This window comes from Papilio machaon, chromosome 16, assembly GCF_912999745.1.
Source record: "Papilio machaon chromosome 16, ilPapMach1.1, whole genome shotgun sequence".
NCBI lineage: Eukaryota > Metazoa > Arthropoda > Insecta > Lepidoptera > Papilionidae > Papilio > Papilio machaon.
This window is the reverse complement of record NC_060001.1, coordinates 7496634-7565420: the sequence shown is the minus strand read 5'-3', so window position 1 is coordinate 7565420 and position 68787 is coordinate 7496634. Positions and strand designations below refer to the sequence as shown.

Genomic DNA, 68787 nt, shown 5'->3' with positions numbered 1-68787 from the left:
AAAGATCCGTTGAATTTTGGACATACATACCTTCTAATGATTATCCAAAATTTCGCATCTATAATATAAACTAACTGTCACCCGCGACTCTGTCCGCGCGTAATTAAAAAAAACACGTAATAAGTAGCCTATGTGTTCTTCCATACTATGCTCTACATCTATGCCAAGTTGCATCAAGGTCCGTTGAGCCGTTCCTGAAGTACATTCAAACATCCATCCATCCATATGCATTTATAATATTAGTAAGATGTAAGATTAAAACTTTTTAACTAAAACATACTGTAAGTTATATTATACATGGTGATATTTTATTCCAATTTAAAGTATTCTTCCTTTTAATACCTTTTCAACGTTGTTCGTATAATTTATTCTTTTTTTATGTAAGCTGATACAATATAGTCCCGGTCTTGTGACATTAATACGCCATTTTCCTTAAGGCGCTGATAAATCTGATTTTGAAATGGAAAAAATTGGATTTTGTTTTAAAAGATACACAAACCTTTTAGGGATATAAAGTATAATAACTTTACTCTTCGTTTATTTCATATTTATCTAGTCAAGTGGATTATGAATACCTTATACATTCTCGAAATTTATTCCCAAGAATATAACTGACATATCTATGAATAATGGATTAAATATTAATGTTGAATTTAGCTCTTTTTGTCATACTAAAGGTATGAATATAAACGGAAATTATGAAATTAATGACACCAAAATGTTACGAGCGTGAGGTACGGTGCGGAATTAAAAACACTTTTAAAGTTGTTTCTTTCGACTGATGGAACATTCTAGAAGCTCTTATTGTCTTAGCGATTACGTCGCGACTATTCCAACGATGGAACATTCTAGAAGTCCTTATCGATGCGATAACCTCGCGACATTATTTACAATTGTACGATAAATCAAGAGATAATTGTGTTTATATCACACTTCGAAGTATACTAGTGTAGTCTAATTCTACTATAATAGAGGCCAATGTTTCTCTTGTTTATGTATCGAATTGTTTAATTTAATTCATTCATTGAAGTTGCTGTTGTTGAATAATTTTTTCATCTCCTTGGCCTTTTCCCACTCATGTGGAGTCGGCACACAAGATTTTATGCTGCCTGTCTGTCGCCTACTTGGGAGGAATATCTTAAAATTAAATATAAAATAAAAAAATACTTCGAAATTACTTCTAAAAATACATCACCAATTACACCAAAAATAAAAATTAGTAATAAAACATTGTAAATATAACACAAATTGAAGTTCTTGTCTTGATAATAGTCCTGTATTGGTCTTACAAAACATTATTAACTCCAATTCATTTCTTATATTTATCAAATTATTACCTATTAAAATGAAACTATTATTATTCTGGATACTAGTTTTATGGACTTTTCCAATATGTTTAATTGTTATTTTTTTGTCCTTTTATTATGCACACAGGACGCAATGAAATTTTATATCCGTCTGGAAATTGAATGTTATTTTAAAAGTAAATATTTATAAATATGGAAAAAGATTGACATAAATAAAGAAATCACATTGGAAGTTGAACAGTTTACGTTTTCAACGAGATGTAGAATAATAATTATGATGAAATATTTGTTGCAAATATGAAAATAGTTTTGTTTGAAACTGCCGATGTTTTCAATTTATATATATTTTATTCCATTAATTCAAGCTTAGCTAAATAAATGAATAAGAGGTCGCTAAGTGACCGAAACCTCATTTACATAATTGCGCGGAAATAACCTATTTAAAAGAAATTAGCTCGCTTAAAGCGATAACAAATTATTTAACGGATTTTAAAGGACAGACAAACCTAAATAATTTAAATTAATAAGAATTTTGTTAATTGTTGTAATTAAAAAGTTTTTATAAACTAGCTTTTTCCGTGACTTCGTTAACGCAGAATTAAAAAATAAAAATTCTTAGTAGCCAGATAATGTTCCTAGGCACATTCTACCAAACAACCATCCTTCCAAACTTTCACATCTATATATGTTATCAAAGGATTAATGTAACCGTGAAAGAAAACATCTTGAACTTGCACATATCTGCGAAGTAATTTAAAGATACTAGTATGTGTTAAGTCAACCAATCCGCACTTGGCCAGGGTGGTTGACTACGGCCTAATCATTCCTAACTTAGGATAGCTTCCGAGCCCCCCAGTAGGAACAGTGAGCTGATGATGATGATGAATGAAGGATGATAAGAAAAGTTGTCAGATTAAGATATTGTTGTCGTATTCCACTGATGAAAGACCTGTATGAAGAAATATTGCTATCTCTATTTTTTGGAAAAGAGTGAGTAGGATGCTACTATGTGTGAGTGTTCCCGCAGTAGAACCAACAGATATACATTTTACAAATTATAGTAATACTAGCTTTTACCCGCGACTCCGTCCGCGCGGAATAAAAAATAGAAAACGGGGTAAAAAATTTCCTATGTCCGTTTCCTGGTTCTAAGCTACCTGCCCACCAATTTTCAGTCAAATCGATTCAGCCGTTCTTGAGTTATAAATAGTATAACTAACAGGACTTTCTTTTATATATATAGATAGATAGATTTGTTCTTAGTTAATAAAAATTAAGTAAATTATCTTGTTATTTTATTCCGTTATATTAAAGTTTAGTATTCAAAGTATACTTGAGATCATTTTAAAATGGTACATAGAGTTAATTAGTTACTGGAATACCAATTTAACACTCTAGTTAGAACCATTAAGAACCCGCAAGCTCTATTAACTGTTTTGTGAAAACGTAAACTCTATTAACGTATAACGTTGAATGCATTGTGACGAGTGAGAATTCTTTCCATAATTATTCTTATCTGAGTGTCTTAGGGGTAAAGTCAGACTATTTTTTGCAATAAACTAGCTTTCGCCCGCGACTCCGTCCACGTGCAGTTAAAAAAACTTAATAGCGGTATAAAAAATAGATAGTAGCCGATTCTCAGACCTACTGAATATGAATATAAAATTTCATAACCATCGGTCAAACCGTTTCGGAGGAGTACGGTAACTAACATTGTGACATGGAAATTTTATATAAAAGACTAGCTTTTACCCGCGACTCCGTCCGCGCAGAATAAAAAAAAAAAAAGAAGACGGGGTAAAAATTATCCTATGTCCTATTCCTGGTTCTAAGCTACCTGCCCACCAATTTTCAGTCAAATCGATTCAGCCGTTCTTGAGTTATAAATGGTGTAACTAACACAACTTTCTTTTATATATATAGATAACGTTGTAAATTTAGGAATACGGATACGACAACGAACGCTGCATAACTTACGGTGAACTTCCAACGAAGTTAAAAACGTTTTGCTTTTTCAGGAAAATTTTATAAACGCATTGTTTAAGTCATACTTTAATATTTTATTAGGCAGAGATCTTAAAAAATAATTCTACTTTTCTCGTTTCTATAACTTGATTTCGTTTTTTTTTATAAGAGAAGGGGGCAAACGAGCAGCGGGAACACCAAGGTGTTCATCGACGCCCATGGACATCTGCAATACCAGAGGAATCGCAAATGCGTTGCCGGCCTTTGAGATGGTGATACGCGCGCTTCTTGAAGGACCCTAAGTCGTAGTGGTTTGGAAATACCTCCGAGGACAGACCATTCCACAACGCGGCCGTTCGCGGCAAGAAATTTCGCGAGAACTGCACTGTTGTGGAATGCCAGCCGTCCAGATGGTATGGATGGCACCTGGCGGTCTGTCGGGTCGTCTGATGACGAAACTCGGCGGCAGGAATCGTTCCAAACAGTTCTTCGGAACACTCCCCGTGGTACAAACGATAAAAGATGCAGAGGGAACTGACGTCCCTCCGCAAGGCCAGAGTATCAAGCCGATCGGTAAGAGCTCGGTCGTTGACGATTCGAGTCGCTCTCCGTTGTATGCGGTCAAATGGAAGAAGCTGGTATTGGGGTGCTCCCGCCCAGAGGTGCGAGCAGTATTCCATGTGGGGCCGAACTTGCGCCTTGTACAGTTGTAGGCGGTGGCTCGGCTGGAAATACTGCTTCGCCCTACTGAGCACACCCAGCTTTGTCGTTTGTCTCAATTTGATTTCTGTAATGTCTACATCATTCATTCGGTCCTCGTGTTAAACTAGATTAATCCTTTTTAAAATAATCATTTGATAATAATACAATCCAAACCTGAAACAAGCTCTTGACATGTAGATTTCAGTTCGTGTATCGTTTCTGGGTTGATAAATCAATTAACAATTCACAATCTGACCTAAATAAACCGACAAGCACATTAAAGTGCCGCAAACTTTTCTTTTTACAACGAAGTAAATTGCAGCAAGCCCACTTCAAGTTACGTAAGAATGTGCTTTATTGCATTTCGAAGTAAAAAATTATGCAGTAAGAACTTGACGACATTTTAATGCTTTTATAATGATGGAATAAGGGGTGTGGTTTATTTGGTGCATTGGTGTACTGCGATACTGTTGACTTCATTTCATATATGTCTACCGAGTAGCTCGAATAGACCTTAGTAAACTACGCTAGCTCAGTGCGAATTGGTTGGCTTCACACACATCTTTTAATTTATTTATAAACTAGCTTTTACCCGCGACTTCATCATATTACATTAAGATCTGTTCTGGAGATATCTAGTAACGAACCTAGTAAGAAGTAAGATATCTGCATGTTGGATTACAATTTTTCCCTTCACCGTAAGAATTGGTTTATTGATTTATGTAGTACCATGAACTATAAAAATTTATTATAAATATACTTATGAATGAATCTAAAAAAAAATATTAAACAATTCCAATAAAACAGTGTTTAAACTAAGCATCCAATAAAGTCTACAACACTTCTCAGTTTCAGCGGTTTTCAGTCAACGTAAGCAATTTCCTCGCAAACAGTTTGAAATTGGAACATCGATTGAGAGTTTAAAACGAATTAATAGTTCTACGAGCGGCTGCTGCAACTCTACTGCTAAAAAAACTGCAACGTTCATAACTGAACACTAAGTGCTTTAGGCTAAAGAACTTTAGTTTATTTAGATTAGATTTCTAGAAAGTGTACTGTTTTTGGTTAATCGTTCTTTTCTTTATAGACCATAAAAAATGTAGCGTTAACATTTTAAAAATTTATAAGCTCGGTAAAGAATTAAACCCACGAATTATATGCGGATAAGAGTGCATTAGATGCATCATCAATGCATCAGCACACAAGGTGCTTTCTTTCATTCAGTATTTTTGTCTCAGTTTTTTACAAGGGAATAAGATAGATGGCAATATGGATTTATGCAAATGCTTTGACAGTCCAGACCCACGTTAAAATGTCAAAATGTATTTTGTCTTCCAATGCACGTCGCGTTATATTCATTTGTTATTGAAATTAAGCATAAAATGCTTAACGAATTTCCATGTAGTAGTTGGTATTATTTACTATTCCAATAAATAGTATTTGTAAAGCACGATAATACTCTCAATAGATAGTATATATATAATAGATATAACTTTGTTAGAATTTTTATTTAAGTGCTAATTGTGTCACAAAATAAAAACCTGTGTTGCCGAAAACATTCGTTGTATCAACAAAACTTTTTACTTTACTAAAGCTGCTTGGAAATGTAAATAGATTTATTCATTCCAGTATAAGCAGGATCTACAGGATGTTTTTATTAAGAAATCAACGAGAGAGCAAAAAGATTTCGTTGAGGACGCTTTAAAAGAAACGTATGTAATCGAGACTGGATTTTTTTTTATTATTTTGCTTTATTATAAAATACTTACAAATACTGCTTATTAAATCTCATGTAATCATTTTTTATGCATTTTTTAATCAACAACTTGTGAAAAATGTAAGCAAGTTTCATTGAACTCCGTCCGCGGGGCATTAAAAAAGTTATTAAATAGCCTTTGTGTTCTTCTAGACTATCTTCTACATCTGTGCCAAATTTCATCAAGATCAGTTGAGCCGTTCCATTTCTAAACATTCGCATTTATACTTCTCCATACAAAATGTATGGAATAACATACTTAAATCAAGTCTATGGTATAAATAAGACAAAGAAACAATGACGGAACTTTATGTGCAGCAATGTAGGATAAAGGAGGAAGAAGTTGTAAAATTTGCATATCCCTCGCAATTTTAGGACGTTGTCACGAATATACGAGCGTAGGCCGAGATGTAAGCTCATCGGATGAGCGGGGAGGGAAGTGTTTTATCTTATTTTATTGTTAGATACGCCTACCCTCTTTTGGTACTAAAGTTCTGACGTCACGATTGAATTTAATTATCGTAATCTGTACTGCCACAAATCTAAACTACATTGAACATCGTCTTATGCTACTGCTGTACTATGTATTTCAACAAAAATGGTTAGTTCTTCTTTAAAGGTCAGTCACTTATTATGTATATGTAATTCAACATTAGTGTAGATAAATAGTAAAATATTCGAATATACTACTTTTGTCCAATCGTCATCATCGTTATTATCAGTGTGAGTTCGTCCACTGCTGGACGTAGGCTTCCCACATCAATTGCCACAATGCTCGCTCCTGTGCCTTCCGCATCTAGTGCACTCCTGCAACCTGGGATGGCTTTATTGAATTCGGTATACATAGAGAATATTGTATGAAATAGACTTAAGCTACTAATTAAGTTTTTTTTAGTGCAAGAAAGAACTAGTTTACACCACACTAATTTATAAGATAATGTTTACAATTTATATTGGTATGTAATTTCCGCCTACGAAATGAAGTCCCTGTTTGAATACAAATCGAATGATTGTACGTCTTTTTACGTTTAACATTGTTGGAATTATTTAAATTTACAATCTATACAAAAATTAATCTATGACTGTTCTATTGTTTATGATAAAATATTGTTTATGGTCTAGGGTAAAAACGCCCGACCCCCTGAAATTTTGATTATTCTCACTTCTGACTTTGCTCTGAGCAGTGCTAGGGATCGGACATATACCTCCATAGTGTTATTATAAAAAGGATATTATATACAATTTTATTTAAATCCTTAACCGTTGTTTTTACTTTTTACCATAACTTCCTATAGGTTATGGGCCCAGTTTACGTTAATTTCATCGAAATATATATATCGGAAATAGCGAGGACATAAACGATAACCATTTATAAAAACGACGCCACCTAGTGTTTAATCACAAAAACTGCCATCACTTGTAGGGGGTGGATCGATAGATGGTAGTGGGGGTTTTGGAAACATTCCTTTTTCAGTGGAGTGTTCTCACATCAGTCTGTTTTGAGCATTAGCAGTTGACGGTTGCAATTTTCGAAAAATGGATAATTTAAAATCAAAACGGAATATTAAACCTTTCAACGGCGAGAAATACAGCGTGTGGAAGTTCCGAATTCGAGCTTTATTATCTGAGCTGGAGGTAATAAAAGCGATCGACGACGACCCGATAATACGAAGCAGCGATTGGGAGAAGAGTAACCGAATCGCAAAGAGTGTTATAGTGGAATATCTCTCCGACTCCTTCCTTGGATTCGCCAAAGAGGACAGCACTGCACGCGACATCTTAAAGAGGCTAGATGAATTATACGAGCGTAGAAGCATTGCCACCCAGTTGGCTTTACGTAAAAAACTGTTGACGCTTAAATTACAAAGCGATCTACCTCTCGTAAAACATTTTACGAATTTCGACGACCTGATTTCCGAATTACTCGCTGCAGGTGCGAAGTTAGAAGAAACAGATAAAATAGCGCATTTGTTGCTAACATTACCCTCAACCTATGACGGAGTTATTACTGCAATTGAAACCCTTTCTGAAGACAACTTGACATTGGCTTTTGTGAAAACAAGATTATTAGATCATGAGGTCAAACTAAAAGACGAAGCAAGTGATACAAGTGGTAAAGTTCTTCACGTTGATAGTGACGGTGTGTCGAAGAAACGAAAATATTATAATGCACAATATGAGAATAATTTCCAAAACAATAACAACTGGCGAAGTAACAAAACGAAGAAGAATACAAGTGTAAAGTGTTTTCACTGTGGTAGAAAAGGACATAAAAAACAAGATTGTTACTACTTCAAGAAAATGAACCAAAACCAACAACACAGGAAGTCAACAGAGAGAAATAGAACGGTTCAGGCGGTAGAAATAAATCAACCAAACAATGGCGTTTCTGACGAATTCTCTGGTTTCGCCTTCATGACTGAAGAGCATAACAATCAAGAGCGGGATATAGTTAACAAAATAACATTTCTTTTGGACTCCGGCGCATCCGACCACATAATTAACAGGGAAGATTTATTTATTTCTCAAAGTAGCTTACCAACACCTATTAAAATTTCAGTCGCTAAACATGGTGAATATATTTCAGCCACGAAAAAGGGAACGATCCAGGTCACCACTAACTTGGGCGTTCGAGGGACTCTGGACAACGTGCTGTTCTGCCCCGAGGTACCTCACAACCTGCTGTCGGTGTCCAGGATGCAGCAAGCTGGCTACACCGTGGTCTTCGGGCAACATGGTGCTGACATACGAAAGAACGGTAAAACCATTATGCAAGGTAGGCCCGTGAATAATTTATTTATAATTGAATTTTTAACTTCTATAAATAGCCCTGCTTTCCATTTGTGCGGTTTCGATAAAAATAATTATAAACTATGGCATCAACGATTAGGTCATATGAGTAAAAATAAGTTTTTAGAAATCAAAATTAACAATTTGGTTGAAGATATTGAACAGATTAGTTCAGTTGCACCTGATGATCACTTATGCGAGGCCTGTATAAACGGAAAGCAGAGTCGATTGCCATTTAACCAAGCAAAAGATAAAAGTTACATTAAGCGACCCTTATATAATATTCATTCCGATGTCTGTGGACCTATCACTCCAACCACTGTTGACAACAAAAATTACTTTGTGCTTTTTGTTGACGAGTATACGCATTACTGTGTAACATACTTATTAATTTATAAATCTGACGTGTTTTCTGCTTTTAAAGATTTTGTTGCAAAAAGTGAGGCTAAATTTAACACTAAAGTAGTTAATTTATATTCGGACAACGGTAGAGAATATTTATCTACGGAAATGAAAAACTATTGTGTTGAGAAAGGAATAACTTATCATTTAACAGTTCCTAGAACTCCACAACAAAACGGAGTTTCTGAGCGGATGGTTAGGACCATCACTGAAAAAGCCCGTTCTTTAATAAATGGTGCTCAGTTAGATAAAGTATTTTGGGGTTATGCTGTGCTGACAGCTGTATATTTGATAAATCTAACGCCAACTAAAAGTTTAAAGTCTCCCCAAACACCATATGAGTTGTGGCATAATAAAAAACCACAGATTAAATATTTGAAGGTATTTGGCTCTACAGTTTATGTACACAATAAAACGTGCAAGTCTAAATTTGAAGAAAAATCATGGAAGGGCATTATGTTAGGGTATGAACCAAATGGGTACAAAGTTTGGGATCCGGCTAGTAACAAGTGTGTTGTAGTCAGAGATGTTGTTGTGGACGAGACAAATTTTTTGATATCCAGGCCTCTTTGGAAGCCTGAAGAGAATGTTGAAAATTCTCATGACAAAACTGATGTTACTTTTTCAAAATCAGTGTCAAATAAGTCTCGAAACTCTGATGGGTCAAAATCGGATGTATTGAAATCTGATGACCATATTTGTCCTAGTAAAATTAGAAAAACGAACCATGATACAATATCAATTAAAGATAAGTCTGATAGTGTGTCTGTTAGTGATCCGAATCAAAACACAGTAAACAGTGAGTTGCGGAGGAGTGATAGGCTCAAAGATCGTCCCCCTATTTCTTATCGGCATGATGATGATGATGATTATTTAATGTGTGCACAATCTGTTGTGTGTGAAGTACCTAGTTCATTTGTAGAGATCAGAACACGTAATGATCGATCTCAATGGGAAGGTGCGATTAATGATGAGTTAAAGTCTCATGCCATAAACAAGACATGGACTCTTGTACCACGCCCTCAAGGTAAAAACATTGTAGACTGTAAATGGATTTTTACTGTCAAAAACGATGAGTTTGGAAAGCCATCTCGTTATAAGGCGCGATTAGTAGCTAGAGGTTTTAGTCAACAATACCTAACTGATTATGACGAAACATTTGCACCTGTGGCCAGAATTGCTACTTTTAGATTTTTAATGAGTTTTGCCATTCAACATAATTTATTAGTACATCATATGGATGTTAAAACTGCATTTTTAAATGGCCAGTTACAAGAGGAAATATATATGAAAATTCCTGAAGGTGTGCCATGCAATAATAGTAATTTTGTGTGTAAATTAAATAAAGCTTTATACGGCCTTAAACAGGCGGCCAGGTGTTGGTTCGAGACGTTCGAACAATCATTAAAACGGGAGGGATTTCAAAACTCATCGGTCGACAGGTGTCTTTATGTACTAAATAATGGCGACGTAAATAAAAATATTTATGTTGTTCTTTATGTAGATGATTTGGTGATATCGTGTTCGGAAAATGAAAGAATGCAAAATTTTAAAAGATATTTAATGAGTAAATTTAAAATGACTGACTTAAATGATATAAAATTATTTTTGGGAATAAAAATCACTAGGTCTGAGGATAAAATATCATTTGATCAAAGTGCTTATATAAATAGAGTATTAGATAAGTTTAATATGCAGGATTGCAAACCTGTAAATACTCCCCTGGAAAGTAAACTGAATTATGAGGCATTAAATTCAGATGTGACATATAACGCTCCATGCCGAAATGTCATAGGATGTTTGATGTACATAATGATATGTACTCGGCCTGATCTAAGTACTTGTGTAAATATACTGAGTAGGTATACTAAGTTTAATAACAAAGAGCTCTGGCAGTGTCTCAAACGAGTACTTAGGTATTTAAAAGGCACAATTAATTTAAAATTGTGTTACAAAAGGAGTGAGTACAATCATATCCTCAGTGGTTACGTAGATTCCGATTGGGGTGGTCAGGATACTAGGGATAGAAAAAGTACAACCGGCTATTTATTTAAAGCATTTGACATTTGTACCATAACCTGGAGTACTAGGAAGCAAATGTCAGTGGCAGCTTCCTCTACAGAGGCTGAGTATATGGCACTGTATGAAGCTGTAAGAGAGGCATTATGGTTAAAGTCATTGGCTGTTAGTATGCATATATGTATTGATAAACCTATTGTTATTTTTGAAGATAATAACGGCTGTATAAGTATTGCAAATAATCCGACTAACCATAAGCGGACAAAGCATATTGATATTAAATACCATTTCTCTAGAGAACAAATTGAGAAAAATGTAATAACTTTAAATTACATTCCAACAGGTCGGCAACTCGCAGATGCATTGACAAAGCCGTTACCAGCCGTCGCCTTCCACGAGATGAGGAGGAAAATGGGTTTAGAATAATCTGATACATAAATTGATTGATGATTAATTTGTTTGAATTTTTTTGTTTAGAAATAAAATAGTTATTTTTGTTTGTATAAGAATTTATTGTTTGATTAAACTTATGAATGGTCTGATTAGGTTTTGACTGGGTTTCCCTAATCCTCGCAATAAATGTTGGGCCATAAAAATGTATCCCAGAGAGCACATGGCAGGTATATGATCTGTGTAGGACATTATATTTGTATAACTCGTTCATTAGATGATTAATTTTTGAGGGGGCGTGTTGGAATTATTTAAATTTACAATCTATACAAAAATTAATCTATGACTGTTCTATTGTTTATGATAAAATATTGTTTATGGTCTAGGGTAAAAACGCCCGACCCCCTGAAATTTTGATTATTCTCACTTCTGACTTTGCTCTGAGCAGTGCTAGGGATCGGACATATACCTCCATAGTGTTATTATAAAAAGGATATTATATACAATTTTATTTAAATCCTTAACCGTTGTTTTTACTTTTTACCATAACTTCCTATAAACATCTTAAGTAAAGATATCCGACCAAATCCAATGCAATGCATACTTAATATGTGTTTTAAATATTAATAGGCTCATATGTTATGAGTTGAAGATAATATAATTTTTTTTATAAAAAATATAATTTCGTCAAAAATTGTTTACCACAAAATTAGAACACAATGTCATGTTGTGTTTTGTTTTATTTTTACATCAATTTATTTATTGAAATAGAAGAATACAACTTCAATTAAGTTTCATATTAATAAATATATTTAAAAGTTAAACAAAAATTTTACTACGTGTTGATATTTTTTCAGTTCTTTAAAGCAGTTTTTATAGTAAATGAACGATCAACTTTCCTGTTCGGACGCTTTTGGACATTGCATATTAGTTTGAAACTACAACAAGCTATTTGCTAACCTCGACACTTGCGGAGATCGATTTTCTTGTTCTAAGAAACTTTTTATCGCTTTGAATAAAATGAAAATTTCCGCACAGAGTTTTTAAATGCTTATATAAGAAAGAAATATTTGAGATTAGAGTTAAAGAAGACATTTAGAAATATGAAATGTTTTTATGCAGTGGGAACTCACTAATTACAGTGACGCAGCGACCCGAAGTGGACCTTGGCCTCTGAAAACATTCTTAATTCCAAGACATCTCGACACAGTCTAGTCTAGCTCTTGGAACCCTAAGGTCTTCTTCCACTTCGTTTGTTCAAATACATTAGAACGTTCGACTGGCTGCAACCCAGTGGAAAATCCAGTTTAGAGTTTATTTCCAACGAACATAATTTAGCATTCAAGAAAAACAAAACCAATCTCAACGTTCATAAAAGAACTTTGCGAAGGGCGAAAAAAATAAAATGACCGCTAAAAGGAAATTCAAAGTTAACAAAATTGAAACCGATGTAGAAGTTTTTGCTGCTTTTATAATACAAATTTAAACTTGGTCATAAATTGGAAAAATATATGGTGAAAAGGAATGGGACCAATTTAGCCGCATTACACCAATTTATGAAAAATACGTCGTAAATTCCCTAAATGACTATTAAATTCATTTATTTCATAAAGTTGTTTTGAGTTTGTTGAGTTACAGTTAAATTGGGAAATTCATAATTAATATCTGAAATATCTTGTTTGAGATGCTTAATTCTATTTATCAAACAGAAAAGTGAGTCTGAAAGAAAAGTTATACTTTTAAAAAATGTTCCCAATTTTTGCCAAATGCATTTTTATATTAGCAATCAAATCACCAATTTTTTTATATCATAAGGTGACAAACGAGCAAGCGGCCAGCTGAATACGTCTAAATAGCGAAGCAACAGCTGCCTATAGATATCTGCAATTACAGATGCGTTGCTTACCTTTAAACGACAGGAGAGGGACGCACAAAAAGTGGATAAGTCCCTGCTTCTGTCATATCCACTTCCATTCCTTTCCTTATACGAAAAGGGAGGGGGAAAGGGGATTAAAATTATACTTTCGGAACGCAGACAAAACGCGGAATTGCTTCCACTTCACGGCTGTCTCCTGTGTGGTCGAGGTATTGCACCGGGCGAGTCAGCCAAATGGTGCAAGGGCTGTTATTGTTGCTGGCGTCTACCACTGTTAAAGGGAACTAGGTAAATTAAAAAAAAAAACTAATTGAATTCCTAAAAATATTTAGAATTAGGATATTACAGATTAATGCCCGTAATATCCACAATATGTAGGTACGTATTTCAGTTAATTTATTTTAATAGGAGTGTAAGAACACTCGGAGGCAACCGAAGAGGTACTCCAAAAACCTCATCGGACTGTGGCAACTTATCAAAAGGTATTAAACGCTTAGCGCCGGCGACACTTTTGGGTAAATTCAAGAGTAAATTTAAATAAACTTCAGATTTTACTAACACCCAGTAAATTAAACTGATGAAACATATAAATTAAACACTCTGAGTACATCTTAATTGCTTTGAATAATTAAATTTAGCATTGAAAATTTTATACATAGTAAATCTAATATTATATATAAAATTCTCGTGTCACAGTTTTCGTAAGCGTACTCCTCCGAAACGGCTTGACCGATTCTCATGAAATTTTGTGAGCATATTCAGTAGGTCTGAGAATCGGCCAACATCTATTTTTCATTTTTTTTTTTAAATGCGCGCGGGCGGTGTCGCGGGCGACAGCTAGTATTTTAGAAAATTATCGGTCGTGTTAACAGCTTTCAATAATCGATCCTTACGATACAACCGAAGATTGTTTTAATAATTTTTTATGAGAGTAAAAACAAAAATAGAAGGATCAACCTCTCAACAATAGAACAGGTTTTTTCTATTGCTATTCGAATGATCAATTTGGAACAAATATAGACTAAAAAAATTAAATAGCTTAAATTGAAGATCCATTCATGACTTCATACAAACAACATTCCTACATATAATGGATATAAGAAAAAAAAAACATTAAATAGGACAAAAAAGAGAAATATAATTTCATATAGTTAAATAACTATAATTACCAAGTTTTTAGTCCAGCATAAAATTGTCGCATAATTTGCATTTCGCATTTATATGCGCGATGAAAATTAAAAACATCCGTCCCTGAAATAACTTGGCCATTAAGCTGGGATTTAATGAATACGTGCAAGTTTTCATCGCTGTTCACTCCAGTTAACTTTGAGCTGCGAGTTTAAAGTTTGCTTTGTCCGGTTATGTTTACTGCAAACAAATAATTCCGTTGATTTCTTTCAATTAATAAGTATAATAATAATTAATTATTAGTAATTTTATGAGATTAGCCTTTCAGCGAAAATAAAATTTCATTCAAGTTGTGTAAGCTTTAAAAGTTGAAGTTTTCGAAACATGTAAAATCTTCATCCCTGTTATGTAAAATTTAAATTACAAAATAATCTGTTTTTATTGTAAAGGTGTTTCGACAGTAGACACCCACGGTTATAAGTCTGATTGTATAGAATTTAATACTTTTATCACTAACATTATAAATGCGAATGTTTAGATATATGAATGGATGGATGGATGTTTGTTTAAAGGTATCTCCGGAACGGGTCAACAGATCTTAATGAAATTTGGCACACATGTAAAGCATTGTCTGGAAGAACACATAGGTTACTTATAAAGTTTTTTTTTTAATTCCGCGCAGACGGAGTCGCGGTCGACAGCTAGTATATATATATCTTAATTCAAGTCAAGATGTTATAGTAATTATGTATTTCCAATAAGAAATCAATTTTAATAATAAAAAAACGGCAGCGCAGAGAACGAAGACGTTTCCTTCTGACTATTTGTAATAAATTACTTTTTAAATGAATTGCTTCAAGATGTGTCTTATTGCATAAAGAGATAGGAAATGTTATATATCTATAAAATTTTATATTAGATTTTTAAATAAGACTTCATTATATTGAATTGTAACTTGATATAAAGAAGTACTCGTAATAAAAGACTAATTATGGAATAATTTCTTTTAATATTATTTTTAACAGTTTTTTTCAAACATTAAGAATATATTACAAATTATATCAGTTTAAATATAATTATAAATTCAGCTTAAGTCTATCCGGATTAAGATTTCTGTGCATATTTAACATGTCGTAATTAATTCTGTTTGCTTTGCGATTTGAACATTAATTAAAAGATATATTATTGTCAGACAATTAAGAATCTAATTAAATACATATAAAGTATGTTATTATTTACTTTGTAATTATATAATATATTAGTTTTATTGAGATTCCCGGAATTAAATAACATGAAATAAGAATTTATGCCGGACAAAAAAAAACAATATTTTTTAATATGTAAGATGTGTTATTAAGGAATAAAATGTAACAAACAATCAATTCGTTATCTGTTCTAAATATACAACATTTTAACATATAAAAAGTAAGTAAACAGTATAACAGCTTTAAAAATTCGTTAAAACTGAAGAAAATGAGCGAACATTTAAATTTGCAAGCAATTTTATGTTAACGTTGAAATGCCAACTGTCGTCTTGGAAATTAAACCAATTTCCATGAAATGAAGTCGAAGAAAAGACAAAGATTAAACTCTACCTTATTTATAAAACAGATTTGATAAAAATGGATAGATAGAAGGGATTTTATTTGTAAGATCCAACAAACATATCTGACCATGCTAAATGCATTAGTTAAATTAAATTACAATATCTCGCCTTCGGCTCCTGTCAAAGTCCAAACAGTACACCAAGATTATTGTCTGATTGTAGCTTCCTTGTCATGTTTTGTGTAAATCCCTTGTGAGCCAGATAACTTTTTGGACTATACATTCAGTTTGAATTGAAGAGCGTCGGTGGCTCAGGGGTTAAGCACTCGACTTGCAATCTGCAGGTCCTGTGTTCGAATCCCGCCATGTACCAATGTTTTTTTTTTTGATTTACATATGTACATTTATCTGAAGTTCTTACGGTGAAGGAAAACATCGTGATGCAACCTGCACATATCTGAGAAGTTCAATGATATGTGTGAAGTCAACCAACCCGCACTTGGCCAGCGTGGTTGACTATGGCCTAGTCACCCCTAACTTGGGGTAGGCTCCGAGCCCCTCGGTGATGACAGTTTGAATTCACATCGCGCGGTTGTAACAAAATATAGATAGTCTTCTCCGACCTTTATCCGTTTTAGTAACGAGTTTAATAGTTCGTAACGTCGTTAATGGGGTGTGTGACAAGGGTGGAAAGCTAGTTCAATGTATAATGAAATTGCGTGATTTAGTAAAATCAAATGCACTTAATAACGGATTCAAGCAATTTACTTAAATTGCTGATGTAATTTATTTTTGATCCATTGAAAACATAATTAACATAGAAAGTAATTTTACTTGGTACTTATATTGAATATTAATTTAAAATCTGCACCACTTGGTCATAATTTAAAACAAAGATTTAACTTCTTAATTATTAATATACTACCTCATGCTCGCGACTTTGTCTGCACAGAATTTAATAAAAAAAAAACCTAATAAGTAGCCTGTATGTTCTTCCAGACTATGTACTACACCTATGTCAAACATAAAGATCCGTTGAACTGTTCCGGTACTTTCAAACAAACATCCATCCATCTAAACATTCACATTGATATGTTCCGAGCAACACATGTATTTCCTGCGATGCTCAGATGAACCTTTAGCGGAAATTGAAGCGATGACTAGTTTCTAGGTAGACATGTACAAATATAAGTAATTCCTGCTAATTTTATACCTACCTTTCACCTCTAACTGTAGTTTTACTGTCAAAATGCTTAAAAATAACATGTGGTTTTTATGTTAATTTCAATGTAGCCTAAATGACAGTGTTATTCGATTTATATTATTAGCGGCGGCTCAAAAGACTAAATCTAACAAATACAGGGGTCTAGGCTCCGATTATGAATTTGTCCCATTCGGTGTCGAGACCCTTGGTCCGTGGGGTCCTAGCGCTAGAAAGCTTGTTAAGGAAACAGCAAAAAGGTTAGTCGACATCACAGGAAACCGAAGAGCTGGCAGCTACCTCGGACAAAGAATTAGACTAGCCTAGTATCTTCGTATTAGATTAGACTAGTATCTTCGGAACCTTGCCTAAAGGGACACCTTTTAATGACATATTTTAGTTTTTATGTATTATATTTAAATTAAATCCATGTTTATTTTAAGCTAGTTCGCTTTTAACTATTTTTTAATATACAAATACATTAGATTCCATCTACGTTTATAAATTGTAAAAAAAAATCAAAATATTATTGTAACAAATCGCTATGAGATTAGTTTTGTTCAGAACAAAATCGACAAATATATAAAACAATTTCAATCCTCTAGACTCCAGAGTAATCTCCCAGTAAATCCAAATGAAGACACAAATATATCTTGTCGTCTGTACATGACAGTTTGGGATCCCGATGGATCTCAGCGCTTTCCTCGGAATTCACGTTATTTATAATTCAATTACCAAACATTAAAAGGAAATTTGTATTTTTAACATAACATGGAAATAAAATTACTTAAACTTTAGTTTTTGTAGTCACGTTAAGTGTATAATTTAAAATCAATCTAAAAAGGAATGTGGTAACACCTACAAAAACAAACAGACGAATTTATAACCTTTTGTTGGTCGGTTCAAAATATTTCAAACTAGCTTTTACTCGCGACTCCGTCCACGCGGAATAAAAAAAAACACATGTCCACACTATGTCCGTCTCCTAGTCCATCAATTTTCAGCTAAATCAGTTCGACCGATCTTGAGTTATAAATAGTGTAACTAACACAACTTTCTTTTATATATATAGACTAGCTTTTACCCGCGACTGTGTCCGCGCGAAATAAAAAAAAAAACACAAGATAAAAATGGTCCTATGTCCGTCTCCTAGTTCTAAGCTACCTCCCCATAAATTTTCAGCTAAATCAGTTCAACCGATCTTGAGTTATAAATAGTGTAACTAACACGACTTTTTTTTATATATATACGAGTAGATTGTCGGTCAGATTCTGTGTAAATTTAGTAACTACGTCCTATACAACCATGTAACATGATAAGGTTTCCTAACCAAAGAGGCATAGCACAACATTCTCAATTTAAATTTGTTACTAAACACACAAAACAAAACACTAACTTCAGTTTTAAAATTAAAAAATAAATAGTATTCAATGGATTTGTATTAGTTCGAGTTAACTTGTGTTTCCATTGCTAAAATATGAGTACAAAAACATTTAAAAAAAGTAACAATATGTTTCGAGAGTAGCAACTGACAGCTAGAAAGACAATGTGAATATGAGTAAAACACAGTGTTGTAATCGAACGTTCCAAATATGTTTATTGATCGAATGTGTTAAATTTAAATGGAAATTAAAAAAAACAGTGACATGAAGATCTGCGGTTGCTTAGCGTCAAATGGAAATCAGTAATCTCTACCCACCCCATTACATAACAGTCGAGTGTTATGTAAACGTGTAGAATTAAATTGACATTATTTGATAACATTTATTTATAGTTAAAAATATTTACTTTAAGGTTTTGTTTATCATTTCGCGTATAATGTTTAACGTTTCGGAAAAATGATTAATGTAAATACATGGTCGAGAGTGGCCGTGACATGCAACTTTACAATATTTTTCCGAAACTCTTCAAATAATATATACTCATACTAGCAATTACCCGTGACTGTGTTTGCATCAATAAAAAAAATTGAATAGTCTTTTCGATATACCAAATTGTTATCTACCTCTGTTAAAATATCAACCGGATTCATTGATACCATATACACATCCATCCATTTTTTTGCATTTGCAATATTAAAGATTAAAATATAACATCATAAATCCTATTTGTTATTTGCTAAAGGTATTTTTTTATATAATTTAAATTGAATTAAATTTACGATAAATTGTTCTTTGTTAAATTCTCACAATTAAAAATATTTCAGAATTATAAAAAAACAAAGTAAATTATTTACATCGAATACTGAGATCGCAATAAATAAATTATTGCATTACATAAAATGTTTTCTAACAATTCCGAGGAATGCACCCGAATAATGTTTGCGTGCACTGTATGCAAAGACAATTAATTTACGTTTGTGAGGTAAACAGAACTTTGTTTGTGCCCTTTGTTAGTTAGCGAGTGAAGAGTTGAGAGGGGAAGGGTTAGTATGAGAATAAACAAATATGAGGAAAAAGTTATGGCAACACTTGTCAAAAGAAAAGATAGGGATTTCGTAAAGATAAAAAATTCGTTCGATCTTTTTAAGGAATTTACATGATATTAATTTTTCCCGACTCACTCGGGAATGTAATGTTTTTCGAGCGTATGTTCTATTCTAGTGTATGAATTTGTACATATGTCAAATCCATTGTCAGTAAGTCAGTTAATTAATATTATAAAAAACTATTATTAAAAGTAATGTCTTACCATGGTAAGTAAAACACGATATTTAAAATTACACCTTCGTCTGTGTAAGTGAAGGAAATTTTCTTTAGTTGTTGCTTTAATATTTTACAGCCTGTACTTAACACTCGGGGAGTAAAATAGCGGAATCATTATAAACTTTTTGTTTGATCCATTTAAAGTGGGGCACGCGAGCGCCGCCTGGTGCCGACAAAGTTGAAATGAAGCAATAAGCGATAACAACCGTTCAGTTGTTTGCGGCGCGGCGTACACTGATCAAACTTTGAACATTTTATTTCCTTATGAAAATTTAATTGCTATGAAACTTATGAAGCCTTAAATTATCAAATTAGCCCAGTAGTAGGGCAGTCGTTGATTAATTTTGACCTTAAGTATTTTATACTAAAACTTGGAAAGAATTAATGTTAGAGCCAAAAGTAGACAATGTACCAACATTTATACACCAAAAAAGCCGGTAACGGTTTCTCTGGTGTTACGGATGTCATTGGGCGTCGGATCAATTAATATTATCTGCTGCTCGTTTGCACAAATAAAAATGATAATAAAAAACACATTTGGTGGATAATCGGCTCAGCCGATGGTACCCCCTTGTGATTGAGATCGCGCTGACTTTCAACCTGATCAATTAAAATATCAGCACAATACCTTTTCTAGTCTTATATAACTATGAAAGAAAAAATGTAACGCTGATTTTCACTGCCCATACAAAAATATATGTATATATATTAATTCATATGTTTCTTCAATGAAAACTCAAGGCGTTATACACCTCATCTCTATAATTGTAGTAAATGAATTGTAAACAAACCAACAATAACCACGCTTCTGTTCTAACCTCAGGGGAACCGATCAATTTATTAATATCTACATATTTGAGACGAAACTAAAATTATAGCAAATTATACTAATATTTAAACTAGTTGGAAATTATTTTTTTAAATCATTCACAACTATACCGTGTTATGCGAGTATTAAACAGAAAGAATAAAATCAAAGAGTATGCTGTGACTGTATTAAGAGTGACTGAGAAACCGTCGAGCATATATAATGTGGATGAGACGAGAGGGTTGCCAGGACAAATGGAATTTCTTAGTCTCTAGGTAGAGAGTAAGGAATTTCGCTAAGGAACTCCTGAGGAGCTTGAGTTGTATCAGGAGGTTATATCGCTCTTAATAAAATATAGTGGGCCAGTTGAAATATTGCAAGTAGTAAATCAGGTAAGTTTGGACAGCGGAAGAAAGATGGCGGCTTACATTATCATAGTTCTGGTTGTAAAGCAGTTCGAAACTTACAGTATGTGAAGATATGTATAGATAAAAAATTTAGTTCAATATAATATTATCTACATATGCCCAGCAGTGGGCAGATAAAGGCTGTTGATGATGATGAAAATATATAAATAATTTTTAACACAGTGAAATTTTTATTCCTTAACTTTATTATTTGAAACATGAAAACAATTTACTTAGTGCGACCTAACAAAATATAGTAAGGTCATAAGTTTTCATGAAGCCATCACGATAGACACAACAAACTTTTATGCCCTATTGTAGAAATGTCTAGACACATTAAGCTATGAATGAATTCATTCTTTGAATGTTCGGAAATCATAGTACCGTTTAAACGCATAAAAAGATATTATCAAAGGTTAAATGTGTATAATACTAGCTGTAGCCCGCGACTTCGTCCGCGCGCAGTTAAAAAAAAATGAAAAACAGATGTTGGCCGATTCTCAGACCTACTGAATATGCTCACAAAATTTCATGAGAATCGGTCAAGCCGTTTCGGAGGAGTACGGTGACGAAAACTGTGACACGAGAATTTTATATATTAGATATTCTAAGGAATACAATAAGATGCAAACAGTGGAAATTTCTTATTCGTCAAATAAACGAACTACGCCTCGTCGTTCTTTGAAATTTGTCTATCAGTTTAGGAATAAGATAACAAACCGACTAATCTTTGGTTTTTGAGTCCAGAATCCCTGTCAATGAAGGGTCGGCACAATGTGTACTACTCCTCCATACATCTATCAGCCGTCATATCTGAATTCACCACCTTCTTACGCATGTCCTCTTTCACACAATCCATCCATACTTCCTTTGGTCTTCAACTACCTTAATAGCCATCCACATTCAATCTCATTACTTTTTGTCAAAGATAATGATAGGGAAGAAGATATATTTTATACAGGGATTTTGGTCTCGGAAACCAACAATAAGATAGGAATATTCAGTGAGCTACTTCTCAATACATCTTACTAATATTATAAATGCGAATGTTTGGATGGATAGATGGATGTTTGTTTGAAGGTATCTCTGGAACGGCTCAACGGATCATGATGAAATTTGGCAAAGATGTAGAAAATAGGCTGTAAGAACACATAGGCTATTTATTATTTGTTTTTTTTTTTAATTTCACGCGGACGATGTCGCGGGAACAGCTAGTATTTTAATATAAAAATAGATGAAATATGGCTTTTTTTTAATTATTTTAACGATTTTCAAAATGGTTCAAGTAGTGCAGGTCCAATGTAGTCCAAACAGGTTCACGGAAGACCCGGTGTTAAATAGTCGAAAGAGAAATGAAGCTGTAGTTCATCTTAACAAGTAATATTTTAATAGGATGTCAGGATAATTGTGAATACTGCTGTATAATACTATTTACCATATTTTTTATCTAAAATCGAAAACTTTTGTACGCCTGTTCATGCTCCTGACACTTTTTTATTTTAAGCCGAAACCCTACGAGATTTGGAATGTTGCCAACTATCGGAATTCGTAATCAATTTAAGTTTCGGTTCAATACAAAGTTTAGATTAAAGTTTCGTTACGTGAACATCCTGATCATGAATACTTCAGCCGATAAGCTTTATATTGGTTAGACAACAAAAAAAAAAACATTTTCACCTTCACACCGTTGTTTTCCAGCGTGAAATCCTGCTCTATGCTTCGTGTTATTTAACGTTATCACTGCCGATACACCCTTACAAATATAATATTATTAGCAGTCGCCCGCGACTCCGTGTGCGCGCAGTTAAAAAAACTTAATAGGGGTATTAAAAATAGATATTGGCCGATTCTCAGACCTACTCAATATGCTCACAAAATTTCATGCGAATCGGTCAAGCCGTTTCGGAGGAGTTTACCCACAAACACCGCGACACGAGAATTTTATATATTCGACTAGTTGTCGCCCGCGACTCCGTTTGCACGGGATTAAAAATAAACTGTATTAGTAGCCTATTTCTACATCTATGCCTTTCATCAAGATCCGTTGAGCCATTCCGGAGGTACCTTCAAACAAACATCCATCCATCCATCTAAACATTGGAATTTATCAAAAATATAAAATTTCCATGTCACAATGTTAGTTGCCGTACTCCTCCGAAACGGCTTTACCGATTTTTACCAAAATCTATATGCGTATTCAGTAAGTCTGAGAATCGGCTACTATCTATTTTTCATACCCCTGTTAAGTTTTTTTAACTGCGCGCGGACGGGCTACACCTAGTAATATTAGTAAGATTATCTCAGTTTCTTTTTAAGAGAGTGAAAGGGATATTAATAATATGAAAATTAAAAAAAATCCGACATCTACACAGTAGGTATAGAATGATTTGTAAAATGAAAATTCAATTACTTTCTAGGCTGTTTAATCAAGAGCCTTTAATTTGGGAGCCTTCAAAGATTTATGCAGACGCTTTGAATCAATCAGACGGCTGAAAAAAGAAATAGTATCAAATTAAAAAACATGTCCGAGGGATCTTTTTTTGAATTCTCTTGCTAATTTTAAACAGATTTGTGAAGAATTAAAAACAAATTTGTTTACAATGAGAATAAAAGATAAATGTTTTTATTAAAAAGATTAAAGTCTAATTTTGTTTTTGTTTGGCTTGAGATTTCGATGTTTGAAAACTCGAACTAACTGTGGTCTACCAGCTATAGCTGAAAGACAGGCATGTAGTTGAAGCAATTCCGGTTTCGTCTGATGAGTGTTGTATAGCTAATAACCACAAGAAACTGGTTTTTCTTGGGGTCCTTCTCCTACTGGGCTGACGATCCTGGATTTTCGACACCCGATTACCTAGGTGTGCGCTCTTTTTAACTTGTTTTTTTTTTATATGTTTATATATTACAAGGTGGCAAACGAGCAAGCGGCCACATGAATTCGCCCAAATGGCGAAGCGACCGCTGCCCATAGATATTCGCAATTGCATATGCGTTGCGTACCCCCAATCGTCGAAGGAGGAGACGCACAAAAAGAGAATATTTAACCATCCTATGCATCTCCTCCTCCATCAAATCCACATCAAAGAGGACTAAAATTAGGCCTCCGGCACCACACTCATCAGACGAAACGCGGAATTACTTCCACTTCACACCAGTCTTCTGTGTGGTCGTGGTATTTCACTGGGCGAGCCGGCCAATTCGTGCAACTGATGTTGTTGTTGTTGGTGTCTACCACTGTTATGATCAATAGCTGTAAATTTTAGGCTGTTATAATTAATAAATTTTGCCACAACTTCTATTCATGTTGATAAACTCGTTATTGATCTGAGTCTTGGTGTTTTGTAGCTGTAGCTGTTAAAACTTTCCAGTCAAACGATGATTAAATTTCTAACAACTTTCAAACTTTGAACATCAAAGAGGTCTCTTATTAGTGAAAGGTATTTTGTTAAAGTTTATATTTTAGCTAGATATGTGTAATGAGAGATGATGCTCTTCGATGTTAAAAAGTTTTTAATTTTTCCCTGTCTTTAATTAATAAAGTTTTTTTTAGTCTATCAAGTTTAATTAATACTTTATAAGATTCTTATTTTATATTGCTATTCATATTTATAAGGGGTAATGATTACTTTCTTTAGTTTAATTTTATGGCATTCTTGAGGTCTGAAATAATACATAAAAATATATTTAAAAATAAAAGTTAAGTGTATTTTATACTAGATGTCGCCCACGACTCTATCCTTGCGGAATTAAAAAAAATAAACTTTTTATTGCCATTGAAATTAACAAAATTTTAAAACACAATGATTTACAATATTCATTGATGGCAAAAGGGGGTGGCTCAGCAGCTCAAAAAAAACTAAATTACTTTGTAGCGTATGTAAATTTCAGCGTGATTCCTTTAGCCGTTCTGTCGATACCCCGTAGCAATCATCCATCCATTTGAACATTCGCATTTATAATAATAGTAAACTAAGTAGTTAGGTTTTATTACGATTCAAAAAGTTCATTTTGTTTAAAGTTTCCGACAGAAAAATTAAATAAAGTTATGCGATGAGCGCTGCGCTCTAACGAGATTGATTTAAATAAAAAATTAAAGCAAAGAAAAAATTACCTAAGTTATTTTATATTGCCATATTTATAGCGAGTATATAAGTATATAGTTTAACAGCCGTACTCGTAGTAATTATGTGGTTAATAAGGAAGCCACTAAGTGTAGATTTAGTATTACAAGTTCAAACTAAACGACTATAGATTAAGCAAGCAAACAAAGACAAAAAAGGCGGTAAAATTGTCACATTTGGATAAATATGTTTTCGTAACTATATTTTAAATTGTATTTATTAACAAATAAATCTTTGGAGTACATTTAAACATACTTTTACCTCAAAAGAATCTCTCTGTGTCAATAAAACTTGATAAAAGTTCAAAGGTTAACTAAAGGTCAAATGTTTAATAAGTATAATATTAGCTTCAGAACTGAATAATTATTTGATTAGTTATGATAAGACGAGGTTAGAATTAAAAATGACGAATTGTTATAAATATAATTTTGTTCTACACAATTCAAGTCACGTGATTACGTGATTAGCTAAATTAAAAGCTGATTAGCTAAAGTCTTAAAATCTTTATACCATTCTGAAAATCTAGGCGTATAAACGCCGTAGAAAGATAAAAATCGTTTAAACAAAAGTAAGAATAAAGGTTTTAACATTTCGTACATTGCAAAATCTTTACAACCTGGTAGATAAAGTCAGCTGCCATCTCTTCAGTATTAACTGAACAGTCGAACTGTATAGTTAAAACGTACTTGTGTGTGTAAAATTGGAACAGTTTAACTATACAGTTCCCAATTGAACAGTCCGTTTTTTACTGAACAGAACAGTCAATTTTAAATTGAACGGTCCAGAATAGAAATATCGCCAATCGATAAGTGAAAAATATTTAAAAATGACAATATTGTTAATGGAATGTTACTTCTAAAAGGGTTGAATATAGTGATTTATGTAATGTATAAAAGTTAGGCAACGTGGGCAGGCCTTCCGCAAGAAGGACCGATGATTTGGTCTAGGTTGCGGGAGTATCCTGGATGCGGGTTGCACAGGACCGATCATTGTGGCGATATTTGGAGGAGGCCTTTGCCCAGCAGTGAGCGTTACGAGGCTGAATGGATGGCTGGATGGTATAAAAGTTATGAATCACGCATTATGTAATATAGAATATGAACTCGATAGCTGTCACTCCTTTTATAACGGTATCAACCCTTTTCAAGTACGCTTCACTTATTCCGATTGAATTGTTCTTGTGAAACAATTACGTAACCATATCTTAATATAGTCTGACGAACTTATCTGACCCAGTGAAAGAAGTGTATTACAATTATTTCTATCAGAAAAAATTTAAAACATACTTAGGCATAGAAATGACAACATTAACAGTACGACAAGTATCTTGTGACACGTTTTTTGACATTGACAGGATGGCTTTTTTCTCTATTTCTTGAATTTCACCAAAACAAGTTGGTTTTTATTATATCACATTTTTTTGTTTCTTAACTCATTGTGTATTATTTATTATTAAAAAATAAATCTGAGTAATGCTCATGTTTGTAACTACAGATGTAATAAAAGCCTAGAAAATTAGATAAAAACCAAACACAGCATAACAAAGGACGGGAAAATTCACATAATAAAACACAATAACGAAGTGGAAAATGGAATAAATGCTACAGCTATTTACAATATTAAGGTTTCCTTTTGTTATTTCAAAAGTCACAGGATACGGTCAGTTTCTGCAGAAATACTGGAATAAAAAAATATTATAAAATCCTCTTAATATCCTTGAAAATAATGATATCATAGTATGTTTTTATATCGTTATGCGGAGGGATGATAATCATATAAACAAAAAAGTAATGAGATTGAATGTGGATGGCTATAAAGGTAGAAGAAGACCAAAGAAAGTATGGATGGATTGTGTGAAAGAGGATATGCGTAAGAAGGGAAATTCAGATATGACGGCTGATAGAGATGTATGGAGGAGTAGTACATACTGTACCGACCCTCAATAAGGATAAGGACAGGTTAATTATGATTATATCGAAGGTTGTAATCGACATTAGAGCAAGAAACAATTTTAAGTCTACTAGTTATACTTATTTATTTTCAGTCGTTTCTTTAATATAATACCATTTGTTATAAAAAGCTACGTAACCAAAATATATTATCAAATTAGAAACTTGACTTATTGAGAGCAAGACATTTTGGGACATTACAAAGAGTGAAGCCTCCCTTGGGTTACATTCCGACAAATATATGTTTGACAGACTAGTTTATGTCTCCTAAAACATCCCCACATCCCTTAGGGTTAAGTTTTACTAACCAACACTTGTCTTCGAAATGATGAATACAACGGGCCTATCATTGCCTATATTTTTTGTAGTCAGTGCATTTTATGAAGTTTAAAAATGCACATTTCAGTACATACATTTTCACACTTAGCAAAAGCAGTGAGCTTTATGTTAAATAATTCAAGCATTAAGTAAAACATTCTGTTCTTTGGAGCAGTTTTTTATGAGACTCGTGCATTTTAAACACCACTTAAAATTTTGCTTTGAGTTCCTTTTTTACCAAACGCAGCTGTGCCTTGATCTCGCATCATTCGTGTTTACTTCTAGAAAATATTTTTTTACCTTTTTATTTACGAATTACTAACTGAACCTATGTTTGCGTGTGGCAGTTAAAATACTCAATATGTAAAAGTATCAAGCAAATATTTTCATCTGCACTAATATTATAAAGAACAAAACATTTTCTTTTATATCATAAGGTGGCAAACGAGCAAACGGCCACCTGGATTCGTCGCAATAGCGAGGCGACCATTGCCCATAGACATCCACAAATGCAGATGCGTTGCCTACCTTTAATTAACGGAGAAGGGGACGCACAGAAAGAGAATATTTCTCCTTTCTATGCGTCCCCTTTTCCGCCAAATCCACTTCCCCTTCCCATCCTTTCCCATTGATTTGAAATGTTTGTTTGTATTGAATAGGCTCCGAAACTACTGAACCGATATGAAAAATTCTTTCACTGTTGGGAAGCTACACTATCCCCGATTGTTTTAAATATTAATTACTAGATTTTTTTTATTCCGCAAGTAAGAAGTCACACTCAACTGCTAGTTTATAATAAAAATAGATTTACAAACTATATACAATGCTGATGCGATCGCAGACAAAGTTGTGATACGCATACTACGTAGTGATAGCTCTGGTCTGCGGGAAAGCTATCTAACTTTAAAACAAGGTGCTATAACATTGTACTTAATTTCTCTTTTAATAGAACAACAAGAATATTATCTAGTACTCCATCAAGTATGGAATAATTCTCTGACTTCTGAGAACTATTTAGTGATCAATTAAGTAGTTCCTTAATGTAGATAAATTGGTAAAAAACATCTCTGAGTGCGGCGGTTATTCTGAATTTTTATGATGAAATGTTGACCATTTTGTTACTTGTTCATGACTAATGACCATCAGAAATCTTATTTAGTAAATAGCACAGAAAAAAGAACCCAGGACCTGCAGATTGCAAGTCAAGTGCTTAACCCCTGAGCCACCGACGCTCTGCCGGTGGCTCAGGGGTTCTTACGGTGAAGGAAAACATCGTGATGCAACCTGCACATATGAAGAAATTCAATGATATGTATGAAGTCAACCCGCACTGGGCCGGCGAGGTTGACTATGGCCTAGTCACCCCTAACTTGGGGTAGGCTCCGAGCCCCTCGGTGGGGACGTATAGTGAGCTGATGATGTATAGATTTGAAATAACAACAACGTTGCATCTCAGAGAGGTAGGCAGAGATTATGGATTTAAATTTGTCAGGCCACAGACCTCGATCCATTTTTCATTCATTTACACACACCTCTGTCAGCACCGCGACTAATAGACTCCACAATCATACATCTCCACAAATACAAGTTTTATTATAATACAGTACATTAAAAATATGTTACTATGTTAAATAACACCATTAGAATAAAATTACACGTTCAGTTCCGTTTGCAATGTGACGGCTTTATCAAGACGATTACTTTCAGTTGGCGGGCAATTGGTTACCAGGTGTCGCTGTAAATTTACAATTCCCGCTTAATAAAGACCTCACTGTTCACCCGAGTCGTGAGATTTATCCTACTGTAATTTAATACTAAAGTTTTAGTGTAAAAATAGTTTGGTTACTTTGTAAAAACTACGGTTAAAAAGAATAAAACCACGCTGAAAATTGAAAGAAAATAACAATTTTAAAATTAATTAAAATCTCATAAACTCTCAGATGTAACTAATTCTTGACGTTGTGTCCGTAGTCTTTTTTTTTGAGATTGGAGCCTTCTAGAGGAAAGATAGGGTTATGTGAGACTTGTCTCACTAAATCACCCTCTGTGACCATCCTCAAGTGCAACTGGTGAGAGTCCCGGAATCTCTAAAGGAACGCACTGGGACCCGTATTCTTAGCCTATCTAAAATTTTATTTATTTAATTCAATATGAATTTAAATAGCAACAACAGCACAACACATTAGTACTTCTGTTCTTGTCGTTGTTTACAAAATGAATAACTGGCAGCGGTGGGATTCGAACCCACGCCTCCGAAGAGACTGGTGCCTTAAACCAGCGCCTTAGACCGCTCGGCCACGCTACCGTATACAAAAATATTGAAACATAAATTTAAATGTAAATGTAATAATATGTAATGTTATTTAAATGTAAATGTAATATTAATGTATATGTAATAAAATCTTACCTCTCATAAGTATAGTAAGTTTTCACTGTGAATTACTCATTCGTACACATTGCTGTCTTTTTCTTTTCAAATAGAATATGAGGGATGACAATTTATTTTTGTAATAATCCTTCGACAGTGGAAACTTACGGTTTAGTAAAGATTTACTTGAGCCTTATAATGAATAAAGCCATAAGTTTAACCTTCTACGCACCTTGAGGAAAATTCCTCACTTCATTGAGCTTTGCCGCTAAAGGGATACCTTTGATCATTGTTCATAAAATTATTTGTCCGTACCGATACCTTTTTTGTTAAATTAAAACGAATGGTAAATAAAAATGATTCTTATTTCAAATTTTGAAATTAGAATTTGTCCTGAATATGAAAAAGGTTTCGTTATAATTCTGTAAGATGTATGTTTCGATGTAATTTTGTTAAAATGATCGTAATAGTAATTTATAGAAATAAATCACTTACGAAAAATCGATAACGATTTTTTTTCATATTTTATAAAACAAAAAAAAATTAAAAATACTATGAACTTATTTAAAAATATATAAATCAACTCATCTCAAAGAATACTAGCTTAAATACGTTAACATAGAATGAAAATAGTTTACTCAAAGTTTAAATTGGTTAAAATCTATCAAGTATTTTTGCGTTTTAAATAATAATGAAGCAGGTAATTGAATTTCGTTAGTTAACAAAATGTCGGACGCACTGAGATTAACCATTGTGGCGGTTTTGATTCAGATTAAACAGGAATCATAGCGGGCAGGGCCGCCGCCAGCCAATTATCCGGATTAAATGAATTTCTATTTACTTCAGCGGGTCTGATTATTCGGATACATTGTGGTTATTTTGCTTTTTAATGATTTAAAATTATAATTTATATTTTACACTTTCATTTCGTTGTTTTTATACAAAAAATAAATATTTGTAACTAGTACATGTGTAGTAAAGTTATAAATTGAAAAAAGTGGAGAAATTTAAATATGAATAGACGTAATATTGTTAAGTCTTAAATTTAAGATAATGTTGTTAATTTTATAACAAATCGTTACTTTATCAATGTAATATTTATCCTTTATATAGATTTTCATAGTATAAATAAAAAAAAACACGAAGCCAATGTTTCTCGGGCTACTGCCGATGAGAACCGGACCAAACTTGTGTCTGAACTGGAGACCCTACTGGGTGAAGTTTCGGATTGGGGTCGACGAAATCTCGTTGAATTCAATCCCAAAAAGACACAAGTATGCGCCATTACCGCTAAAAAACAACCCTTTGTCGTGGATCTTCGTTTTGAGGGCACTCCCCTGGTTGCCTCAGCCAGTATCGGTATTCTCGGCGTTGACATATCGAGTGACGTTCAGTTTCGCGGTCACTTGGAAGACAAGGCCAAGCTGGCCTCCAAAAAGCTGGGTGTGCTCAGTAGGGCGAAGCAGTATTTCCAGCCGGGTCACCGCCTACAACTGTACAAGGCGCAAGTTCGGCCCCACATGGAATACTGCTCGCACCTCTGGGCGGGAGCACCCCAATACCAGCTTCTTCCGTTTGACCGCATACAACGGAGAGCGACTCGAATCGTCAACGACCGAGCTCTTACCGATCGGCTTGATACTCTGGCCTTGCGGAGGGACGTTAGTTCCCTCTGCATTTTTTATCGTTTATACCACGGGGAGTGTTCCGAAGAACTGTTTGGAACGATTCCTGCCGCCGAGTTTTGTCATCGGACGACCCGACAGACCGCCAGGTACCATCCATACCATCTGGACGGCTGGCATTCCACAACAGTGCGGTTCTCGCGAAATTTCTTGCCGCGCACGGCCGTGTTGTGGAATGGTCTGTCCTCGGCGGTATTTCCAAACCACTACGACTTAGGGTCCTTCAAGAAGCGAGCATATCTCTTTCTTAAAGGCCGGCAACGCATCTGTAATTCTCGTAGTGTTGCGGATGTCCATGGGCGTCGATGATCACTTCGGTGTTCGCGCCGCTCGTTTGCCCCCTTCTCTTATAAAAAAAAAAAAAATGCTAGTTTCCAGCAAAATAAAATTAACGTATGAACGAATTTAAAAAGGACAGGAATATTAAATTGTAATTTTATTCCAATACCAGAATACAATGTGTATACTTTATCTGCAGTAATTTTAGATAAAAAGCTGGGAAACTATAAAATTAGCATATCTCGCATAAAACAGTCACGTTTAACTACAGTCGCATTGTTTAGTTCACTTTGTTATGAAACATTGGACAATCAAATAATTTATGGAGAATATATTCTTCTTAAAAATTCTTAAATAACATTCAAAATTATTCTGTATGTAAAATGTAAATCTGACTATCTTACTTACTAATATTAATATGGATGGATGGATGTTTGTTTGAAGATATCTCCGGAACAGCTCAACGGATCTTGATGAAATTTGGCACAGATGTAGAACATAGTCTGGAAGAACACATAAGTAACTTATTAAGTTTTTTTTTTAATTCCGCGCGGATTGTGTCATGGGCGTCGATTTATATAATAGTAATAAGAATGTGCGTGACGAAATATTCATCATCATCAGCTCACTATACGTCGCCACTGAGGGGCTCGGAGCCGATCCCAAGTTAAGGGTGACTAGGCCATACTCAACCACGCTGGCCAAGTGCGGGTTGACTTCACACATATCTTGCTTCTATAAAATCTGCACGACGATATATAACCAATATACGAATACAAGACGAAACTTGAAGTTTTATGAGATCGATATGAACTTTAATTTCCGTCGACGGATGGATCGTTCGGGTGAGCTTGGAATTGTAATTTCAAACGAATCGACTTTTTATCCTTTTATAAGTAGAAAAGAAAAAAGTAAAATCACTAAATAAAAGTTTAAACGTAAAGTTTTAATAATATAAAAATTAATATTTTAGTTTTATTATTTTAAATTTTAATTTGAAGTTAGTTTACATAGAACAAATTGAACTTTCACTAAGTACCTACAGATTGTAATACATAATTTAATAAATTAGACTATGTGTATACTATTCGTTTATTTTATTTTAAAGGTTTATAAAAACATGTCTATTGTGAGTATCATAGTGATTGTAATGGTTAAGATATATTTTATTATGCACGAATAAAGCCACAACAGTGGCTTCTGTATTCACACACACCTTCAGTAGTATCTATCTGCTTCATATTGGGAAAGGATGGGAAGAGTAAGTGGATTTGGCGGAAAAGGGGACGCATAGTAAGGGGAAATATACTCATTCTGTGCGTCATCTTCTTCGTTGATTAAAGGTAGGCAACGCATCTGCATTTGCGAATGTCTATGGGCAACGGTCGCTTCGCTATTTCGGCGAATTCAGGTGGCCGTTGACTTGTTTGCCTTTTATTAGAAAAAATATGCGTAGCTTGAGATATTTAAATTCATTCATAATGTAGGAGATCTGTACGTCGTTAAGTGCTTTATATAACTTTTCCACCGCGTTAGGAATTGCTATCAAATGCTGCGAATTTCTTTGACATATTCAGTAGATATTTATTGAGAAATAGCTATCGCTTGCGACACCGTCCACGCTGAATAAAAAAACCTAATAAGAATATGAAAAACAGATAGTAGCCGATTCTCAAAACTACTGAATATGCATATAAAATTTCATAAAAATCGGTAAAGCCGTTTCGGAGGTGTATGGTAATTAACATTGTGTCACGAGAATGTTACATATGTGTATAAGATATGATACATAACACGTATTATGTTATATATGTATAACTAGCTGTCGCCCGCGACTCGGTCCGCGCTGAATTAAAAAATACATAATAAGTAGCCTATGTGTTCTTACAGACTATGTTCTACACCTGTGCTGAATTTCATCAAGATCCGTTGAACCGTTCCGGAGATACCTTCAACCTTAGGTTACACAAAACTAGCGCGTACCATCTTTAGACCACATCATCACTTCATCGAATGGGATCATGGTCAAGCGCTAGCTTTTTCAATATATAAAAAAAAACATCCATCCGTCCATATAAACTTTCACATCTATATATATAAAAGAAAGTCGTGTTAGTTACACTATTTATAACTCAAGATCAGTCGAACTGATTTAGCTGAAAATTGATGGGGAGGTAGCTTCGAACTAGGAAACGGACATAGGAACTTTTTTATTTTGTGTGCATTTTTTTATTCCGCGCGGACGGAGTCGCGGGTAAAAGCTAGTTTATAATATTAGTTACATATGTTTGTGGTAGATTATAACTTCAATGAGCTTATGCAAATGACTCTGTTCACTAATCATTTGTTAAATTGTTTGCAATCAAAATGCAGCGGAGTCAGTGATTGCATTTGGATCAATCTCTATCTATTTATATAAGATCTCCTAAGAGATTTCATTGCCTTAGTTGTATAAATAATTACAATTATGAATATTTTTAAGTTATTCAATTACTATTAATTAAGTTATTTAAATGCTTCTTTTTATGTTAACAGATTTAAAGGAAAAGGAAAAGCTTTTTAGAGTAATAGTTGGGTTGAAAATCAAATCCGCGGCGGATGAAATTGAAATGGAAGGCCATTTTAATTTAATCTTCAATGGCAGCTGCAATTGACTTGCGTGGTATTGCGGGTAATGCGCTAGTCTTTTTTAATTAAAATTGATGGGAATATTAAAACATCTTTTGTTTTTTAAACAACGTTCAAAATAAATCTTACTAATATTATAAATGCGTAAGTTTAGATGGATGGATGGATGTTTGTTTGAAGGTATCTGTGGAACGGCTCAACAAATCTTGATAAAATTTGGCACATATATAGAACATAGTCTGGAAGAATAGACTACTTAATAAGTTTTTTTTTTTTATTTCTCGCGGACGGAATCGCGGGCGACAGCTAGTGTTTTAAATAAAATTTTAAAATGCAATTTGCAGGATTATTATGATACGATTGCATTGTAAGAAATATCATTCTGCCTGGACGGTTCTGGTAGGTTCTGGTAGGTTATGGACGTGTAGAATGTAGATTATAAAAATCATTGAATAATATGAGTAAATGAAAATTTGAAAATTGATACCACGTAAGTATTCCGGTCCTGAATAAAATACAATGGGCATAATTACTAAGAAATAAAGGCTGTAGATTTAAAAAAATAAATTTATTTGATCTAGCTGTCACCCTCGACTCCGTCCGCGAGAAATTAAAAAAATTAGTAGCCATTGTGTTCCAAGCCAGTAGCCATTGTGTTCCAAGCCAAGAAAATTTTTATTTAATGTGAATAATCGTTTATTCAAAGGAAATGCAATGCGATGAAAGTTTAGTTGAGGATAGAGTTGCGATCTTCACATCGTTAGACTTGTTTGACGCTTCAGTTTGTTCTGCTCGTTAAAAGTTCTAGGAAATTTGTGAGAACACATCCGAGATGCATTAAACGTTACGTCACTATAAGGTATTGTTTTAACTTTTGACATAATTCATATTTTGATGTGTTTATGTTTGCGAAATATGTTTTTTTTTTATTACACAATATATTTTAATGTATACTATGACTAATTTACGTCTCATAAGTTTAGTAACATGATCTCCATCTGGTCATCAACCTACATTGAAAACGTTGAAAACTACAATGAATTTTATTATAACAGAATTAACAAATAAGTAAATTTAATGTCAGGTTCTAGTAAAAATTTGTAATGTAAATGTCTCTATTTCTTTTATTTATCCTCAAATTGGGTGACGGTATTGAAGGTATTTTGAGCGCAAGCCAATCCCTAAGATTTGAACATCTCAGTAGCGAAAATGAAGTGGACATCAGACTCTGTTCTCTTTCATCATATTTTCAGCAAACACTTAAAAGATCAATAGTCATACATAGAACTTAAAAAATTAAAAGTAAATCATCAAAATCTTATCCGATATCTAAAGACAGAGCGCCAAAACAAATACATCGACTTCAGGTGATTTCAATTAGGTCTAGATCCAGTACCAGATGAGACCTGGTATATAAACCAGTAGATTTAGTATCGCCTATTATTTCCCAATACCTAAAGTTGTCATTACGTCAAATTAAATCCGTTAAAATGTAAAAAATAAAAGATTTTAACTCTGGAACGCGTTTATATGTACATATGACGAACCCGAGATGTTAAGTAATCTTACTAATATTAAAAATGCGAATGTTTGGATGGATGGATGGATGGATGTTTGTGAGAAAGTATTTTCGGAACGGCTCAATGGATCTTGATGAAATTTGGCACAGACGTAGAGCAAAACGGAAAAACACATAGGATATTTATTTATTTATTTATTAACTATTATTGCTATTATTAATTATACAGAAAAATTACTTACTTACAGGTTACTTATTACGTTTTTCTTAATTCCGCCTGGACGGAGTCGCGGGTGACAGCTAGTCATTTAATAAAAAGCAATGAAAATTATAGCGCCTTTTAAAATGCATAAGCAATGTAAAAACTGTTAAAAAGAACAATTCCCTTACTTAGCAGTTAAAAATATTTCACTTTGGGGAACATTTTATCGCAACGCAAAAGTTGCAAAGTTTTCAACACTACGAAAGTACTATTCGTTTGAATTTTACTCTTAAGCGCTTATAAAACATATATTAGCGAACCGTCCCGTCTTCTTACGAACAAAATACGTTTTCTAAAAATAGGCTATGTTTTTTGAAAAGGAATTAGCATTCTAATGATGAAAGAATTTTTGAAATCGGTCCAGTAATTTTTCATTTGCTTCGTTACAAATACACATATTTATTCTTTTTGATATTTATTTATAAAAAAGGCATACTACTTTCCTTTTCATTGTAATACATAGTAGGTTAATTTAAAACCTGACCTGTGTAAAAGCCTGTCCTAAAAGTATTCCGGACACAAAAGATTTTACGTGCGAAAGTTTGCAAAAGTTAAAAGTTTTCTTGTCCATTATTCCTGCAACATGCGACTCATATAAAATTAAAATCTAAGAATTTAGTTACAATAACATCCATAAATAATTATATTCTATAATTAAATAATTAAACAAGATGTAATGCATTATTTTCATTAAAATCGAGTATTTCTTTAGCAAATTAAAACATTTACTAGTAACAAGAAAACGATCTATAACAGAGTTTGAAAGTCTTAATCAAATTCCAGGCAACGATTGCTTTCATAGTGACGCAATGAAGAGGTAAATTGTAATTTATTAAGGCTGATAGTGAGAACAGATCTAAATGAAAATAAAGTCCATAGCAAATGTTTAAAGTTAAATAAAACTCCTGATCTAAATTAGAAGTTGGATAAATCTCAAATCGATCTTTAACAGGTTTATAGAAATTCTAGACAACTAGTAACCTTGATAACATCTCACATTTTAATAATCATGTGGAGGACAAGTTAACATACAACATATTTATTCATTATAAAAATTATTTCTGTGAACTGGTTTCGGTAAACGCAACACGGAACTACAAAAAAATTGTTATTTATATATCACATTGGCTTCGCTACGTCAGCCTATGAAGAGATGAATGGGTAATGATGTAAGTGAAGACAGCACGTGTGGAGGCACAGAATAGAGAATATTTCCCCTTCTTTTATGACCTCCCTACATCAAATCCCTTTCTTCTTCCCATTCTTATCTTATACGAATACAATAAGGAGGAAAAGAGGAGAGGTTCAGCTCTCTTGGTCACCCTTGAATCGGAATGCTAAACGCGTAATAAGTGACAACCCAAGAAAAGGTCCCCTCTCGGTAATAATATCGAAGTAACAGCTCCAGCCGAGACTCCTGAGGTAGCCCTCGAGCTTAGTTACTCATAAACGAGTTTTAGGCTAAGAGCCATCTGCGCCCAGCCACCTCAAGCTTCACGTCTGTCTTCCGTGGGGTCGTGGTAATTTGTGCAACAGATGTTATTGTTGCTGGCAACTGCGATGATAGTGATTAGCTTCGCTTTGTCCTCGTTCAATCTCGCGACAGTATATTTATTAAATATTATTTAAGAGTACTTAAACAAAATAGCGAAAATGTACGTAACGTGTGTAAACGTTGATTCGTTTTTCACTGTCAAAAGCTGGAATCTCTGAGAAATTATTATACTATAAAGGAAGCGAAAATTTTGTACCCCTTTTTAAAAGAATTTGTAATTCTCGAATAACGATCAATGCAACCACGCATTATTAATATTTTTATGTCCATGTTCGTGTTCAATTTAATCTCCTGTCGAACGTGTCAAAAAACAATCTCATGTTGGTAAGTTGACCTCTGTGATGTTCAAATTACGTGAATTCTATGTACGGACCACGGAATGAGGACTTTTCCCCTTTCTCTACGTTTTCTCTCCCGACCAGTCCACTTTCTCTTCCCATCCTTTATAAGAATAAAATTATAAGGAATCTTTTCCATATAATTTAACACTAGAATTTGGCCTCCGACACATTCATCAGACGAATCGTGGAACTACTTCATCTTTACGCATTCTGTGTGTATCTATCACGGTTTTGCACGAGACGTTTTTAAAACTTGTTTTTTTTTTTTAAAAAAAAGGTTGGTTCTGTAACGATCTGTATCTGTAATTTTAGTTTTTAGAGCATTTTGACTTTTTAAATAAAAAAACATTTAACAAACATTTAAAAAACATTTTTAATCATATGAACAAAAAAGTAATGAGATTGAATGTGGATGGCTATAAAGGTAGAGGAAGACCAAAGAAAGTATGGATGGATTGTGTGAAAGAGGATATGCGTAAGAAGGGGGTAAATTCAGATATGACGGCTGATAGAGATGTATGGAGGAGTAGTACATACTGTGCCGACCCTCCATAGGGATAAGGGCAGGTTGATGAGAGCATTTTGCCTTTTTCATGTTTATTTATTTTTACGCCTACTTATTTCGGCTTTAATTTTGTTAAAGAAATCACCCTGTAATATATACGTCCTGTAATAAAACACAAACACACCTGTGTGTGTGCAACTGCAATTGAATTACATGGTCACTTAATTTCATAAAAATGTCCTTGAGTGTTGGAAAGGTCACTGCATTTTTTTGTCTCTTATTGTATTATTTTAATGAAATAAAAAATCTTCATAATTATACCAGAAATTTATCTTTTAATTTGTGTTATGTCCTTGAGATCGTAAACAAGTTTGGGAGTCAAAATCAGGTATTATAACTCTAACGCTGACGCGATCGTCTTTATTAGATTTGTGACACGAACTACGTAGTATGGTGTTAATACAAATTAATTTCGCGAGTGTAAAAATGAAATTCTTTGTGATGTTTTTGTTTTTGTTTATAATAAATTGTAGCGGTTTAACCGGTAAGTTATTACTTCTCATATATTTAATGTTGTTAATTATATTATAGTGGTTTGTTAAATGTCTACTGCGCCATGTAATTACGATTAAACAAGTACTTGAGAATACGCATTTTTTTTTCAATTTGATTTTTAAATAATGCAACATTAAATTGTTTAGGTTTAAATCATACTTAAAAAATAAAGCAAACAAGGAGCTAACATTTTATCCTACTAAACATATTTTCAGTAAAAAAGTTTTTATTTAATAAATTAATAAATCACTTTTCAAACTTATTAAGTACATTGATAGTCTTCTTAAAAAAACAGTGCAACTTACGATTTTATTAATTAAAATTTATGACCGAGTAATCTAAATCTTATATTAAAAACAGATAGTGAATATAATCGAATGCCCCCAATATACCATCTGGACAACTACGAGAGTTGCCTGCAGCGCAGCGGTGATGTCTACTGCACCACGCACTTCTCCCTCGTCTCCGAAGCTCCGAGCGAACTGTTGGACATCATACACGTAAGCTGAAACTATAGAATAGACAATGCGATTTAATGATACCATCCAAAATACTTTAAAAGGCTTTTAGGCGTAAAACGTGGTAAACGCGCAAGCGGCCACTTCTTAGAAAAAGATGGGAAGGAGAAAAGGTTCAAATATTTTCTTCTTGTGCGTCCTCTCCTCTGTCGATTAAAGATAAGCAATGCATCTGCAAATACAGATGGACAGTGGTCGCTTTGCTGTCTTAGCGATTTCAAGTGATCACTTACTCGTTTGGCATTATAATAATTAAAAAAGAGGTTCCCGGCAGACACTTATCAGACAAAACGCGGGATTACTTCCACTTGAAGCATTCTTGTGTGTGGTCGAGGTAAAAAACTACAACAATCTAATGACCAATAGATATTTTGTATGTTTATGTTTAAAGGAGTATTCCAAGGACACAGCGACGCATTTTAACCACAGTAAGCTGAGGTACGGGCTATGTCTGCTGGAGAGTTGTAACAGCTATCACACTAGAGAGGCAACCGTCACCACCCAACTGCTCGAAGCGTGTCTCAACAGAACATTCCGTGATCAATACAATTTACAAACTAGAGTTACTAAGTTCTATTGCAACGAATACAATGAGACTGCCGAAAATAACTTTAGTGATTTTTGTATGGGTTTGATTCTCTTCTCTCTTGCGGGACTCGCTATATTTAGCACTTTCCTCGACATATTTCTACCAAACATAAAACTGGAAGGTTCGTATAACATATTTAAAATTAGTCATACATTTTTGAAAATCTATAATCGTTATTGATTTAAAATAATGATGTTATAATTTCAGATTTTCCGTTATTTTTAAATTTCTCAATAAGACACAATTGGAGACGTTTGATCGCACCTTACGAAGTTGAGACAGATAGTAATCGTCAAATTTTCAAATCATTGCACGGCATAAGGTTAGTTAAAATATAAATGTAATTAGGGAACAAAAACCACTTTTATATTAATAATTTAAGTCAGGTGAAACAGGTGCGTAATATTTAAATTATTTGATTTGCGAATCCGGTTTAAAAATGTTACTATTTTAAATATTTTTTTTACAATTTATTTAATCTAATGAATGTACAATGATCAACCTTAATTATTCACGTATAAGCCTAGTGAAATAAATTTGAATGTGTTTATTTTTTGCTATAAAGGTCATTCGTTTGCAAATATTTGAGCGCTATAGTGGGAAAAGTTTATTTGACCTGGTAATCGCACTTAGTTCTCTAAGAAAGTCTGTAATACCTACATACGTAGGTATAAGAAATATTTAGCACAATTTTTTCGATATTGATTTTAATGTTTTTATTTCATAAATATGATCGGATTTTATTTGTTCTAGTAATTCAAGTATAACCCTATTTTATGCATTTTCAGAGTGGTATTGGTCAGTTCAGTTATACTAGGGCACAGCCGGGTACCTCACGTGACAACTATGAAGGATTTAAAATTAATTGAGGAGGTAGGACAAGCTAAAGACAGACAATCACACAAACAGTCATTTTTGTATGCAGTCGTTGAAATCAATAAACAAAACAAGTAATCAAAAAATGTACAATTACCTTCCAGAGTTACAAAGATATATTATTGTATATATTTCTGAACGGCAATATCATTGTACAAACATACTTCGTCATCTCGGGAATGTTACTCGTATACAAATTGCAATGTTATAACGAAAGTTATAAGATTGATTTTCATTTAATACCGAAGCTGATTTCAACGAGGTGGCTCAGGTAAGATAGTTATAACTTTTAACAGTGTTTGAGTCCGTAGAAGTATAGAATAGAATATCTTTTTTCCGTTTTCCTTTCCTCTATCGAATAAATGTAGGCAACGCACCTGCAAAACATTTTGTTGCAGATGACTATTACTACCCGTACAAACATACTTACTTTCAAATTCTGAAATCCAAAAAAGATTTAATATGTAAACAAAAGCCAACAGAAGTCAGTTATTCATACCTATGCAAATTATTTTTTTACAGATTAGTTCCACCGCATGCCTTTGTAACATTGTTCACTGCGTCTTGGCTGAGACATATTAAATCAGGACCTCTATGGGAGGTAGTTATTATTTATACTTACAACGATTCTCCGTTTAAGTAACATTATTATCACCACTAGATGTGATTTATATAAATGCAAAATTATTTAAAAAAAGGTTTAAATGAATAATTGTATACAAGGTTACCACTTAACTTAATGACGGCTGAAAAGAACATTTTAAAATGTAGAATAGAATATACCTTATAATAAACAATAGAATATATTGAGAAAAAAAAACTTGAGAGGTGTCAAGGGACACCCGGATGGAACGAAGTTCCTTTCAATTAATTAGTGAATAATAATAATCATACTTTATTTAAACAAAAACCACTTATACATATTACATCAGTTGTTGGAGCCTCCTTTTAAGTATAGAATACTTGTAGCAGGATGCTCCGTTCTTCCGTAACATTCATTTTTTTTGAAGTGAAGGATCCAATGTTTATTCTATGCATAAATAACTTAAGTCTTCACAAGAAGTACATTTTATTTCTATGAATTTTCGTTATATATTGTCACGTCGTTGCCATGGTGATATAGCAAAAAGTGTCGTGACAACTTTTCGTAAGAATTTTTTCCGTCTAGCCCCCTGTCACAACGCGCGATAAGGAACTTCGTTCCAATTATATTAAGGGATTAACCGTGGGTTTCTGAGAACCAAAATATCCCTTTTTGTGCCATAAATCGCTGATAAACAGCTTATATGTTTAAACATGTCAGTGTGATCACATTTTTAATTTCAGATAGCTATTGGTGATGAGATAAGAGATTGCCAGGAACGCGGTTGGTTGGGACTTCTATACTTGAATAATTTCCTTTATGATGCTCAATGCACACCACATACATGGTAATATTATATTATTTATGCAAAGTAAAGGTTAGCGGAGTATGGACATGTTATGAGGAGGGAATAATTGCATGTGACAAGGAGAACTTTAAGTATGAGTGTGGAGGTACACTGGTAGAGGTGACTGGGAGAGGACTAGGAAGTGATGGATGGATTGAGTGTAAAGTGACATGATCAAGAAGGGGGTGTCAATGGAGATGACGTCAGACTGATTCATGTGGAGGACGGAATTAGAATTTATTTTGAAACACGATATATACTTTAAACAGAAATAAATAGAAAAAAAGAATAGCCTCGTTATATTGCGGAAAACATGGAACTAATTTCTTCGCGCCCCGAGCCCTGGATTTTTTGATCTTGGTTAAGCTATATACATTATCAATATCTGTTATTTATATTTCTAATCACATTTCAGGCATTTATCAGCTGACACGCAACTTTTCTGCTTCGGAGTTGTTTTCTATTTGATGGCAAAAAATAAAAACAGAAATCTTATGCTCGCATTAACCTTTTTAGTGGGACTACTAATTCCAGGAGTAATAACGTACTTACGAAATTTAAGTCCATTGATAATACTCTCTCCTACGTAAGTAGCTTTTATAAGTATGCGGAAGGATAAAGACTTTATTTATTTTATTAATGAGCGATCGTAAAAACCGCCCCGTAATTTAGGTAGATTTTGAATTTTTTTTTAATTTTGAAACGTGCATGTCGCTTTGCGAAGTGAGCGTCGATCGGGTTGATGACGAGTTGGCAATAGCTCGCTGTCGTCTAGTGCAGACGAGAATGATGAATAAATTTAACTTTTTTTTATATATTTATACCGCTCAATCAGTGACGTCTAGGAGGTGATTCCGGTTGGGGGAGTGAACGAATGCGCGTTAACCTTAATTCGTCGCAACAGGAAATTCTCCGAATCATTACATTATTTTTCCTAGGCGAAAAATAATCGGGCGGTAATCACGATCTTGCAGTGACATCTTGTTTTCATATCTTCTAGGCTAGGCTTCTTTTTAGGAAATTTGGGATTTGATTTTATGAACTAAAAGTCACATGATCGCATTTAAAATAATTACTATTAGTACAAGTATTCAGTCATTATTTTAAATGGTGTATAAAAAATAATGAATTAGGTGTAAATTGAAATAGTGTTCAAAGGGAAGAAGCCTATAGTTTTCAACTTAACATATAATTTTAACAAGTGTAGTACACATACACATTGAAGTATTTTTCATAAAGTTTTGTCAATTTCTTTTAAAAGATCTATAAGCACTTTCTTCGGAATGGATCCAAATTTTAACGAAGTGTATAGACAAGCCTATACGAATGTGCCTAACTATGCTATAGGATTGGCTCTTGGATACTTAATATATGATTTACAAAGAAGCAATTTTCAAATAGAAAAATATAAGGTAAGTTTACAACATACAAGTACACAAAGCGACACAAATATATCTTGACTTTAATCGACACATTTTCGAGTTAGGAATCTGTATGCCGACAGGTTCAGTTATGTTTGTCGGTGTATTTTAATTTTTTGTTCTACTTGATTAACAAAATTAGATATTTCAAACACAGTAAACGAGAAACATGTATGAAGAAGCATAGAAGTAAAAGATAAGAATGCTCCGACACTTATGGTTGATTATGGTATTTTTTTCAATAGCTCTTTTGTTGTAGAAGTACCGCTACATGTACTGGGCATTGCTACCTGCGTGCTTAGTACCCATGTTCCTTGGTAGCGTATTTTACGGCCCAACGCGACACCCTGTATATCTGCAACTGCTTTATGCTGTTATATCTAAGCCATACTTTGGTTTGCTGGTTGCTATCATAATATTCGGATTTGTGTTTAAATACGAAAGTAAGAATTTTATGGTTTATGTTATGTTAAAATTCTCGTAAACAATGTGATTGTTCCTTAATATTCTGTGTGTATTAACAGATGTATACCGCGGCTTCTTCGAATGGTCGAATTGGAGAGTGTTGAGCCGCCTCTCGTACTGCGCGTTCCTTGTGCACTTTCTTATCATCAGACTGTACACAGCCAGCCAAACCCAACTCACACACATTACTGTCTATACAAATGTAAGTCTTTAAATCTATACTCACTGTTGCTCTAATACTGCAAGTTCCTTGTGTTCTTGTTCATAGACTGTTCACTGCCAACCAATGATTGAGGTGCGTATTTTCATATCCGCAGGTGGCGATGGTGACGGGCTTTATCATCAGCAGCTTTGCAATTGCGCTACCGCTGTGGCTGCTGGTTGAAGCTCCCTCTACCGGCCTCCTCCAGTACTACACTACCAATAATCTACCAGAGACATCGAAGTCTGAAAAGTTTAAAAATACTTAATTGTTTCTTATTTTTTTTAGTTCAAGTTTGTTTTCCTATTTTTTATTACGATAACATGTTATTTTTTTATTTTTATAATAAATGTAATTATCGTGTGAATATAAGATTAAAGTAAACAAGGATCATATTGTTACTATTTAAATAGAAAATAGTATTTGTAAGATATTAATTAATAATGAACTGCTAATGTGATATTCAAAATAATTTCAGTTTGCAAAATGTTCATTGAATCGCAACAATAGTTCAGTTAATTATAACAATTGTTCAATTCATTGAGATAATTGAAGTGAATGATTGTGACCAATTTTGTTCAGTTGAATTCATGATGCGAACTATTTTTGTTTATTATCGAATTATAGAAAAGTTTTGCGTGTTTATTTATCTCAACAAAATAGAAAATAGTTTACAATATATAGTTTATAGTAGTAGTAGTAATAAAAAGTTTTAAATAGGTTAGTAACAAATTGCAGATACGAGTTTAAGTTTGTTGTACTTTTATAACTGCACAAGTTATTGTAATTAACTAATATAGAAAACGGCCAAAACACTCACGTACATTTGTCCGGTGTCGGCACTGACTAGTTTCGAGTCCACCGGGGGCCCTCACTGAGCGACGACTCAACCTGATGAAGGGCCCCCGATTGGCTCGACACTAGTCGTGCCGACACCGGACAAGTGTACGTGAGTGTTTTAGCCGTTTTCTATTTTAATTAATGATAATGTCTCACGGAAGTTTGAATAATTTAAAAGCTATTGTCTGCGGATTTTTATCCCATTTCGAAATATTTGTAACGTGATTCGAAGTTTTATAAATTGGTGTTAATGGTGATCCAGCTCTTATTAAGTGAAATGGAAAAAAATCTTTCGCACTGAAGATTAAAGAACTCATTATTCTTCGTCATTTTTTCTTTTACATCTGTGAGATATTTGTTAAAACCATGAATGTAAGGACAATCGCGTGTCAAATGATTAATGACAACCTAAAACTTTGCCGCCTTCATTATCGTCAAAACAATCGAATGAAAAAGTTAATGATTATAATTTTACGAACAAACTTTTATATTTCAATTAAGCTTCGAAATTCAAAAATCTCAATAAAATTTTCATCGAGATTGAATCGTTAAACGTTTAATAGTTGTTCAAGTTCGATTTGAGTTCCAAACAAGTTGATAACAAAGTACTTCAATATCACATTGACTTAATACATCAGTGGTTAGTTGCCAGTTCTACAAACGCTAATGGTCCGATTCTATGCTTACCTATAAACTTCTATAATAACTTCATATACAGGCTGTCCCAAAAGGTTACTTACATAGGAAGGGGGGTGATAGGCGTGATCACAAGGGTCACCAGAAAAATAAAATAAAAATTCCACTCTGGGTATTAAAAGGAATAAATGGCTATTTTATAAAAACTTAAAAATTTTACACCTTGTGGGGCGATTTTGCTACCGATGACCTACAAATCTAATATATAAAATTCTCGTGTCACAGTTTTCGTTGCCATACTCCTCCGAAACGGCTTGACCGATTCTCATGAAATTTTGTGAGCATATTCAGTAGGTCTGAGAATCGGCCAACATCTATTTTTCATTTTTTTTAACTTCTGGCGGACGGAGTCGCGGGCGACAGCTAGTATTGCTATAATAACAGATGAGTTGCTTCATTGGACAGAGGAATATACTAAAATGATATTTTCCTTTAACATTCATTATCACAGTCTAGTCCATCTCTTCTTCCCACTATATATATATTTGTATATGTAGATTAGCTGTCGCCCGCGACTCCGTCCGCGCGGAATTAAAAAAAAAAACATAATTCTACTATGTGTTCTTCCAAGCTATAGTCTACATCTATGCAAAATTACAGCGTTATCCATGCAGCCGTTCTGGAGATACCTTCAAACAAACATCCATTCATCCATCCAGCCATCCAAACAAACATTCGCATTTATAATATTAGTAAGATTATTATAAAATACATATTATATCATAATTTTGATTTTGTTTCTTTTGAAAACGTTATTATCTTGTTAGCACGATTTCTACGGTATTCCGTATTCATTATAATTTATAATTAAATAATCCGCTTTAACTGAACTCAACTGACCCGTACTCTCCCACGCTCCGACTTTGAATCCCTTCTATCTCTTGGAGGTGCCACCATCCTTGCAAGTGATTTCAATAGCAAGCACATTCTATGGAACTCTACTAGAATCGTGAGCTCGGGTAGACGCAAGAACGCGGCTACCCGAGCTCACGATTTGTAACTCACTGAATCAAATCGAAAACAGCTACAGGTATTACAGCGTGAAGTAAAAACATGCATAGCTGCCATCCGGAATGAACGGTGGCATTCAACGCTTCAAAATATAAAGACATCACCAATGGGCAATGGTGGGCAAGTCCAAGTTTATATGAAGATCGCTATTGCGCATGTACCACAGGGCTCCCGTGGCTCTACGCAAGAATCTATTCTGAATCACCTGAAGTCGATGTATTTGTTTCGGGGCAATGTGCGCGAATACCGGACTAGCAGACGTCATAACAGGACGAACTACTGATTTATAGAGTGTCACCTTGTTCCGAAAGGACATTTTACTCTTTCTGTTAAACAACGCGGAAAGACGACCTAGGATGAAAGCCGCGCGGTTCCTGACCCGGGTCACATGAGCGAGAAGTTAAGTTTAGAGTCAAGTATGACACCTAAGTTTTTAACTTGGTCTTCCCAAGGTATTGGGCTGTCCATGAGTTTAATGGATGGAAGAACAGCCTCTTTTTGGCGTGAAAAGTAAAGCGCCGCGCTTTTGCTAGGGTTAATTTCTATCCTCCAAGTCCGAAACCAAGCACCAAGTGTGATGGCAGCGGTTTGGAGACGTCGGCATATAACATCGGGTTTACGACCAAATGTGAATACGCAGGTGTCATCGGCGAATAGAGCTAGCTCTACACCGTGTACGCGCGGAATGTCATTTAAAAAAAAGCAATGAGAATTATAGCGCCTTTTAAAATGCACGAACAATGTACAAACTGTTAAAAAGAACAATTCCCTTACTTAGCAGTTAAAAATATTTCACTTTGGGGAGCATTTTATCGCAACGCGAAAGTTGCAAAGTTTTCAACACTACGAATGTCCTATTCGTTTAAATTTTACTCTTAAGTGCTTATAAAACATAATTACTAGCGATCTGTTCCGACCTCTTACGAACAAAATATTTTTGTCCATGTTTGTGTTCAAATAAATGTCATGTCGAATGTGCCAAAAAACAATATCATGTTAGTAAGTTAATCTCTGTGATGTTGAAATTACGTGAAATATATGTACGGATCACGAAAAGAGGATATTTTTCCTTCTTCTACATTTTCACTCCCGACCAGACAGTGCACTTTCTCTTCCCATCCTTTATAAGAAAAAAATTATAAGGAAAAGAACACTAGAATTTGGCCTCTGACATACACACAAGCATCATACGAAAAATGGAATTACTTCAACTTTACGCATTCTGCGTGGATCGTGGTTTTGCACGAGGCGTCTCTAAAACTTGTTTTTTTTTTCTAAAAGGCTAGTTCTTTAACCTTCTGTATCTCTAATTTAATTTTTCTACATAATTTTGCCTTTTCTATGTTTATTTATTTTTACACCTTTAATTTTGTTAAATAAATCACCTTTAATTAAACCGTCACGAGCCATGTAGAGTATTGTTCACACACACAACACACACATACATACATATGCTTTTTTTATAAGAGAAGGGGGAAAACGAGCAGCGGGAACACCAAGGTGTTCATCGACGCCCATGGACATCTGCAATACCAGAGGAATCGCAAATGCGTTGCCAACACCCTTGAGATGGTGATACGCTCGCTTCTTGAAGGACCCTAAGTCGTACTGGTTTGGAAATACCGCCGAGGACAGACCTTTCCACAAGGCGGCCGTGCGCGGCAAGAAATTTCGCGAGAACCGCACTGTTGTGGAATGCCAGCCGTCCAGATGGTATGGATGGTACCTGGCGGTCTGTCGGGTCGTCCGATGACGAAACTCGGCGGAAGGAATCGTTTCAAACAGTTCTTCGGAACACTCCCCGTGGTATAAACGATAAAAAATGCAAGGCCAGAGTATCAAGCCGATCGGTAAGAGCTCGGTCGTTGACGATTCGAGTCGCTCTCCGTTGTATGCGGTCAAATGGAAGAAGCTGGTAATGGGGTACTACCGCCCAGAGGTGCGAGCAGTATTCCATGTGGGGCCGAACTTGCGCCTTGTACAGTTGCAGGCGATGGCCCTGCTGGAAATACTGCTTTGCCCTACTGAGCACACCCAGCTTTTTGGAGGCCAGCTTGGCCTTGTCTTCCAAGTTACCGCGAAACTGAACGTTACTCTATATGTCAACGCCGCGAATACCGATACTGGCTGAGGCAACCAGGGGAGTGCCCTCAAAACGAAGATTTACGACAAAGGGTTGTTTTTTAGCGGTAATGGCGCACACTTGTGTCTGTTTGGGATTGAATTCAACGAGATTTCGTCGACCCCAATCCGAAACTTCACCCAGTAGGGTCTCCAGTTCAGACACAAGTTTGGTCCGGTTCTCATCGGCAGTAGCCCGAGAAACATTGGCACGGGCCGTGTACAGTACGTCACACGTGCTATCGTCTGCATAACAATGAATGTTGCTGAATTGCGGCATGTCATTGATATGCAGAAGAAACAAGGTGGGCGACAGTACACAGCCCTGTGGGACACCAGCGTTGATTGGTTTCGGGTCAGAGCACGCATCGTCAACAACGACCTTGATGCTCCGACCCTCCAAGAAGCTAGAAATCCAGGCGCATAGTTTCTCGGGCAGCCCGTAGGAAGGCAGCTTCGAGAGAAGTGCTTTGTGCCACACCCGATCAAAAGCTTTGGCCACGTCCAAACTAACCGCCAGGGCCTCCCCCTTGACCTCGATTGCCTCTGACCATCGATGCGTGAGGTACGCAAGAAGATCACCAGTTGAGCGACGTGCAACTACAATTGAATTTACACGGTTCCTTAAATTCATACTAATGTCATTAAGAGTACGAAAAGTTACGGCATTTTTTGTCTATTATTGTATTATTTTAATTTAAAAAAATCTTCATAATTTTATACCAGAAAATATTTTATTTTATGTTATGCCCTTGAGATTATTATAAACAAGTTTGAGAGTCATAACCCGGCCTTATAAAATAACTCTGACGCTAACGCTATCGTCCTTATTAGACTTGTGACCCGAACTACAAGTATGGTGTCCATACAAATTAATTTCGCGAGTATAAAAATGAAGTTCTTTGTGATATTTTTTTTTATAAAAAATTGTGGTGGTTTAACAGGTTAGTCATTATTTCTATAATACATTTAACTAGCTGTCGCTCGCGACTCTATCCACGCGGAACTAAAAAAAATACTAAAAACCATCCATCGACCCATCCAAACATTCACATTTATAATATTAGGAGTAGTAACATAAAAATTGTATATTGAAGGAATTTTTAAATCTGATGTTTCAATAGTGCAACTTTAACATAATAAAAATATTACTTAGGTTTAAATGATACTTTAAAAAAAACAACCAAGGAGCTAATTTTATCCTACTAAACATATTTTCAATTAAAAAAGGTTATGTTAAATAAATTAACAAATCACTTTTCAAACATATAAAGAACATTGGCAGTCTTCATGCAAAAAACAGTGCAACTTACATTTTATTCAATAAAATTTATGAACGAGTAATCTAAATCTTACGTTGAAAACAGATAGGGAATATAATCGAATGCCCCCAATATATCATCTGGACAACTACGAGAGTTGCCTGCAGCGCAGCGGTGATGTCTACTGCACCACGCACTTCTCCCTCGTCTCCGAAGCTCCGAGCGAACTGTTGGACCTCATACACGTAAGCTGAAACTATAGAAATGACAATGCGATTTAATGATACCATCCAAAATACTTTAAAAGCTTTTACGAGTAAAGGTGGCAAATAGTCACTTGTTAGAATAAGATGCGAAGGAAAAGAGGACCAAATAATTTCTTCCTGTGCGTCCTGTTCTCCGCCGATTACGGATGTGTTGACATTGGTCGCTTTGCTGCCTCAGCGACTTCAAGTGGTCATTTACTCATTTGGAGCCTTATAATAATTTTAAAAAATATGGTTCCCGATGGACACTTATCACACAAAACGCTGGATTACTTCCATTTGAAGAATTCTTCTGTGTGTTCGTGGTAAAAAAACTGCAAGAACCTTATGATCAATAGATATTTTGTATGTTTATGTTTATAGGAGTATTCCAAGGATACAGCGACGCATTTTAATCACAGTAAACTGAGGTACGGGCTATGTCTGCTGGAGAGTTGTGACAGCTATCACACTAGAGAGGCACCCGTCACCTCTCAACTGCTGGAAGCGTGTCTCAACAGAACATTCCGTGATCAATACAATTTACAAACTAAAGTTACTAAGTTCTCTTGCATCGAATACAATGAGACTGTCGAAACGAACTTTGGTGATTTTTGTACGGGTTTGATTCTCTTCACTCTTGCGGGACTCGCAATCTTTAGCACTTTTCTCGACATATGTCTACCAAAAATAAAACTAGAAGGTTTGTATAACATATTAAAATTAGTTATAAATTTTTGAAAATCTAGAATCTTCCTTGTTTTAAAATAATGATGTTATAATTTCAGATTTTCCGTTATTTTTAAATTTCTCAGTAAGACACAACTGGAGGCGTTTGATCGAACCTTACGAAGTCGAGACAGATAGTAATCGTCAAATTTTCAAATCATTGCACGGCATAAGGTTAGTTAAAATGTAAATAAAATTAGGGAACAAAAACCACTTTTCTATTAAAAGTTTAAGTCAGGTGAAACAGGTTCTAAATATTTAAATTATTTGAATTGCGAATTCGGTTCAAAAATGATTTTGTTTTAAGTGATTTGTTAAAATTTATTTAAACTAATGAATGTATAATGATAAAATTTAATTATTCACGTTAACGCCTAGTGAAATAAATTTGAATGTGTTTATTTTTTTTTTTTGCTATAAAGGTCATTCGTTTGCCAATAATTTTTTTTCTAGAAATTCAGGTATAACCCTATTTTATGCTTTTTCAGGGTGGTATTGGTCAGTTTAGTTATACTAGGGCACAGCCGGGTACCTCACGTGACAACTATGAAGGATTTAAAATTAATTGAGGAGGTACGACAATCACACAAACAGTCATTTTTTGTATGCAGTCGTTGAAATCGAATTCAAATCAATAAACAAAACAAGTAATCAAAAAATGTACAATTACCTTCCAGAGTTACAAAGATATATTTTTGTATATATTTCTGAACGGCAATATAATTGTACAAACATACTTCGTCATCTCGGGAATGTTACTCGTATACAAATTGCAATGTTATAATGAAAGATATAAGATTGATTTTCATTTAATACCGAAGCTGATTTGGACAAGGTGGCTCAGGTAAGATAGTTATACTTTTAACAGTGTTTGAGTCAGAAGTATAACCTGCTGCAAAAATGATCTGAGCGCCCATTTCCAATACCACGAACACACAAAAGACTGAAGTTCAATTTTGAAGTATTTCGTTCGATAAATGTGTGTATCGCAAGCCAATAAAAGTCTTTTCTTTTCCACCCGCTTCTGTAAGGAAAAGTATGGGAAGTGTTTTTGGCGTGGTGGGCATGTATATATGCAATAGGAATATCTTTTTTCTGTTTTCCTTTCCTCTGTCGAATAAATGTAGGCAACGCATCTGCAAAACATGTTGTTGATGACTATTACTACAAGTACAAACATACTAATTTTCACATTCTAAAATCCAAAAAATATTTAATATGTAAACAGAAGCCAACAGAAGTCAGTTATTCATACCTATGCAAATTATTTTTTTACAGATTAGTTCCACCGCATGCCTTTGTCACATTGTTAACTGCGTCTTGGCTGAGACATACTAAATCAGGACCTCTATGGGAGGTAGTTATTATTTATACTTACAACGTTTCTCCGTTTAAGTAACAAAGTTAAAACTTATGCGATAAAATTATATTTATATAGGTACAAAATTAATTTAAAAAAAAGGTTTAAATGAACATAATATGTATACAAGGATTTTGTTACCACTTAACTTCATAACGGTTGAACAGAACATGTTAAAATTTAGAACAGAATATACCTTATAATCACAGGTGGGCACCGTTAATCGAAAAGTTAACTTCGTTAATCGTTAATTCGTTAATTAAAAAATTAACTTCGTTAATCGTTAAAGCGTTAAATTCTCTAAAATTTAACGCAAGTTAAAGTTAATCGTTAACAGTTAACCATACCAAAATTATACATACTAATTTCACACATATTGTGGCGACACTTGTTTAAAATAGTAATTTGACTATACATTCTATAACAAATTAGTATTGGAGACAAGTATGAATGCATTATAGTATATTTCATTACGATTGCGGAAAGCCTGTCATTGCAAAGAGTTCCGACAAATGTCTACCCGAGCCGAGGCACAGCCGAAGGTGAGGGTTGACAGTTGGGAACAAGTTGTAATAACAGTTCCGCACGTGTTAAGTACACAACTATTTTTAATACAGTTGCGAAAAAATGAAGCAATTTAATAGAATAATAAAAACACAATAAACTCAACTAACTAAAATGTTTGAAAAATAGCGCCAACTGTAAAAGAATACAAACAGAGATTTTTTTTGTTTTCTTCACCCATTCTGGGTAGGCAAAGGGAACTATGCCCAAACGGTCAAGTCTTCAGTAGATTATTTTTATTGATAAGAAATGAAAATGAAATTTAATGAGATGAAATAAAATGAAACCTAACCTAATTCATTGAATTAAATCATTAAATCTGATATTCTAACAAATTAGGAGCTTCTTTTTAGAAATATTTGCATGAATCATAAAAAATTCAATATATTTTTTTTTTTTTGTAAAAACTTCGTGGTTGGTTTTTTCTTTTTAATAGACATTATTTTGACAGTTGGGAAAGAGAACGCAAGAGTTTTGGAAAAGCTAAAGAAAAAGCACGAGTAAAAAATTGTTTTAATACAGTTGCTCGAAAAGGGATCGGAGGGTATTGCAGGGACGAAGAGCGTTCGGAATGTGGGCTATTACATACTATTGTTTTATATACTCGTAATGAAATATGTTGGTCACGTCTTTCCCGGACGCTCTGATGCATCACACTTGCACGCGAACTTCACATATATCAATTATCAACTCGTTCGATCACCATTCGAGTCGCCAACGGTCGCCCAACATAGCTGAACTTACGAACGTGGCGTGGCACGTAATTTAAACAAAATGACAGCACGTCTCCAAGTTTCTAATTTAACGATTAACGGACTTTTATTAACGGAAGTTGAGTTTAACGGAAGTTAACAAAAGCGTTAACACTTTTTGAAGTTAACTTAAAAGTTAATCCGTTAAGCAAAATGTTAACTTCGTTAATTAACGATTAACGGATTAACGAGTTAATGCCCAGCTCTGCTTATAATAAACAATAGAACATATGTATAGAGAGAGATTATAATATAAGGGGATTAACCGTGGCTTTCTGAGACCAAAATATCCGTTTAAAACATTGTTATCTCTGTTTTATAAAAGATATGTTTAATACAGAGATTATTGTGTCAGAAATCGCTGATAAACAGATCAAATGTTTAAACATGTTAGTGTGTTATTTTTTTTTAATTTCAGACAGCTATTGGTGATGAGATAAGAGACTGCCAGGAACGCGGTTGGTTGGGCCTTCTATACTTGAATAATTTCCTTTATGATGCTCAATGCATACCACATACATGGTAATATTATATTATTTATGCAAAGTAAGGTAAAAGGTTAGCGAAGTATGGACATGTTATGAGGAGGGAAGAATCGCATGTGGCAAAGAGAACTTTAAGTATGAGTGTTGAGGAGTACACTGGTAGAGGTAGGCCTAGGAAGAGATGGATCGATTGCGTGAAAGGTGACAAGATCTAGAAGGGAGTGAGGATGGAGATGATGGCAGACAGATTGATTTGGAGGACGGAAACCTGGTGCATCGACCCTACCTAAGTGGGGCAAGGTGAACAATGACTATCACCAGGTTTTCTTGTCCAGATCTATCTATCTTCCGCCATTTCAGTCGTCTCTGCCTTCTTGATCATGTCACCTTTCACACAATCCATCCATCTTTTGAAAAACATGACATTAACGTACGCAAGGATCTTGTCACACTTTTAAGACAACGACCGGGTCGCGCTAGTGAGTTATGATAATTTAGTTTGACTTATACCCACCGGGTCAAATAACTTTGACGAAATTAACATAAAATGCGAGATCAGCCTTTAATGTTTCATGTTTAGAATTTATCAAAACTGGATATATTTAAAACTACTTTAAAATCTTGATTTTGATACGTTCCGGTTTTAATTACTTTTGCTATAACAGAAATATAAATATCCTCGCTACATTGCGAAAAAATGTGGAACTAATTTCTTCGCGCCTCGAGGCCACGATTTTTTGTTCTTGGTTAACATATACATAATCAATATCTATCTTACTCATATTATAAATGCGAATGTTTGGATGGTTGGATGGATGTTTGTTTGAAGGTATCTGCGGAACGGCTGCCTGGATGTCGATGAAATTTGACACATATGTAGAACATAGTCTGAAAGAACACATAGACTACTTATTTTTTTTTTTTTTTAATTCAGCGCTGACGGAGTTCCGGGGCACATCTGGTTATTTATATTTCAAATCACATTTCAGGCATTTATCAGCGGACACGCAACTTTTCTGCTTCGGAGTTGTTTTCTATTTGATGGCAAAAAATAAAAACAGAAATCTTCTGCTCGCATTAACCTTTTTAGTGGGACTACTAATTCCAGGAGTAATAACGTACATACGAAATTTAAATCCATTAATAATTCTCTCTCCTTCGTAAGTAGCTTTTATAAGTATGCGGAAGGATAAGAACTTTATTTATTATATTAATGAGAGATCGTGAATGCCGCCCCTTTGTAATTTACGTAAATTTTGAATTTTTTAAAACGTGCAAGTCGTTTTGTGAATTAATTTTGCGCGTCGGTCGACGCCTTATCGACGCGTGGAATTTGGCAATAGCGCGCTGTCGATTAATGCAAACGAGAATGATGAATATATATTTTTTTTAATCTATAAAACAATCAGCGACGTCTAGAAGGGGCGATGTCGGTGGAGGAGGTGTGTATGAATGCGCGTTAACCTTAATTTGTCGCAACAGGCAATTCGCCGAATCATTAAATTATTTTTCCTGGGCAAAAAACAATCGGGCGGTAATCACGATCTGTCAATGACGTCACAGTCATATGGCTATGTTTTCATTTTGTTTGCTGGGCTTCTTTTTATGGAATTTGGTATTTGATTATATGATTAAAAACACATGATTTTCATTTAAAAACATTACATACAAATGCTATTCAGTCATTATTACCTATATTTATTTTGTTTAAAAAAATAATGAGTTTGGTTTGAAAAGCGAAATAGTGTTCAAAGCGGTTCAGGAGCCTATATTTTTCAACACTTAAGTGTCATGTGGTTTTCACAATTGTAGTATTCACATTGAAATATTTTTGTTAGAATTTTGTTTATTTATTTCAACAGAACTATAGGCACCTTCTTCGGAAAGGATCCAACTTTTAACGAAGTGTATAGACAAGCCTATACGAATGTGCCAAGCTATGCTATAGGATTGACTCTTGGATACTTAATATATGATTTACAAAGAAGCAATTTTCAAATAGAAAAATACAAGGTAAGTTATCAACATACAAGTACACAAAGCGACACAAATATATCTTGACTTTAATCGACACATTTTCGAGTTAGGAATCTTTATGCCGACAGGTTCAGTTATGTTTGTCGGTGTATTTTAATTTTTTGTTCTACTTGATTAACAAAATTAGATATTTCAAAGACAGTAAACGAGAAACATGTATGAAGAAGCATAGAAGTAAAAGATAAGAATGCTCCAAAACATACTTATGGTTCTATATATTTATTATTATCATACTGTGGTATGGCATGTTCTATGGTTCATTATGGTATTTTTTTCAATAGCTCTTTTGTTGTAGAAGTACCGCTACATGTACTGGGCATTGCTACCTGCGTGCTTAGTACCCATGTTCCTTGGTAGCGTATTCTACGGCCCAACGCGACACCCTGTATATCTGCAACTGCTTTATGCTGTTCTATCTAAACCATACTTTGGTTTGCTGGTTGCTATCATAATTTTCGGATTTGTGTTTAAATATGAAAGTAAGAATTTTATAGTTCATATTATGTTAAAATTCTCGTAAACAATGTGATTGTTCTTTAATATTCTGTGTGTATTAACAGACGTATACCGCGGCTTCTTTGAATGGTCGAATTGGAGAGTGTTGAGCCGCCTCTCGTACTGCGCGTTCCTTGTGCACTTTCTTATCATCAGACTGTACACAGCCAGCCAAACCAAACTCACACAAATTACTGCCTACACAAATGTAAGTCTTCAAATCTTTACTTACTGTTGCCCTAAAAGAGCGAGTTCCTTGTACTCTTGCTCATAGACTGTTCACTGTCAACCAATGATTGAAGTTTGTATTGTCATATCCGCAGGTGGCGATGGTGACTGGCTTTATCATCAGCAGCTTTGCAATTGCGCTACCGCTGTGGCTGCTGGTTGAGGCTCCCTCTACCGGCCTCCTCCAGTACTACACTACCAATAATCTACCAGAGACATCGAAGTCTGAAAAGTTTAAAAATACTTAATTGTTTCTTATTTTTTTTTAGTTCAAGTTGTTCAATTCATTGAGATAATTGAATTGAATGATTGTGACCAATTTTGTTCAGTTGAATTCATGATGTGAACAATTTTTGTTCATGATGAAATTATAGAAAAGTGTTGCTTTTTTAATTTATCTCTGAACAACAAATTGCTGATACGAAGTTAAGTTTGTTGTACTTTTATAATTGCACAAGCTATTTGTTTGAGGATTTTTTTTATTGGATTAGTTTTATTACTGAGGATGTTTATGTTTATCCCATTTAGAAATATTTAACGATGATGACGATTTGAGAAACGTGATTCCGAGTTTTTAGCCGACTTCACAAAGAAGGAGGCCATCAATTCGACTGTATTTTTTTATGTGTGTTACTGCAAATCTCCGCCCCTGGTGGTCTGATTTTGATAAAAAATATTTTAATCGAAAGGAAGTGCTTGCAGATGGGTCCCATTTTTTTTTATAAATCTGTGTTAATGGTGATCCAGCTTTCCAGTGGAATAGAAAACACTGCTTTCTCACTTTTAAGTAACTTATCATTCTCCTTTTTTTTTTTTGCATACATCTGTAAGATATAAAACCTTCCTGGTTTAGTAGTGGTAAGGAAATTCGCTTGTCAAAGATTAATAACAACTTAAAAGTTTGCCGCCTTCATTATCTTCAAAACAATCGAATGAAAAAGTGAATGAATAAAATTTGACGAACAAACTTTTACATTTCAATTAAGCTTCGAAATTCAAAAATGTTAATATAATTTTCATCGGTATTGAATCGTTGAACGTTTAATAGTTGTTCAAGTTCGATTTGAGTTCCAAACAAGTTGATAACAAAGTACTTCAATAACACATTGATTTAATACTTCAGTGGTTAGGTGCCAGCTCTACAACCGATAAGGTCCTGGTTCAATTCTATACTTACCCATAAACTTCTATAGTAACTTAATATTTAACAGATGAGTTGCTGACCTTCATTGGACAGAGGAATAAACTGTAAAAGGATATTTTCCTTTAATATTCATTATCACCGTATAGTCCATCTATTCTTCCCATTATATTTTTATATGCAGACTAGCTAGCGATTCCGTCCGCGCGGAATTAAAAAAAAACTTAATTAGTACATGTGCCTTAGCCAAAGTGTTCTTCCACGCTATAGTCTACATCTATGCCAAATTTCAGCGTGGTCCTTGCAGCCGTTCTGGAGATATCTTCAAACAAACATCCATTCATCCAACCAAATATTCACATTTATAATATTAGTAAGATTATTATAAAATACAAATTACATCATAATTTTGATTTTGTTTCTTTTGAAAACGTTATTATCTTGTTAGCACGATTTCTACGGTCTCCGTATTCATTATAATTTATAATTAGATAATCCGCTTTAACTGAACTCAACTGACCCGTACTCTCCCAGCGAAGAATATTTAATGAGGCAGAAGTAACGGTCAGGTAACAGTTTATTATTATTTAAATTATTATATCAAACATCAAATTATGTAATTACTTTTACACTATATGATATAATACAAACAGACAAATGGACTAAACTTTTCTTTCCCTTCCCACCCTTTTTTATAAGGAAAGAATGGGAAGGGGAAGATTTGGCGGAAGAGGAGACGCATAGGAAGTAGAAATATCCTCCTTCTATGCGTTGATTAAAGGAAGGGTATAAATCTGCATTTTCGGATGTCTTTGGGCAACGATCGCTTCGTTGTTTCAGCAAATCCAAGTGGCTTTTGATATAAAAAAGAAGCTTAACAATAATTAAATTGATATGTCAATAGTCTCAGTCTCTTAGTACACAAGGCGACGTAAATCATCGAAAGTAATGTTGTATACCAGCGTCGCTAGGATCGCGTTGCCGCCATTTTGAAAGCAGCGATTACTCTTACAACGACGAAGGGATTGCGTGCGACTGGTTTAGGTGACTAAAGAACAAAATCTTTCTACTTCTGACATTGAATTGTGTAAATTGCTTGGCGAATAATAGTGCCGGATTGCGTAGATTTACGTTGTCAGTGTACGAAGACTTTAGAGTTTGATAATTCATTTAGTGATACGAGAATTCAATGTTTCTCAGTAGTTGCCTTTGCGGTAAACATACGAGTAAATAGAAACCCGATTTCCAATAACTTTAACTTGCAACTTCAACTAACTGCAAATATCCGATTTAACTTGTTTGATCTTTGTTTAAATAACTTTAATTAAACATCCACGAATGTAAATGTACTATTTATAAGGCAGTAAAGGCAGTGCGGAAACATTAGCAGTGATGGAGCCCGCAAAAACAACATATGTTGCATAAACAGGTCGACCCGTGCAATACCGCCACTACAGAGAAAAAAGGCGTTAAGTGGGAGTATTTCTGCGCTTCGATGAGTATTAGTCCGATGTCAAATTCAAATCTTCTTCCTCTTCCCGCCCTTTTGTAATTGTATCGAGACGCGTCGTATATGGTACCTAGAACGGGTCAACTTCTCAAGGAGATCGTAGGGCAGAAGAAACCGTAGCTGTGATATAATAAAGAATTTTAACACATCGTAACATTACAATCACATACACTATTCATACAAAATAAACATCTTGTAACACAAACACTGATTTAGTAAATGCTCGTTCTCACCGAATGGATCCAACAAATTGTCTTAACTTTGTTAACAGAAGCAATTTAATTTTCATTTTCACCGAACTGCATACGTACGTGAAATGTGTTGTTGAACAAACAAGATTTAAGTTAGTAATTGACGTGTTAATAATTTATTTAGCTTTGATTAAAGTAAATATTTTATAACCTTTGTTTAGAAATTTATCTTCATCAAAATGTCCTCCACATTAGAGGCAGAGAGACTAGTGGATTAAGCCAACGATGTCCAAATAATTATTAGAAATTCACTCTTGCGTCTAGGTTTGTGTGGGAAAATTGTAATCTCTTCGATCCCTTAAAGATATTAATTAACGAATTACTGTTATTTTGTAGCCTTTGATATTTCAGTTTCATATTTTTTTTATTCATGTAGCAGCGTTCGAAGACCTCGACTAATTGAAACCTTTCAAAGGTAGTCAAATTAAAATAAAGCTGTAAATATTAACTACTGTATAATTAATACAAAATATTTATGGGGTATTCGAATAATGCTGTCAAGTCATGTTTTACATATTTTCCGGCAGAGCAGCGCCACTCTTACCGGAACAGATTCTTGTTTGACTGTAGTACATGCTATAGTTAAACAAATTCTATTCTTCGATATTGAAAGGAGGGCGCTAGTGAGGTATCATAATTTTTGTTTGACTTTTGCCTACCTGGTCAGATATCTTTGTCGGTCTGTAATATGTCCATATCATATCAGGGTTGTAATACCATTAGGTTCTAATGAATAGACAATAACAATAATGCAACACAGTGGTAGAGTCTACATGTCGCGACTGCACAAATAGCTAGCCTTACCAGATCAACCTCACGTTAGGCGGGAAGTGTAATTAATCTCGCGTTTCGTCTGATAGCTATTTGTATCTGTTTTTGAAACATAAATTATGGCTTGTAGAGTCAGCATGTAATAATTCTTATGTCGTGACGTGACTAGTGTCAGCAGTAACAGCTCCCGTGTGTGACGTACGTTACGTCAACGTCGCCGCCTCTGTTACGTCCGACGTTCATCGCTCTCTAATCTAGCTCAAGGGAGACATCACTGCTTTCACATCCATTTACCTATATGTCTCGAACTGTAAGGTGAAAGATAAAAGATATTTAAGCTAAATTTTTATCATACCGACCTATTCAACTTTGATAGGAAAATTTGTTTAAATTCAAAAAGAAGTTAGTATCAAGAATTTTGTGACTAAAAAATAATTGTGTTTATTTTTTTTTCTCTTTAATCTACTTAAGAGATATGTAAGTAGTGAGAGTGGTAAAGTCAAAGGATAAAGCTGAGACAGATCTTAAGTGAGACGGAGTATTCTTACGCAGATCATGTGTCGCAAAGGAAAGAAGCCTCAACACATTCCTTCTGTGAAATACGAGCCGTCACTTGATTTTGAAAGGGAAATTCTTAGGAAATACAGCTTAACGTATTCGAATGAATAGAAAGGATAAAAGAAATGGTAAAAGACTTTGAGATTTGAAAAAAAAATGATATAGAATAAAACTTATTCGAAGAAATATGGTTTGTGGCTTCGTAGAAATATAAGCGACCAGATAAGGAAATCAAGTCTCAATAAAATATTAATGTGATGAAATTATGTTTCCCTAACAGAATATGAAATAAATATTGATGGTATTATATTTTCTAACAAGTAATTGGATGTATAAAGTAAATAAGCATTTTGGGTCCATGAATATGTGATTGGCTCCTCGGAGTTACATAAATTAAATTCTTAAGTCATTATTCTAAAAAAAACTAGAATAGAATCTATTTAAACTTTAGAATGGACATCTTTTGTTTTTAATCTTTCAACAATTATAAAAGGTTCTCATAAGAAAAGGAACGGCTGTAAATAAAAGGTTGTAAGAATGGACTACCAATTACAATGCTATTTCTAGGAGTAGACTATATTCACTAGCGCTGCCAGTCGCTTACTGGAGACCGTTCCAAGACACATTGACCTACAAAAAACTCTCGACGCAACAAAGGCCTTTTTAGCAACATTCTTAGGTTCTAAACAATGCTTACTTACATTTTCAAACATTTCTATGCTTGGTGTAGTCATTATTTTACAAACTACGCAAACGTATAATGTATTGTATTAACTCTACTCTTGAAGGCCCCCACGTCTCATTTTATAGCTAAATTAATATTTAAATATTGGTATTTGCTTGGTTCTACATTCATAATTATAATTAACTAGCTGTCGCCCACGACTCTGTCCCAGGCCTTTAAAAATATAGATGTTGGCAGATTCTCAGACCTACTCAATATGCTCACAAAATTTCATGAGAATCGGTCAAGCCGTTTCGGAGGAGTTCAAGTTCGAACCCCGTGACACGAGAATTTTATATATATAGATTTCCATGTCACAATGTTAGTTACCGTACTCCTCCAAAACGGTTTGACCGATTGTTATGAAATTTTATATTCATATTCAGTAGGTCTGAGAATCGGCTACTATCTATTTTTCATATTCTTATTAAGTTTTTTTTTACCTGCGCGCGGACAGAGTCGCGGGCGACAGCTAGTAATATATAAATATTATCCACGTTCAATAAAAATGAAACGAAACGAACTAGAGATTGATCTCAATTTGTGTAATAAATATAAATCTCAAGTAACAAAGCAATTTACGCGCCGACTTTGATTAATTGTTTGTTGAAAAGGTTTTGGGCCGTTGTTTTTTGTCTTTATTTAGATTATGTTTTATAAGAAGAATTCTTAGATGTTAAGAGGGTAGGATATTCTTCTTATGTAAGTTCTTTTGCTGGGGAAAGTTTGCCGTGGATAGATGAATAACGTATATTAAAAACTGACAAGGTAAGGAAATCAGTAGTTAGACCATAAAGATTCAAATATAATACTAATTATAGGTAAAAGACTTATCCACTACAATTTTCATTGTCTACTGAATTTCCGTCTTTGTAATGTCCTTTCATCAAATATTTTAAATTATATATTTAGACAGGGTAGCTAGTACATATTCTACTTTATTCGAATCCGTTACCAAAAAATGGACTTCCTATTAGCCCGATCTTGATAATCTATAGAAGAAGAGAGTGACAAATGATACGTTTGTTTTGGATAACAATAACCAGTTGTGCCGAACTCACATAGTGGAATAAGAGCAGGGAGAGCAATGCGACGATGATTCATGGGAAAGACCTGCAGTTGATAACCATCGGTTGTAAAAAAAGAACGGTTAGAGTTTAGAGAATAAAAGAAAAGATAACAATACTAAAATAATAAAAAATACGAGTGAAAACATCTTTAAAGGCACTTGTTAGTTAATATTTAGTGTTGAAAGCAGGCGAAGGCAACCGCTCAGTGCCCGCGCCTGCCGCCAACTGACAAAACAGTCACTGCCTAATGAGGCTGTCGAAGGGACGAAGTTACCGCATGCGCAGAATTCTCATTGCGGATGCAAAGCATTTATCGTGTTTGTATATTTTATACGCGTTACTTTTAACATGATCGAATGAATATGTTTATTACTTGTAGCTTCTAAATGTGGTGTTGAATTAGGTAACTTAATTAGACAACAACAAATTAACACAACTCATATTCGGACTTCGCGGTCGCGTCGCGTCTCGCACGGCGGGCCAGAGTGCGTAGCACGCGGCTCGAGTAGCGGAGGGCGCGGGGTGCGTGATGGCCGTTGCGTGCGTCGGCGACAGCGATGTCGACAAGTTCAAAATTGATATCACTGTTATTGTTGTTGTTAACATTGAAGATAGACCCCCGACGGGTCCGAAACTAATCGGTGCCGTCTCCGGACGATCACACGCACGTGATGTGACTTAAACCGTTTTTAATTAATTTATTATTATGTCTCACGAAAGTTTAAACAATTAGAGGTTATTTCAAATTATACACTATTGAGAAAGCTAAATTGGGTTCACGCTGCTGTTAGTTTACGCTTATTGAAACTCCGAGATCACAATTTAACAACTACCAAGAAAATTATTACAGTAACAATGGATACTATTAATTGGTTACAGCTGACTTGATTACAAGTTAATAGATTATATTTGATAATCTGATATCTAGAAATTGGTGGTATGGCATTAGTTCTTAGTATCGACTTAAATTATCCTGAAATTTCTTTGCATTAATTCTAATTTAAGGATATTTTAAACTACCTAATTTGATTAAATTAAAAAATTCCAAGAACTCTAATTCCCTAATTTAAATCTTATATCAATAAATTAGGAGCAATAAAAATAAACCAAAGGGAACAGATGTAACAAATAGTCTGGGAGCAAAGTTACCCTGTTCTTTGCTTAAACAAATTGCAGCTAAAGCCACAACTTTGTTTCTTTTAAGTTATACGATATTCTATCTGGAGCAAAGTAAAATTTTACCAACAGAAGTATTTAACTGCTTTTCAATATTGAAAGAAATTGTATATTTATATGTGTATATTTATTTTACATTTGAACAACGGAAACTTGCGAACTCATGATGAAGCAGGAGTTGGGTTGAATATATACCAGATCTTAATAAGAGAACAAAAGACTTCATATTGTTGTCTCTGTTATTTCAATAAGAAAAAGATAAGGACGGCAATATTTTTGTAATACATGTTAACCTCACGTTGACATATTTACTTAGGTTTCGAACGACAGTAATACACGATTCGTGTTTGTTTTCTGTTTCCAGGTAAATAAAGACGAAACGTTTCGAGTTGTAGCAAATAAAGTACGAATTTGTATCGAGGTCGAAATCTATTTGTTTTGACGTTTTATTGACCTTATCGTGAAATTTCACTTGTATTCGAACATGTTGCTGCTTTGTGTTATTAAATAAAATAAGAAGGATGGTAATATATCGACGCTGGAAAGCATAAACGCTGTAACCCTTGAAATCGCGAATATGTTTTTCACGCGTTAATAATTTCAATCATTATCAAACGATAATGTTTTTATTATAGGTTAGCACAAACTACACAACATTGCTAAATACCGCATGCTTGTAGGCGTATCAGCTCACGAGTTATCATTTTTTGGCTCTCCTGTAAAGTTCATACTTTCGGGGTTACAGCGTTTACGCTTTCCAGCGTCTAATATTTTTTAAACAAGTATTTCTACAATGGAAACTAGTATATTTGCTTTCTTAGCCACTACCTTTCTACCTAAGCCGTTATGTTTGAATTCACTCCCTTCTTTTTTCCCGTTCACGTTAGATTGAAACTTAGTAATCGAAGAACAATTCACATAATCATTGGGCAAATGTCAATGAAAGTCGAACAGCATTTAAGCACTTAGCTTGCTATGAAAAGTTGTTGAAATTCTTACATCTAGTTACGTTAGTTTCATTATAAATTGAAAATTTTATATGATTCAATATATCTTAATACAATAAAATTTTAATGTCGTAAACCTTTTCTTAACTGGTAAACCAGGACACCAGTTACCGAATAAACGACAAATACAACAATAGTAAATTACGCAGTACGACAGTTCAATAACCTTGTCTCGGAATTATTACCCTGAGGACATCAAAATAGCCGTTAGATATAAGTAAGGACGTTTATTATAAAACTTGTTCCATTCCAACCGATATATTACGATCAAAGAAATATTAGGGACTGTTGTGACTTGAATATGCTATAGCAAGGATTCTGCAATACTGTGAATAAACTTGAGATCGGGATTAAACACGTATTACCCTCGTAATAAATGTATTGTAGAATGAGTTAGAAACATTTAAATTTTTATTGCAAATAATGTATGCTGAAGTAGCCGCAGATACCAAATTCTAAAATGATTGAATTTGGATACCAAGCCAGATATTTTATGGTTTCAGTTATCTACTTTTTGACCAAGAGTAGTGACTGTAGAACAGATGTAGTTTCACAAATTTATAACCTACTTCAGTAGTTGTCGCGTGCGAATTTTTTTAAATAAAAACTCAATTAGTAGCCTATGTGTTAAGTATTCTGTGCCAAATTTCAACGAAGGTCCATGCAGCTGTTCTGGAGATACCTTCTAACATCCATCCATACATTGCATTTATAACATTAAATAAGCTAGATGTAGTTTTCATAAATGTCTTATCAAGAATAAATTTTCAAAATGTCATCCCTGAGAAAATTTACCCAACAAGAAACATCCGAAGGCTTTATTTTTCGCCTTATTTTTGTCTTCCGGTTTAGATATCTACATGGTATATATGCTTAAATGCTAATCCTCGGTTACACTGTTATCTTTCGATAAAATAATTGTTTAGAATTTGAATTAAAATAAGCTTTGAAAGCAAAAATGTCCCTAATTTTCGCAACAAATTTTGAAGCTAAATTAAATATCTACTAGTCTTCTAGTTATTTAAAAAAATGGGACCCATCTGCAAGCACTTCCTTTCGATTAAAATAATTTTTATCAAAATCAGACCACCAGGAGCGGAGCATCGCGGTAACACACATAGAAAAAAAAAACACAGTCGAATTGATAATCTCCTTCTTTTTGAAGTCGGCTAAAAAAAACAGTCGAATTGATAATCTCCTTATTTTTGAAGTCGGCTAATAAGCGAATTTTCCTCTCTCAAGTTTTTCTCGTTTTATAATATTTATTCTGTTGACTTTGTAAAATACGTTGAATTAAGCATAAAACCTTCTAAACCTATCTTCTTAAACCAATCTGGTAATCTGATAAAACTGTTTTTGAAATAAACGTACTTTTATATTATTTTGATATGAAAGAAATTTGACTGAAAGCAGTTTTTTTGTCAACATTTATCAAATATGTACATTAAATATTCATTTTATACCGATTATATCAAAGGATCAACAACTGTTGATAATCTAAAAATCTACTAGTCTTCTAGTTTTTTAAAAAAAAAAATGGGACCCATCTTCAAGCACTTCCTTTCGATTAAAATAATTTTTATCAAAATCGGACCACCAGAGGCGGAGATTCGCAGTAACACACATAAAAAAAACATTCGAATTGATGACCTCCTTCTTTTTGAAGTCGGCTAAAAATACTTATCTGTTTTATAAGCCTATAACTTTTTCAAGGGATAAATAAAGTCATTTTTAATTAACTTGTTCGAAATAATCTGTAAGAGCATACAAGATATGAGATTTTTGATGTTTGAATTTGAAAATAATATTCAAAATATAACAGCAATATTAGATGCGAATGAAACTAAAGTTCTGGGCTCGTTATGCATAAAATTTATAGGTGTGTATTCCATGGTAGTACTCGTATTGGCATCGAGTCTGCAAGCGCTTGTCGTCGCACACGGCACGTGACTAATGGAGTCGTGGTATAGGAAATTTGTGACCAACCATCACTTTAGTTATTAGCAATATACTCGTAGAGGAAATCGTTAAATCGTTATGGATTCTGCAAAAAAAAATACTTTTTTAAGAATATTGCTTTTTTATAACTGATGAACGTGAAATTTGACAGAGTTAATTTTGAGATAAAGATAGCGTTATATTAGTAAGTACATGTTACTTTATCCTACAGTAATTACAAAAATACATAAAACGAGTTGAAATTTAATGTAGTTGCAGTAATTATCATCAGATTAGCGGTCACACAGAGGTTAAGCCTGGATTAAATATTCTCTGCAATGATTTTAATGTGAATTTATCATAAAAGTAACAGATTAATATAAAATAATTTGTTTATACCAACCACTAAAGCAGCTTATTGACTTACGTCCACCGATACGATGAGAAAGAATTAAAAAGAGTCTAAAAAGTTATAGTACAATTTCTAATTCATCATCTCAGTCGAGTCTGTCTTTTTACAATCTTTTCCTATTATGATACGAAGATGATTTTTTTCAATAATGACAAATTAATAGCATATGATTATTATACTAAAACCGTGGCATTTGAGGTAATTAAAATCTATAAATCTATACTTCAGGCACTCCCTTAATGATAACTTAACCATATTGAGTGTGGCTGTGAGTATTAGAAAATGAATCAAGAAATAATGAGATTGTGCATGGTAACAACGGTAGTTGAAAACTGAAAAAAATAATGGATAGATCGTGTGAAAGAGAATACGCTTAGACAGGGAGTGAATTCAGATATGAATAGTGATAAAGTAGTATGGAAGAAGAGTCAATACTGTGCCGACACGACGTAGGGAAAAGTACAGGTTTATGAATCAGTAAGCGAATGGAACGATGTGGTAAAAGCTTTTAAAGACTTCAAAGTGTGATCGTTCTCTACATAGACATAGTTATACTTAAGTTTAGTACTGAGACTAAAAGATTTAATTTCAGAAATTAATAATTCAGGTATTTTTGTATATGTACTTTATCGTGCCTCATATTAAGATATCGTCTAATATTTTGCACAAATATATCAAGTGACGGCTCATGAATAGATAAATAAGTGAACCGAACAAGTTTGACGTACTCAAAAGCTTATGGAATTTCATTTAAAGTAGAGTTTGCGGTTTATCGGAAATTATTCGAATTTCCCGGTATCAAAGAGACCGCTATACT

General features: G+C 34.1%; 3 protein-coding genes, 1 long non-coding RNA gene and 1 other non-coding gene across 5 annotated transcripts; 4 read left to right on the top strand and 1 right to left on the bottom strand.

Moving 5' to 3' along the window:
• Positions 1-29612: 29612 nt before the first annotated feature.
• On the bottom strand, positions 29613-29694 carry Trnal-aag. Its single transcript has one exon. It is a non-coding gene; the product is annotated as a tRNA-Leu (tRNA).
• A 9253-nt stretch (positions 29695-38947) lies between these two features.
• Positions 38948-41010, top strand: LOC123721812. The gene is made up of 4 exons (XM_045681685.1): positions 38948-39075; positions 39447-39586; positions 39996-40314; positions 40982-41010. Exons 1-4 carry the CDS (start codon positions 38982-38984, stop codon positions 41008-41010), a joined length of 582 nt encoding a protein of 193 aa, XP_045537641.1. The 5' UTR covers positions 38948-38981.
• A 611-nt stretch (positions 41011-41621) lies between these two features.
• LOC123721781 lies at positions 41622-43147 on the top strand. The gene is made up of 3 exons (XR_006756306.1): positions 41622-41670; positions 42396-42499; positions 42915-43147. It is a non-coding gene; the product is annotated as an uncharacterized LOC123721781 (long non-coding RNA).
• Positions 43148-43742: 595 nt separating this feature from the next.
• LOC106715362 lies at positions 43743-44855 on the top strand. The gene is made up of 4 exons (XM_045681684.1): positions 43743-43911; positions 44180-44363; positions 44445-44587; positions 44703-44855. The coding sequence occupies exons 1-4, from the start codon at positions 43783-43785 to the stop codon at positions 44853-44855; spliced, it is 609 nt and encodes a 202-aa protein (XP_045537640.1). The 5' UTR covers positions 43743-43782.
• Positions 44856-49511: 4656 nt separating this feature from the next.
• LOC106715363 (nose resistant to fluoxetine protein 6-like) lies at positions 49512-56713 on the top strand. Its single transcript, XM_045681683.1, has 10 exons — positions 49512-49674; positions 50623-50762; positions 51147-51384; positions 51578-51665; positions 51980-52064; positions 52169-52335; positions 52770-52848; positions 54586-54689; positions 55642-55812; positions 56515-56713. Exons 1-10 carry the CDS (start codon positions 49512-49514, stop codon positions 56711-56713), a joined length of 1434 nt encoding a protein of 477 aa, XP_045537639.1.
• The last annotated feature ends 12074 nt before the right edge of the window (positions 56714-68787 follow it).

Coding starts and splice junctions, on each gene's coding strand:
- LOC123721812 (XM_045681685.1), top strand. CDS start 38,982: ATGGTGTTAATACAAATTAATTTCGCGAGTGTAAAAATGAAATTCTTT. Junction 39,076..39,446: donor AAATTGTAGCGGTTTAACCG/GTAAGTTATTAC, acceptor TATTAAAAACAG/ATAGTGAATATAATCGAATG. Junction 40,315..40,981: donor ACCAAACATAAAACTGGAAG/GTTCGTATAACA, acceptor ATGCATTTTCAG/AGTGGTATTGGTCAGTTCAG.
- LOC106715362 (XM_045681684.1), top strand. CDS start 43,783: ATGGATCCAAATTTTAACGAAGTGTATAGACAAGCCTATACGAATGTG. Junction 43,912..44,179: donor TTCAAATAGAAAAATATAAG/GTAAGTTTACAA, acceptor CTTTTGTTGTAG/AAGTACCGCTACATGTACTG. Junction 44,364..44,444: donor ATTTGTGTTTAAATACGAAA/GTAAGAATTTTA, acceptor GTGTATTAACAG/ATGTATACCGCGGCTTCTTC.
- LOC106715363 (XM_045681683.1), top strand. CDS start 49,512: ATGAATGTTGCTGAATTGCGGCATGTCATTGATATGCAGAAGAAACAA. Junction 50,763..51,146: donor AACTGTTGGACCTCATACAC/GTAAGCTGAAAC, acceptor TTATGTTTATAG/GAGTATTCCAAGGATACAGC. Junction 52,849..54,585: donor AATCAGGACCTCTATGGGAG/GTAGTTATTATT, acceptor TTTTAATTTCAG/ACAGCTATTGGTGATGAGAT.